The 72089-nt window shown below is 43.0% G+C and overlaps 1 pseudogene; it reads right to left on the bottom strand.

Annotated features, from left to right (window-relative positions):
- Positions 1-44102: 44102 nt before the first annotated feature.
- LOC146798168 (small nuclear ribonucleoprotein-associated protein B pseudogene) lies at positions 44103-45080 on the bottom strand (annotated as a pseudogene).
- Positions 45081-72089: the final 27009 nt, after the last annotated feature.

The raw sequence follows: 72089 nt of genomic DNA, 5'->3' as shown, positions 1-72089 counted from the left end.
TGCACGCCTATAAGAGACTTCTGTGTGTCAGAAAATGGCAGCCAGCCCCTGACGAGAGGCAAATCGGCCTCGAAACGCGTAGGGCTACCACAACAATCATCGGAATGCAGAGGAGACGGGAACGCTGTCGAGTGACTCCTAAAGGCTCGGACCATTGGAAAAAATATTGCACACGCCTGTCCCGGCGTGAGGAGAGCACCATTGTTAAACAATAACAAGGCTGAAGGTTGGGACTATGCCCAACCCGGACAGCACAGCAGACCCAAAACCTACTAAGGAATGCCTCTACATCGCGATCCTACTAAGGAAGAGAATTTGCTTTTAATTCTGGCGCATGGAGCCCACTAATGGTGAAAACTACTCTTAAAAGACTACATGTCCCAGCGTGCATTTGTATTCATAGCGCGCTCAGCGCGGCCCACCAGGGTGCAATCAACTAATCATGCACGCCTATAAGAGACTTCTGTGTGTCAGAAAATGGCAGCCAGCCCCTGACGAGAGGCAAATCGGCCTCGAAACGCGTAGGGCTACCACAACAATCATCGGAATGCAGAGGAGACGGGAACGCTGTCGAGTGACTCCTAAAGGCTCGGACGTTGGAAAAAATATTGCACACGCCTGTCCCGGCGTGAGGAGAGCACCATTGTTAAACAATAATAAGGCTGAAGGTTGGGACTATGCCCAACCCGGACAACACAGCAGACCCAAAACCTACTAAGGAATGCCTCTACATCGCGATCCTACTAAGGAAGAGAATTTGCTTTTAATTCTGGCGCATGGAGCCCACTAATGGTGAAAACTACTCTTAAAAGACTACATGTCCCAGCGTGCATTTGTATTCATAGCGCGCTCAGCGCGGCCCACCAGGGTGCAATCAACTAATCATGCACGCCTATAAGAGACTTCTGTGTGTCAGAAAATGGCAGCCAGCCCCTGACGAGAGGCAAATCGGCCTCGAAACGCGTAGGGCTACCACAACAATCATCGGAATGCAGAGGAGACGGGAACGCTGTCGAGTGACTCCTAAAGGCTCGGACCATTGGAAAAAATATTGCACACGCCTGTCCCGGCGTGAGGAGAGCACCATTGTTAAACAATAACAAGGCTGAAGGTTGGGACTATGCCCAACCCGGACAGCACAGCAGACCCAAAACCTACTAAGGAATGCCTCTACATCGCGATCCTACTAAGGAAGAGAATTTGCTTTTAATTCTGGCGCATGGAGCCCACTAATGGTGAAAACTACTCTTAAAAGACTACATGTCCCAGCGTGCATTTGTATTCATAGCGCGCTCAGCGCGGCCCACCAGGGTGCAATCAACTAATCATGCACGCCTATAAGAGACTTCTGTGTGTCAGAAAATGGCAGCCAGCCCCTGACGAGAGGCAAATCGGCCTCGAAACGCGTAGGGCTACCACAACAATCATCGGAATGCAGAGGAGACGGGAACGCTGTCGAGTGACTCCTAAAGGCTCGGACCATTGGAAAAAATATTGCACACGCCTGTCCCGGCGTGAGGAGAGCACCATTGTTAAACAATAACAAGGCTGAAGGTTGGGACTATGCCCAACCCGGACAGCACAGCAGACCCAAAACCTACTAAGGAATGCCTCTACATCGCGATCCTACTAAGGAAGAGAATTTGCTTTTAATTCTGGCGCATGGAGCCCACTAATGGTGAAAACTACTCTTAAAAGACTACATGTCCCAGCGTGCATTTGTATTCATAGCGCGCTCAGCGCGGCCCACCAGGGTGCAATCAACTAATCATGCACGCCTATAAGAGACTTCTGTGTGTCAGAAAATGGCAGCCAGCCCCTGACGAGAGGCAAATCGGCCTCGAAACGCGTAGGGCTACCACAACAATCATCGGAATGCAGAGGAGACGGGAACGCTGTTGAGTGACTCCTAAAGGCTCGGACCATTGGAAAAAATATTGCACACGCCTGTCCCGGCGTGAGGAGAGCACCATTGTTAAACAATAACAAGGCTGAAGGTTGGGACTATGCCCAACCCGGACAGCACAGCAGACCCAAAACCTACTAAGGAATGCCTCTACATCGCGATCCTACTAAGGAAGAGAATTTGCTTTTAATTCTGGCGCATGGAGCCCACTAATGGTGAAAACTACTCTTAAAAGACTACATGTCCCAGCGTGCATTTGTATTCATAGCGCGCTCAGCGCGGCCCACCAGGGTGCAATCAACTAATCATGCACGCCTATAAGAGACTTCTGTGTGTCAGAAAATGGCAGCCAGCCCCTGACGAGAGGCAAATCGGCCTCGAAACGCGTAGGGCTACCACAACAATCATCGGAATGCAGAGGAGACGGGAACGCTGTCGAGTGACTCCTAAAGGCTCGGACCATTGGAAAAAATATTGCACACGCCTGTCCCGGCGTGAGGAGAGCACCATTGTTAAACAATAACAAGGCTGAAGGTTGGGACTATGCCCAACCCGGACAGCACAGCAGACCCAAAACCTACTAAGGAATGCCTCTACATCGCGATCCTACTAAGGAAGAGAATTTGCTTTTAATTCTGGCGCATGGAGCCCACTAATGGTGAAAACTACTCTTAAAAGACTACATGTCCCAGCGTGCATTTGTATTCATAGCGCGCTCAGCGCGGCCCACCAGGGTGCAATCAACTAATCATGCACGCCTATAAGAGACTTCTGTGTGTCAGAAAATGGCAGCCAGCCCCTGACGAGAGGCAAATCGGCCTCGAAACGCGTAGGGCTACCACAACAATCATCGGAATGCAGAGGAGACGGGAACGCTGTCGAGTGACTCCTAAAGGCTCGGACCATTGGAAAAAATATTGCACACGCCTGTCCCGGCGTGAGGAGAGCACCATTGTTAAACAATAACAAGGCTGAAGGTTGGGACTATGCCCAACCCGGACAACACAGCAGACCCAAAACCTACTAAGGAATGCCTCTACATCGCGATCCTACTAAGGAAGAGAATTTGCTTTTAATTCTGGCGCATGGAGCCCACTAATGGTGAAAACTACTCTTAAAAGACTACATGTCCCAGCGTGCATTTGTATTCATAGCGCGCTCAGCGCGGCCCACCAGGGTGCAATCAACTAATCATGCACGCCTATAAGAGACTTCTGTGTGTCAGAAAATGGCAGCCAGCCCCTGACGAGAGGCAAATCGGCCTCGAAACGCGTAGGGCTACCACAACAATCATCGGAATGCAGAGGAGACGGGAACGCTGTCGAGTGACTCCTAAAGGCTCGGACCATTGGAAAAAATATTGCACACGCCTGTCCCGGCGTGAGGAGAGCACCATTGTTAAACAATAACAAGGCTGAAGGTTGGGACTATGCCCAACCCGGACAGCACAGCAGACCCAAAACCTACTAAGGAATGCCTCTACATCGCGATCCTACTAAGGAAGAGAATTTGCTTTTAATTCTGGCGCATGGAGCCCACTAATGGTGAAAACTACTCTTAAAAGACTACATGTCCCAGCGTGCATTTGTATTCATAGCGCGCTCAGCGCGGCCCACCAGGGTGCAATCAACTAATCATGCACGCCTATAAGAGACTTCTGTGTGTCAGAAAATGGCAGCCAGCCCCTGACGAGAGGCAAATCGGCCTCGAAACGCGTAGGGCTACCACAACAATCATCGGAATGCAGAGGAGACGGGAACGCTGTCGAGTGACTCCTAAAGGCTCGGACCATTGGAAAAAATATTGCACACGCCTGTCCCGGCGTGAGGAGAGCACCATTGTTAAACAATAACAAGGCTGAAGGTTGGGACTATGCCCAACCCGGACAGCACAGCAGACCCAAAACCTACTAAGGAATGCCTCTACATCGCGATCCTACTAAGGAAGAGAATTTGCTTTTAATTCTGGCGCCTGGAGCCCACTAATGGTGAAAACTACTCTTAAAAGACTACATGTCCCAGCGTGCATTTGTATTCATAGCGCGCTCAGCGCGGCCCACCAGGGTGCAATCAACTAATCATGCACGCCTATAAGAGACTTCTGTGTGTCAGAAAATGGCAGCCAGCCCCTGACGAGAGGCAAATCGGCCTCGAAACGCGTAGGGCTACCACAACAATCATCGGAATGCAGAGGAGACGGGAACGCTGTCGAGTGACTCCTAAAGGCTCGGACCATTTGAAAAAATATTGCACACGCCTGTCCCGGCGTGAGGAGAGCACCATTGTTAAACAATAACAAGGCTGAAGGTTGGGACTATGCCCAACCCGGACAACACAGCAGACCCAAAACCTACTAAGGAATGCCTCTACATCGCGATCCTACTAAGGAAGAGAATTTGCTTTTAATTCTGGCGCATGGAGCCCACTAATGGTGAAAACTACTCTTAAAAGACTACATGTCCCAGCGTGCATTTGTATTCATAGCGCGCTCAGCGCGGCCCACCAGGGTGCAATCAACTAATCATGCACGCCTATAAGAGACTTCTGTGTGTCAGAAAATGGCAGCCAGCCCCTGACGAGAGGCAAATCGGCCTCGAAACGCGTAGGGCTACCACAACAATCATCGGAATGCAGAGGAGACGGGAACGCTGTCGAGTGACTCCTAAAGGCTCGGACCATTGGAAAAAATATTGCACACGCCTGTCCCGGCGTGAGGAGAGCGCCATTGTTAAACAATAACAAGGCTGAAGGTTGGGACTATGCCCAACCCGGACAGCACAGCAGACCCAAAACCTACTAAGGAATGCCTCTACATCGCGATCCTACTAAGGAAGAGAATTTGCTTTTAATTCTGGCGCATGGAGCCCACTAATGGTGAAAACTACTCTTAAAAGACTACATGTCCCAGCGTGCATTTGTATTCATAGCGCGCTCAGCGCGGCCCACCAGGGTGCAATCAACTAATCATGCACGCCTATAAGAGACTTCTGTGTGTCAGAAAATGGCAGCCAGCCCCTGACGAGAGGCAAATCGGCCTCGAAACGCGTAGGGCTACCACAACAATCATCGGAATGCAGAGGAGACGGGAACGCTGTCGAGTGACTCCTAAAGGCTCGGACCATTGGAAAAAATATTGCACACGCCTGTCCCGGCGTGAGGAGAGCACCATTGTTAAACAATAACAAGGCTGAAGGTTGGGACTATGCCCAACCCGGACAGCACAGCAGACCCAAAACCTACTAAGGAATGCCTCTACATCGCGATCCTACTAAGGAAGAGAATTTGCTTTTAATTCTGGCGCATGGAGCCCACTAATGGTGAAAACTACTCTTAAAAGACTACATGTCCCAGCGTGCATTTGTATTCATAGCGCGCTCAGCGCGGCCCACCAGGGTGCAATCAACTAATCATGCACGCCTATAAGAGACTTCTGTGTGTCAGAAAATGGCAGCCAGCCCCTGACGAGAGGCAAATCGGCCTCGAAACGCGTAGGGCTACCACAACAATCATCGGAATGCAGAGGAGACGGGAACGCTGTCGAGTGACTCCTAAAGGCTCGGACCATTTGAAAAAATATTGCACACGCCTGTCCCGGCGTGAGGAGAGCACCATTGTTAAACAATAACAAGGCTGAAGGTTGGGACTATGCCCAACCCGGACAACACAGCAGACCCAAAACCTACTAAGGAATGCCTCTACATCGCGATCCTACTAAGGAAGAGAATTTGCTTTTAATTCTGGCGCATGGAGCCCACTAATGGTGAAAACTACTCTTAAAAGACTACATGTCCCAGCGTGCATTTGTATTCATAGCGCGCTCAGCGCGGCCCACCAGGGTGCAATCAACTAATCATGCACGCCTATAAGAGACTTCTGTGTGTCAGAAAATGGCAGCCAGCCCCTGACGAGAGGCAAATCGGCCTCGAAACGCGTAGGGCTACCACAACAATCATCGGAATGCAGAGGAGACGGGAACGCTGTCGAGTGACTCCTAAAGGCTCGGACCATTGGAAAAAATATTGCACACGCCTGTCCCGGCGTGAGGAGAGCACCATTGTTAAACAATAACAAGGCTGAAGGTTGGGACTATGCCCAACCCGGACAGCACAGCAGACCCAAAACCTACTAAGGAATGCCTCTACATCGCGATCCTACTAAGGAAGAGAATTTGCTTTTAATTCTGGCGCATGGAGCCCACTAATGGTGAAAACTACTCTTAAAAGACTACATGTCCCAGCGTGCATTTGTATTCATAGCGCGCTCAGCGCGGCCCACCAGGGTGCAATCAACTAATCATGCACGCCTATAAGAGACTTCTGTGTGTCAGAAAATGGCAGCCAGCCCCTGACGAGAGGCAAATCGGCCTCGAAACGCGTAGGGCTACCACAACAATCATCGGAATGCAGAGGAGACGGGAACGCTGTCGAGTGACTCCTAAAGGCTCGGACCATTGGAAAAAATATTGCACACGCCTGTCCCGGCGTGAGGAGAGCACCATTGTTAAACAATAACAAGGCTGAAGGTTGGGACTATGCCCAACCCGGACAGCACAGCAGACCCAAAACCTACTAAGGAATGCCTCTACATCGCGATCCTACTAAGGAAGAGAATTTGCTTTTAATTCTGGCGCATGGAGCCCACTAATGGTGAAAACTACTCTTAAAAGACTACATGTCCCAGCGTGCATTTGTATTCATAGCGCGCTCAGCGCGGCCCACCAGGGTGCAATCAACTAATCATGCACGCCTATAAGAGACTTCTGTGTGTCAGAAAATGGCAGCCAGCCCCTGACGAGAGGCAAATCGGCCTCGAAACGCGTAGGGCTACCACAACAATCATCGGAATGCAGAGGAGACGGGAACGCTGTCGAGTGACTCCTAAAGGCTCGGACCATTGGAAAAAATATTGCACACGCCTGTCCCGGCGTGAGGAGAGCACCATTGTTAAACAATAACAAGGCTGAAGGTTGGGACTATGCCCAACCCGGACAACACAGCAGACCCAAAACCTACTAAGGAATGCCTCTACATCGCGATCCTACTAAGGAAGAGAATTTGCTTTTAATTCTGGCGCATGGAGCCCACTAATGGTGAAAACTACTCTTAAAAGACTACATGTCCCAGCGTGCATTTGTATTCATAGCGCGCTCAGCGCGGCCCACCAGGGTGCAATCAACTAATCATGCACGCCTATAAGAGACTTCTGTGTGTCAGAAAATGGCAGCCAGCCCCTGACGAGAGGCAAATCGGCCTCGAAACGCGTAGGGCTACCACAACAATCATCGGAATGCAGAGGAGACGGGAACGCTGTCGAGTGACTCCTAAAGGCTCGGACCATTGGAAAAAATATTGCACACGCCTGTCCCGGCGTGAGGAGAGCACCATTGTTAAACAATAACAAGGCTGAAGGTTGGGACTATGCCCAACCCGGACAGCACAGCAGACCCAAAACCTACTAAGGAATGCCTCTACATCGCGATCCTACTAAGGAAGAGAATTTGCTTTTAATTCTGGCGCATGGAGCCCACTAATGGTGAAAACTACTCTTAAAAGACTACATGTCCCAGCGTGCATTTGTATTCATAGCGCGCTCAGCGCGGCCCACCAGGGTGCAATCAACTAATCATGCACGCCTATAAGAGACTTCTGTGTGTCAGAAAATGGCAGCCAGCCCCTGACGAGAGGCAAATCGGCCTCGAAACGCGTAGGGCTACCACAACAATCATCGGAATGCAGAGGAGACGGGAACGCTGTCGAGTGACTCCTAAAGGCTTGGACCATTGGAAAAAATATTGCACACGCCTGTCCCGGCGTGAGGAGAGCACCATTGTTAAACAATAACAAGGCTGAAGGTTGGGACTATGCCCAACCCGGACAGCACAGCAGACCCAAAACCTACTAAGGAATGCCTCTACATCGCGATCCTACTAAGGAAGAGAATTTGCTTTTAATTCTGGCGCATGGAGCCCACTAATGGTGAAAACTACTCTTAAAAGACTACATGTCCCAGCGTGCTTTTGTATTCATAGCGCGCTCAGCGCGGCCCACCAGGGTGCAATCAACTAATCATGCACGCCTATAAGAGACTTCTGTGTGTCAGAAAATGGCAGCCAGCCCCTGACGAGAGGCAAATCGGCCTCGAAACGCGTAGGGCTACCACAACAATCATCGGAATGCAGAGGAGACGGGAACGCTGTCCAGTGACTCCTAAAGGCTTGGACCATTGGAAAAAATATTGCACACGCCTGTCCCGGCGTGAGGAGAGCACCATTGTTAAACAATAACAAGGCTGAAGGTTGGGACTATGCCCAACCCGGACAGCACAGCAGACCCAAAACCTACTAAGGAATGCCTCTACATCGCGATCCTACTAAGGAAGAGAATTTGCTTTTAATTCTGGCGCATGGAGCCCACTAATGGTGAAAACTACTCTTAAAAGACTACATGTCCCAGCGTGCATTTGTATTCATAGCGCGCTCAGCGCGGCCCACCAGGGTGCAATCAACTAATCATGCACGCCTATAAGAGACTTCTGTGTGTCAGAAAATGGCAGCCAGCCCCTGACGAGGGCAAATCGGCCTCGAAACGCGTAGGGCTACCACAACAATCATCGGAATGCAGAGGAGACGGGAACGCTGTCGAGTGACTCCTAAAGGCTCGGACCATTGGAAAAAAAAAAAAAAAATATATATATATATATATATATATATATATATATATATAATCTCTTTTTACCTACTGGCGGTTGCCAGTAGGTAGTAATAGATAAGACCTATGGGCACATGCATCATGCTAGGATTTTGCGAGTCCTTAATTGCGAATATTAAGGATTCGCAATTAAGGACTTGCAAAATCCTATGCATGTAGGAATCGCTATAATAATAGCGATTCCTTATTTGCGACTTTCAAATAGCGAGTTGCAAATAAGGAATAGCTTCCTATTTATTCCTAGGGGCCTGTAGGACCCTAGGAATGAATGGGAAATTGCAAGCGCAATTTGCGAATACCAATTGGTACTCACAAATTGCTCATGCAATTTCATGGATGCAAGGGTGTCAAAAGGACTCCTTGTTGCACCCCTGAAATTGATCTGTGCACAAATGTTGCGCACACACATGTCCCAAGGACATGTGTGCGTGTAACCTACAACTTTGAAAAATGCACTTTAGTGCATTTTTCAAAGTTTCTGCAAATTACCATGAAGTTCAACTTCATGGTAATTTTCACCCCCTGGTAGCGAAATTGCTTCTTCAAAGTGGTTCTTGCATTGCATTTAAGTAATCGCAAAATGCGATTCCTTAAATGCAATCACAATTTGAGAACTCTCAATTAATTGCGAATTCTCAAATTGCAGGGGCCTAGACCCTTGATGCATCGCAAAAGCTAATTTTGCGATCGCAAATGGCCGATTTTTGCGAATCGCACCGTTTGCGATCGCAAAAAGCTTTGATGCATGTGCCAGCTAGTTTCCATAGGAAAAGTGTTTTTTGCATTGCTAATAACTCTGGCACAGCCAAATCTTCACAACATTTTCAAAACTAGTTTGCCAGTTACTTCAACTAATGTTTGGAAAGTTTCGGGGTGATTCTTCAAGCGGAGGGCCAAGAAATAGAGGGGGTCCCTAAACATGTTTTCTCCATGTAATTTCCCATAGGGCCTATAGGCTCAAACCCCTGAACAGAATTACACCAAGTTTGGCAAAAATCTAGATCTAGGTCCAGAAACCATGCTTTTTGTAATTTGGTGTAAATCTGTTCAGTAGTTTTGGAGTTATTAAAGAAAAAGATGTATCTGTATTTAGAGACATGGATCCACCGCAGAAGATCTGGGGATCCACGCGCCAACAGCAATGCTGTGATTGGCTGAACACAACCTGACAGAAAAGTTGTGCCTGCCATTTTTTGAATTGGGACATGGTTCCTGGGGGAGGGGAATAAAGTAGAAATAGTATATAACAGGTCAGGATAGAGGTACCCTGATCCCACCAGACTGATGGAGGGGTCTATGAGGGACCCCTCATTAAGAAGAAGTTGTGGGACAACTGCTGTTTTTGGGTGCACGAGGAACAGCATATCCATCACAGTGCTCAGCGTGCCCCCCTTTGTGAATCCATGGTGGATCCAAGGATCCAGACCCCAATTAAAAAAAACACTCACACACTCTTTCACACCCCCACACAGTCACTAATACATCCAATCAGAGACCCAGCGAACCACTCACACACCCACTCACAGACCTACACAGGGATTCACACACCCACTCACACAGCCACATACACACGCATACAGCCACTTCAACGCCCACTCACAGACTCACACAGCCACTTACACATCTATTCACACACAGCCATATAGCAAAACCACTCACACACTGATACAGCCACTCACACAGCATTCATAGACCCACCTAGCCACTTACAAACCCACTCATCACACACTCACATGCCCACTTACACATTAACACAACCACTCACACACCCATTCATGCACTCATACAGCCACTCACACACCCACTCAGAGACCCAGGAAACCACTCACACATGCACTCAAAACACCCATAGAGGCACTCACACTTCGCTTCTGTGTAAATCCACGGTGGATCAGCGGATCCATACCTCAATTAAGAAATGCATACACCCACTCACAGATACCCACTTACACATCCATACACCTACTCACACACCCACTCTCACACCCAGTGACTCACACATCCCCTCTGAGACCCAGAGAACCATTCTCACACCCACTCATAGACCCACACTGGAACTCACACACCCACTCACATACCCATGTACACACCTATACAGCGACTTACACACTCACTCACAGACCCACACAGTCACTCACACACCCACTCATACAGCCCCCACCACACACTCAGACACCTGCTTACACATCCACACAGCCACCCACACAAACATATAGCCAGTTACACACCTACCTAGCCAGGCACACAGGCACTCACAGAACCACACACTCACTTAACCCCATACACATGCATACACACACTAACACACGCATTCCCAGATCCAGAAAAAGACTCACGCACCCACACACACAGGCACTAGATAACAACTCACACACCCACAAAGTCACTCTAATACCCAGTTACACACTCACATATTTACTTACACAGCTACTCATACATTCACACAAGGCAGTGATAGTTATATGAATTGTAAAAGGATATGTTTGTATTAAATGTGTCTCGAATGTGGGCTTTTGGTTGGGGACAGATCCGTGGATCTGCCATAGATTCGCTGTGGATCCTCCTGCAACATAGCCAGCAGAGCGCTTATTTGGCCGAGGAGCCACGGCAGATCTCGGTGAGAAAATTAGAAAAAAGGATTTGAAAACTAACAGAACCAGTGTATGGGAAAAGGATTGGCTAAAAAAACAAAAACCTTTGTGTTGATAGTGTGTAGACGATAATTACACATAGAACAGGATGCAGTTTTTTAAGTTGTTGAGGGACACTCTGGTGATTGTGTATGTGAAACCGACTCTGCTTTTCGATATATTCCGTCCATGTTGAAGCATAAGTTGTGGTCTTGGAGAAATGCATAAACAGCTTTATTGAAATGTTTCCTGGTTTTCTCTAACTGCGGACACAATTGGGTTGAGCACTGCCTCTTCTGTCTTTGGAAAATGTTAAAGAAATGTAAATGTAAATTTGATACTTGTATAGCGCACTACTCACCCGCAAGGGTCTCAAGGCACTTGTACAAATACCGCTGTGGAACCCATCCTGGCTTTCCCTGTGAGGCGTCCACTCCTGGGCACCCCCAAGGTGGAGGCCAGGCATCCTTAGTGTTGTGGGGGCCGTTGTGGAGATTAAGCAAGCTATTGCCCAGAGTGGGACTCCATGATTGGAATAGGCACCAAGGCGAGAATTATCAGGTCCATGGAATCTTTGAGCCCAAGACCCGCAGAGGCGGGGAATTGAACCCTGGTCCCGGGCTAGATCTCTGCATCAGGGTCTCCCGCTCTAATCATTGAGCCACACTTCTCCATTGAGAACACCACAGCAGTATCTGGGGATAGTGACATTAATTTACAAAAGGTATCATTCATAAGGATTTCCAGTCCTACCCCAGTAATTGTGCCACTGTGCACATTCATGAGGTCTGGATGTTGGCAATATGCAATACTTTCAACCAAAGGCAGCAATATATGCTACTTTAACCCTCTTTGGCCAACCCAAGTGATGTCTACATTAAGTAAAGCAGGTCCCTGTTAACGCCATTTTTTCTACCACTCTCTTTGGCCCAAAACACAAAACTATGGCCTTCAATCCAGAATCTGACAATTTTGGAGACAAGCCGGAATAGCACACAGGAAAAGGCTACACCAGAATCAGGCATTTTTGAAGATAAAAGGCAGTTACAATGTAGTGCAGCAAGTAAAATATAAAAGAACATATTTGATTGGATGGTGGAGATGTGCAGGGAACTAAATTTAGGTAGTAACTTTAAGAAACATGTAATTAACTTTGTGATTGGATTTGGAAAAATAAAAAAAGTTAGGTTGTCTGAGATATGCCTGGAATTACAAACAGTCAACAGTTAATGTGAAACTAGTATTCTGTTGAGAAAAGTCTTGTAAAGTTTTGACCTACTGGTAGGCAGAGACTATTGGAAACATGGTTATTATGGAAAGTGAGATAAAAGAGTGTGGGGGAAGCGAACAAAAGAGACTGACGTGTGAAACTGAAAAGCAGACTTGTGCACACAAATTGCTCAGTATGGAGTGTATGCCTTGTTATTGACAATCTTTTGCAAAATAAAATATAAATGAAAAGCATTAACAGCCCATTTTTAAATGCTTTTAAAGGCTTTTGTGTGCATCAGCAGATCCACTGCAGACCACATGGATGTGCACACTGAGCCCCACGGTAGATCTGTGGATCAGAGAATACCTACCAAATTGGGCTTCTTTACAGGAAACATGGAAAGGGTTAAAAAATAGTGACCATTTAGAAGTAGTATCACAAAAATAAAAGATTAAAGAAAATCTGGCATTTGCTAAGTACGGGAATATGAGTGAAAGCACAGTGGGAAGGGTAGCCATTATTGGTAAATTTTGTACTGAGAGTGGAGGAGGCTTGCCATATTTCTGACTTGAGATTTGCAGTGGAAAACAGATAATAACAGATATTAAAATAAAAGTTGGACAGCAGCAAAGAGATTTTACAGGTATGTCAATTAGGTTGTACTATAAAAAATATATTTAAAAAATAAATAAAACTATGAGTGAATAAAAGCCGAAAGAAAATGTGTAACTTCCACACACTACAGTAAAAGGCAAAATAGAAGGGAGGTCAGATGAGCACATTAACTAAAAATATAGTGAACAGCAAAAGAAGAATTGCTATACTGAAAATATAGTTATTTCATTAAGCCAATATGAACGAATGTGTTTGAAATTAGATGTGAGTGGTTGCTTATAGTATGTAATCTAATAGTATGTCATTTTCACCCACAAACACAGTCAGGCAGCCACTTATACACCCAGTTCCACTCCCAGAAAATCACATATGTACCCGCCTCTCAAATAGCCAGACAGTGACTTACACACTCAGCTACACACCCATAAAACCATTCATAAACCATTTACTCACCTATACATCCACTTACATAGTTGTTCACACACACATACAGGCACTGTCACACCCATTCAATCACCTATACAACCATTCATGTACCCAACACCCAGGTAGTCAGTTAAACACACACATACACACCTGTATACTCAGTTATACACCAGTCACCTACCCATACAGCCACTCACATACCTATTTACAAAACCATATAGCCACACATACACCCAGTCAGACAGTGATAGAGGCACTTACACAACCACTCACACACCCACACAACACCTATGTATCCACTTCTAACAGAGCCAATTGCACACACAGTTATACACCAAAATACCCACTAACGCAGCCAGTTACCAATCCATACAGCCACTTACATACCTATGTAGACACCCATACAATCACTAACACACCCAGTTGCACAGCCACACAGCTACTTACACAACCAGTGACACACCAACAGAGGCACTGATACACTCACTCACATATCCAGTCAATCACTCACACAAAAATCACCCACCCGTCCAGCCACTTATATACCCATTTATCCACCAATACCCATACACAGCATCATCCACACCGAAATAACCACTTATGTAGCTACTCACTTGCTTATAGTATGTAATCTAATAATATGTAATGCAAAGTTAAATGTATTCTGTATTTGCTTTTCAGATATCTACTGGTGTTTAAAGAGGAATGGAAGGTGGAAGATGTGGTGAATTTAGTTTTTTATAATAATACTGGTTGATATCATCCATAAAGTGGGCAACAAATGACATTCTTAGTGCAACTGCTATGTGGCATTTGCCACAATGCAATGAGTTACCATGTCTTGCAGTTTTGGTGAAATAGCGGGGATGGTAACCATCTGGTCAGGTGGTAAGGGTCCCACAGATGGCGCAGCTGATGAAAATGATGCACCACCTTCCATCTCTCTTATTATCCTGTGATATATCCTTGCACTTATGGTTTTCAGGTGTTTCCACATAGAGGATAACCCAAATGAATGCTTTTCCCCATACCTCTTGACAGCATTTTGTTGCATATATTTCATTGGACAATGTTTTGAACAACATTCATGTCTCCTTAAGGAATCAAGAAATATTTCCAAACCTCAGAGGAATTCTTTGGAGGTGGAAAGTCTTCTTCTTCTTTGTCCTCCTGTTCCAATTCTCTTCTGTCTTCAACAGAAGACACCATGACTTTAAAACTCTGTACTTTTGAAGGAAAGCTAAAAAAACAAGATGAAGCTGTGGTTTTCAGCCTGTCTCCAGACAGATGTGAAACCCAAATAACTAATTTAGGGTGTGGTTTGCATTGTGCATGTGTAGAGACTTACAGTATCCAATGAGAATCTGGGTTTGGCTCTCATCCTGGAATTGCAGAGGATTCCCCGTGGTATTGTGGCAATCAGCAGATCCATAAAAGAAATTAAAAAAAGAGAAAGACTTGGTGCATTGCATTTATAGAAAGACTACATGAGTTACCTTACCTTAATTTGTTAATTGATACTTTTAAAATGTATAATAAGAATAAATGTGTGAATGAAATGTATTTATAAACTTGTAAAAATGTATATTACTAAATTGAACTTATAAATGAAATTTTAGTACAATTAACATTTAAAAAAAAAGATGAAATTCACAAAAAAAGCAAAGGTTACAGGCACGTTATAGTTAGGAAATAGCATTAAAATACTTTAGAAACTCACTGAAAAAAACAAAGGTTACTGGGAAGTTATAGTTCAGAAATAGAATTAAAAAACCTTGGAAATTCACTGAAATTCAGCAGTTATAGTTACCTGAGCTAACTATAACTTACATCCCTGTAATGCACTGTGTATGACCTCGCATTACTCCTGACATTGTCAGTGACATTGCTGATGGCATCATCCATAAAAGTAAACTTCAATATACTTAAAAAAATACCATTTAAGTTTTGTAAAAATAAGAATAAGACACAGGTGAGAGATGTACAGTGCAGAGTTCACTGCAACCTTACCAACTACTACCCTCACTTATCACCTAAGAGACAGTTCTCAGAGGATAGTCCTGTATCTTCTGAACCACTTCTTCAAACAAAGTGAATTGTCTAACCGTATAGGCTAGTCTATAGCAAACCACAACAACACCATGCATGAACCATGGAAAGAGGTTTAAATGCAAATGACAGATTTACACAAACCAATACAGCATACAACCAGCAGAGAGATCTTAGCAGACAGGCTACTGTGTCACAAACCACCAGTAAAATTATTCTTCATCCTGGAGAAAGGTGTGAGCAGAGTGGACAGTCTGTTGTAAATGTCTACTATACTGCACCATCAAGTTAGAGAAATTTCTTAGTGAACAGATGAATTTACTGCAATCTACTACTAAAGTCATTCATCACAAAGGACAGAGGTCTAAGAAAACTAGTCAGTATGTCATAAAACAGAACTATGTTCAGTCATCATTGTGGACTGAAGTCTCAACAGCTTAGACTTTCGCAAAGCACTACGATACACATGTATCAGCAGGGCACATGTGTCAGTTTAGTGACTAGTTTACTGATAAATAGTTCACCGCTTATACAAAGGGGTTATAGATCAGATGACATATGTTGAAATATTATCACTCAGTAGTACAGAAAGAATAGTATTTTAATTTATGCATTACCTTAGTATATATCTTTAAGTCTCAGAAACTTTTACAAAACACTTAGAAACACTGGATGATGTCACCAGTGATGTCATTTCAGATGAATCAGTGATGTCACTGACCATGTCATGAGTGATGTAATATGTAATCAATCAATCGATCAATCAGGGAATTGTAAGCGCACTACTCACCTGTGAAGGTCTGAAGGCACTGGGGGGGGGGGGGGGCATGCCGCTCCATTCAGCCGAAGAGCCAAGGTCATAAGCGGTGCATTGAGGGGGTGTAAGTTATAGTTAGGTCAGGTAACTATAAGTGCTGAATTTCTATGGTTTTGTGTTTATGAAATCTGAATCTAAAATTAATTATAACATCCCTGTAACCTTTGGGGGGTTTTCTGAGTGAAAATAAATTATATCTATCTATCTATCTATCTATCTATCTATCTATCTATCTATCTATCTATCTATCTATCTATCTATCTATCTATCTATCTATCTATCTATCTATCTATCTATCTACACATATATACATACATTCCTAATTACCCACTTATTCAGAAAACACATTTAATCACACATAAATATAGATAGAATGGCATGCCAAAAGACATATATTGAAAAACAGCTTTCCCTGCTGTTCCTGACTGCATCCACCTATCGGGGCTGGTGCTCTGCGACGGGAGCAGGACCCTGTTACAAATGCACGTGAAATCTTTGATGATGATCCAAACAAAGAAAGAGCTGGCACTCCAGGAATTGCTTCACTAATTGATTTATACACGCATTTCACTTTCAAACAGCACCAGCACTTTAGAAGGACTCCAAGTCCCAGGTTGCCACGTTGTCAGGAGGGAGGAGACAACTGCTGCCAGCGGGCTAAAAGCGCGAAGCAACAACGCGTGGCGGAACGCGCATTTCACTTTCAAACAGCACCAGCACTTTAGAAGGACTCCAAGTCCCAGGTTGCCACGTTGTCAGGAGGGAGGAGACAACTGCTGCCAGCGCGCTAAAAGCGCAAAGCAACAACGCGGCGCGGGACGCGCATCTCACTTTCAAACAGCACCAGCACTTTAGAAGGACTCCAAGTCCCAGGTTGCCACGTTGTCAGGAGGGAGGAGACAACTGCTGCCAGCGCGCTAAAAGCGCGAAGCAACAACGCGGCGCGGGACGCCCATTTCACTTTCAAACAGCACCAGCACTTTAGAAGGACTTCAAGTCCCAGGTTGCCACGTTGTCAGGAGGGAGGAGACAACTGCTGCCAGCGCGCTGAAAGCGCGAAGTAACAACGCAGCGCGGGACGCGCATTTCACTTTCAAACAGCACCAACACTTCAGAAGGACTTCAAGTCCCAGGTTGCCACCTTGTCAGGAGGTAGGAGACAACTGCTGCCAGCGCGCTAAAAGCGCAAAGCAACAACGCGGCGCGGGACGCGCATTTCACTTTCAAACAGCACCAGCACTTTAGAAGGACTCCAAGTCCCAGGTTGCCACGTTGTCAGGAGGGAGGAGACAACTGCTGCCAGCGCGCTAAAAGCGCGAAGCAACAACGCGGCGCGGGACGCGCATTTCACTTTCAAACAGCACCAGCACTTTAGAAGGACTTCAAGTCCCAGGTTGCCACATTGTCATGAGGGAGGAGACAACTGCTGCCAGCGCGCTAAAAGCACGAAGCAGCAACGCGGCACGGGACGCGCGCGGGCGAAGCCCGGGCCAAGGGCGGGGCTGTCCTTGCCTGTCCTTGGCCCGTCATCGCCAGTAAGAGGCAGGGCAGGGCCACTGCCCTAACGCTTAGGCCCCCGCACTTAACTCAGATTGACGTACAAGGTACTGTGACTAATTTTTTCCTCTGAGTGTTCCTCCATTCATTAGTGGCTAAAGACTGAATTTTGAGATATATTGGCGTGACTTAACAAACTATAATTTACAACATAAGGACTCTTGCTGCTAGTACATTTGGTCCTTATACCTTTTGGTACATGCACGTTTAATTTCTTTCAACAGTATTTTTAGGAGTGGACGATACTTGTAAAATTTATGGGCAGTATTTGCACTGTTTCTATTTGGATTCTCTGATATCTTATCAAAGGATACAATACTTTGTATTTTAAATCTTAGTAGGGCTGAGTAAGTGTTTAGCTGGTGTACCGGTTGGGTGCCCACTTCCTTGAATTTCTTTGAAACGATAGCCCTATAAACATCATTGGTAAACAAATAGCTCATAATGGGGAAAAGCAAGCAGGCGGCGAGTCATACTCCGAAAGTTCCAAGTAAACATAGGAAGATTAATATGACTCTGTTGAATTATTTAACAGGGGCTGTCGGGGATATAGAAAGACAGATTAACTCTGTGGAGGAAACACTAAACATTGAAACAATAGACCCATTATTACCACAACAAAAGACAACGGATAACACTGTGCCAAGTGATGTAGGGGTGGCAGAGAAAGATCTCCCCGATAACGTTATCCATGTGCAACAAAAAAAATGGGTGCATTCAGGACATTTTTGATGAGATTTCTGTTGGGACAATAGATAATGATCCTTTACCTCCATCAAATAAAACCTGTAAATTACCCAATTTGAAGTCAGTAAATGACATCGTAGAAGACGTAGTTGTAACTCAGCCGACTTCTACTTCCATTCCCAGACTACCCAAAACCCACCCAAAAAAGCCACAGGGGAAATTGCAGGGCGTTAAAAACAAAATGCAGACGGAGGTGGGTATTATAAGTGCCTCGAGGGGGAAAAAGCCTTGTATTGAACCCCTATGCGAATCGGTAAATTTGTATTCAGTTATTAAAGACCTAAAGGAGTTTGTTACACAAACAATAAATACTATTGCGAGCTGGCTGGACAAAATAGAAATAGGCCTGGATAGAGTGATAGTGGCCCAGTCCAAAGCCTTACAAGAAAAGGATGCAGTTAACCAGAAGTCATTAGGTGCCTGTGAACATCCAGAAAAGGCAGTTTTAAAAATAGCAATTCCCCGGCTTGATAAAAGAGTATCAGTTGTAAGTGAACAGGGTGGCTGCCAGGATTTGTATCAAAATGTACCTGCAATTACATTAAATAGCACCACATTAAACGGTAAGACACTTAGGCGCAAAGAATTGGGCGTGGAAAGCCACAAGTCATGTGAAAAACGGAAGGGCGGGGAAAATACAAATATGGTGGTGGATAACGCCCCTGGGGCGAGGCACAGAGTTCAAACACTCAACCTTCCACCGGCTGCTATACAGTACACAATCATCTTAGCTAACGCTCCTAAACTAGACTTAGCAGCAACAGAAACTTGGCCCGCCCTGAGAAATAAATCTATACATTGGTTGGGAAATAGGACAGGTTTAACAAATGCACTTTTTAGGGAATTCAAGATGGTGAGGAGAATTGATTGGGTAGGCAACAGCAGTAAACTTTATGAAGGAGACTGCATAGTGCTCTCGTTAGGATCACCAGCTTTGGTTAGAGAAATCTTAGCGAGAACATATCATTCAAACCAAACCGATACTCAAGTTCGTCAACTAGATTTTTTTTATCGCTCGCCAACCACAAATATCCCCGAAAATCATGGTCCTCATGGTTGGAACAGGGAAGGCTTCTGCTATAATTTAGCAGTATCAAACAGATTTGGGCCCTTAACCACCTTGGACGAGAATGAATGACAACCAATTAATAGGTCTCCGCCTAGGAAGATGAATCTTTTTACCACTGAAAAACCAGGCGTATCAATCATGCAGGACTCAATTTTGGTCGAGCATGCGGACGAAGGGGAAAGCGTCCCAAATAGGAATAATGTTTCTGAGGGGGTCCTTATGGACACAACTGACCATCAGGCAGGAACATGTAGTATCTGTTTCTGGAATGTTGCAGGATTAAAGAACAAAGGGAACGACCCGATCTGGCTGAACTTCATCAGTAACTTTGATGTTCTGTGCCTACAGGAGCCCTGGGTCATTAATAGAGTACACATTAATGGATTTAAAACATACCATATACCCGCAATTCAATCACCTAGTGCACGGCCGAAAGGGGGGCTATGCGTCTATGTCTCAAATTTGCTGGGGGCATATAACATTGAGATGGTGAGTGCAGATATCTATTATCAAATCGTCCTAATATACATGGATTCTAACAGTGTATTGGCTCTGATCAACTTTTATGACAATGTGGATAAGGCCCAGCTGGGAGTTGTGCTAGAGAAACTGAGTGAAGATATTAGTAGGTTAAAATTAAAAGGTGATATCGACTTCATTCCTATCTGGGGCGGTGACTTTACTATTAGCCCGTGCCCTTTTGCTGGAATAGGAAAGTGTGGCTTAACTTTGGATAAGGATGATCCCCGATTCATTTCCAACACTCAGATAAAGGAGAGTTGTTTAATGATATTATGTTTAAACATGATTTTGGATTTTCAAACCGCCTATGCATTCCTAAGGTGGATTTTGGCTACACATTTATAGGTAGAGATGCAAAATCAATTATTGACTTTATTATTATGCCAAATTGCCATGCAAGTCACGTGAAGGGGTATACCATTCACCAAAATGTTATGAGTGACCACTTGGCAATTAGTGTGTACATAGTCATCTCAAATAGTGCATTAAGGAAAATGCAGCATGGGTGCAGAATATAGAACTGGGAAGGAAAAATGGTTATGCAATCCGCTGGACTAGCCGGGACTCAGTAGAGTTAAATAAAGAAATAGTCACAAAGGCATTAGACCCAATTTTAATATGTTTAAGTGATAGCCCAACACATGATGATGTTTTAAAAGCTTTTAATTGTATTACTGAGACGGTTAAGAGCACGTTGTCAGCGGAATGCAAAGGCACAGGTAACTTCAGGAAGGGATGGTTTGACAAAAATTGTACTAAAAGCTATTCAAATTTAAAGCGCGCCCTACATAGAGCGATAAGAGATAATAGTGAGATCAGGGCCTGTAGAAAGTTGTATAATGCAGCCAGGGAAAATAGGATGAACGAGTTGAAAGATAATGCGTGGAAGAATCTCAGCGATGCTGCCAAGAGTAAAGATACCCTGAAATTCTGGTCGGCAGTGAATGCCCCATTCCTATATAATAATTTGGATGCCCCATCAATTGAGGTGGCCATTGAGGAAAGAACCTGGATAAATTTTTTTACAAATGTCTACTCGAAACAGAGAGGTATAGAGGAAGTAGACGAGAGTCAAGAACTAGAGAGGGCAAAGCAGAAATTTACGCCTATTCGCTTGCATATTTCACTCCAAGATGTTAATACGGCAGTAAAGGTAAGCAAGAGTGGCAAGGCTCCCGGCCCTGATGGGATACCAATTGATCTTTATAAGTCAAATATGGAGGTATGGGGCCCTATTTTAACTACGGTTTTACAAGCATGCTGCGAAAATGGATTTATAGGTACTTGGTCTGAATCAATTATAGTTCCTATTTTTAAAAAGGGTGAGCGGGAGAATCCTGCTTGCTACCGTCCAATATCTCTGCTGGACTCTCTAATGAAGGTAGCAGGCAGGATCGTTTTAGACCAACTACAAGCTTGGACTGAAGAAAACTGTATTTTAAGTGACGTCCAATATGGTTTTAGAGCTGGCTTAGGAACCAACGAGCAGATTTTGAACCTTAGCATTTTAATTGGTAAATATACGCAGGCAAAGTCAGGGAAATTATATTTGGCTTTCGTTGGCCTCACAGCTGCCTTTGATTGCGTAATTCACAATAAACTGTGGGAAGTTCTTAACGAATTAAAAGTCGACCCTGTTTTAATCCAGTTTTTAAGACAGCCATATTCTGGAGCCATTGCAAAAGTCCGTTATGGAACAAAGGGTGAGTGCACTGCGCCATTCAAGGTGGAGAGGGGCGTAAGGCAAGGCTGCATTTTGGCACCACTCCTGTTCTCATTATATACTAACGCTCTGGAACAGGAGTTGGTGTCACACACTAGGGACCCACCAACTGTAAATGCGCGCCCGATAGCCTCTCTCCTCTATGCTGATGATGCGGTACTTATGGCCCGTACCCAGGTTGGCCTACAGAGGCCGCTCTCCTTTTACACTAGTTTTATGGATAGGCTCGGTTTAAAGCTGAACGCAAAGAAAAGCTTTGTTATGTCTTGCGGGAGAAAGAAAAACAACTATAGAAGCTACCAGGCGGAGGGGAGTAGGGTGGAAACCATCAACTCGTTTAGCTACCTGGGTGTCCTTTTTAATAGAACCGTCTCTTGGACTCCGGCTGTTAAGGCCAGGAGCTTACTTTTCATGAAGTCCATTGCGGCCTTAATACATTTTACAAGAAAACCGGGGAAAAAGTCCACCTGAAATCCTATTAAAAATTTATCAGGCAAAATGCATGAGCATAGCAGTGTATGGGGCAGCCATTTGGGGCTTCCAAGAGTGTACATCAATTCAACGTATTGAAAATGGCTTTCTAAGGTTCATCTTGGGAGTCCCAGCGAGCGCCCCAGTTTTTAATTGTCACAGCGAACTAGGAGTTGCATATATTTCTGATTTAATCAAAGTTCAACCGATTCTGCTGTGGCATAGAATTTGGACTTCGGCTAGTACTGGCCTTAATAGGGAAATAATAATGGATGCCATGAGATTAGATAACGCCGGCAAAATTGTTTGGCTTAAATATGTAAAAAAAAAATTGCAGGACATTGGACGCCCAGAGTTCTTCACTTCGCCTGAGAATATGAATCTTATTAATCGGAAGGAATTCAAAAAAGTTTGTATGACCCACCTAGAAGAAATTAGGTTAACTCTTGAGATGAACAAAAGTATGGTGGTTAAACATCAAATAATCACCATAACATGCGACATCCAACCATATCTATTATGTGTTATAGGCGGATACGAAAGATATTTGTTAACAAGATTTCGATTTGGGACTTTCCATCGTCTGATTACCCACCCAGCTATTAATGATTGGTCAAGGGAACTTTGTCGATGTCCCTGTGACAACATTTCATTACAATCCACATTACATGCAATTTTATTCTGTACATTTTATATCAATGAAAGGCGCAGATGGTTAATACCTTTATTAAAACAAGGAGGATGGAGGCAATGTCGCCCCGCCCTTATGTACTTACAGATGTTGGGAATTTTTTTTTGGATTGGTTCTGTGGTGGGTTTTCTAAAGAGTGTGTTGTGGACTAGGAAATACCTAAATAATTAAAATTATAAGAGCTGTAATAGGTTGGAATTATCTAGGGCGAGATGGCTCGTTTCAGGAATTATAGATCTCTCATATGCACTCCACGAATTTCTAGGATTTTATAACGAGATGTGTATTGATGAATTATATGTGTAATTTATGCTGAAATATTTATTCTTTTTAATATGCCTGCTTTTATGATTTTAATGTCTAAAATTGAATAAAGCTCGTTTTGATTTGATTTGATTTATTCCACTGGCTGACACGTTTCGACCTTGCAGTTTTTGTGAAAGCCACATTGGTGAATTGTGTCAAATTCCCTTAAAAACAGTGACATACCACTTCCTAAAAAAAAACACGGTAAAAAAAATGGGGTAATACTTATACTCACACTCAATTTATGATTGTTGTACAATCTATTATACGTATGTTACCATTTATAAATGGAGCAAGGTTGATACATATTTTCAAATAGATTTCTTAACTTGCATTAAGTAAATTAATTATCACAAATCAATTCTCAAATAAGCTTAAATACATAATCATAGCTTAGTGGCTAAATGATTCTTATGCAATTAATTTTCCACCTTCACAATAAATCATACCAATGCTATAATTAATGTCAAATGGCCATATACTAACAAGGAAACGAAACAAAAAATCAAAATCCCAAGTGGGTTTGCATAACGCTCCCTCATTCAAATTCATCGATCGATCATTAGTTCAAATGTAACAATTGTCCCTATCTCTGAATTAATGTTATAGTAAGATTCACAGCCCCCAAAAACGTCCTCTAACTATTACACCTTGAAAAATAAATAATAAATTAAACACCTGTGTTTACTGTTCGGCATCTATCTCCGGTCAGCAACCCACCAAAAATAATTTATTAACTCCTGGACACAGGATTTTAGGGAATATACATAAGAACTAGCGCGGACAGCTCATTACTAAAAAAGACATAATGCAAAACAAAGAGGTGGAAAAGGAGGTTTCTTGTATACAACAGGCAGCCTCCGTGTAACAAATCATTTCCAATCAGAGAAAAGACCCCATACATTATTGCTGTCAATTGATAAACAACAAATAAATAGAGTGAGGTTGGAAAGAGAGAGAAGACATGAGAGTACATAGGAATACAACACATAAGGACATAATCATCATCAAAATATACCTGAGTCAAAGGAAGGCAAGAAAATCACAGAAAATGATACAATCACCTCAATTTCAATCTAGCTATTGTTCCAACTCGGAAATGATCAAAATGTCTTAGAAGTTCATGAGAATTGAGTTCCCTTTTATCCATTATCCCAGATGTACATGAATCATTTCTTCCTGGTTAAGGCCTCCAGGTTATCAACTGTTCGGCAGGATGATGTGCTCTGACTCAAGTCTTCACAAGATGCGTTCCTTATCCCCACCTTGTTTGCTCAATGTCACCCTTTCAATTCCAAAGAAGGAAATCTTGTCACTCTCTGAGGAATGTTGTTTGTGCCAGTGAAGTGCAAATGCGTAACTGGGATCCTTATTTCTAATAGCTCTGAGATGTTCAAGGATTCCTTTCTTTACTGGGAAGATGGTACTGCCCACATACTGTAAACCACAGTGGCACACCAGGACATAGATGACATGATCACTATTGCAGTTAATACATTTCTTGATTTTCCCCTCCCTACCTGTAGGTAGTGTGTATGTCCTTCTGTTTCTGCTGTGTGTGCAAACCCTGCAGTTCCCACACTTGTAGAGCCCTTGTTATTCCCTAAGCCAGGACCCAGCATTTCCTTGATGCTCATTGAAGTGACTGTGTACTAGCATATTTTTAAGTGACCTGCTCTTCCTGTACGTTATTTGTGGGCGCTGGCTCACAAGATGTCCGATCACCTGATCAGATCTAATCAAATCCCAGTGCTTATTGACCATCCGTCTTAATGAGTCTGATTCACAGTTGAAAGAGGTGATTAATCTGACTATGTTCTCCACTTGCTTCTTGTGTTTAGGCTTTAGTAATCTCTCTCTTTCTCTATCTGCTGCCTTCATACAGGCTGTTTTAATGGCCTTCACTTGGTAGCCCATCCACTTAAATCTAGTCTCCATCTTACCCTGTTCCTCTCTGAAGCTCTCAGAGGTGCTATTTTTGCTATATGCCCTGAGCATTTCCCTATAGGGGATGCTCCATTTCAGACTGGGATGATGATGACTATGGGCATGAAGGATGCTGTTCCCAGCAGTCTCCTTTTTGAAAAGACAGGTTTGTATAACACCTTCCTTCACCATCACAAGAATGTCAAGAAACTCCTTGGCAGAAAAGTGTGTCTTCCAAGTGAACCTCATGTTCAAAAGATTTATGTTAATCCAGTCTAGGAAGGAATCAAGTGTTTTCTGTGCACATCCCATATTTCTAATAGGTCATCAATGTGCCGCATCCAAAATGCCAAGTGTTGTGTCCATCGAGTATTAGCTTCTGTCCAGATGTGTTTTGCCTCCCACCAACCCATGAAGATTCCTGCAAAACCCGGGGCAAACCAGCTCCCAATGGCATTCCTGGTTAACTGCCTATGCCATTTGTCCCTAAAAAGAAAAATATTGTTTGGCAAACAAAACCTTAGCATGTCGAGGAGCATTATAGAATGATCATACATTGCCCTGAATAAAAGTCTGCATACCTCTATGCCATGGTCAATACAAGTATTTGAAGACACTATGTCTATTGTGACTAGAATGTAAATGTATTTCCAAGGGATATCTCGTATTTCTCTCAGGAATTCTGTACCATACCTGCAGTAGACTGGGAGGCTCAGGACATACAGACACCGAAAAAAAATCTAAGTCAATGGAAGTGTTCTCTAATAGGCTATTGTTCACCAATATGATGGGTCTACCTGTGGTTTCTATTTTATGTTTGTGTACTTTTGGCAGCATGTAAATACATGGTGCGGTGGAGAATTTTACCACCAGAAATTGAAACTCATCAGAGGTCAGTAAACCCTCGCCATGCCAGTCAGATAACAGGGTGCGATATTCCAAAATAGTATGTCAGTATTTTACAATTGAAGAGTTTTCTTTATTTGTTTATTTTTTATAAACAATTTTATTAATTTAATGCAAGCCAGTTACAATACAACCAGTAAGCCCTTGAGTCGGAAAGCATATACAAACAACCAGTAAAAAAATTAATCAGAATATACATATGTAAACAATATACAATCATACAGGAGCCAAGAGAAATCTAAGAAAAGAAGACCCCCCCCCAAAAAATATGCTCAAATGGGTAGGGGACAGGCAGAGGACCAACAGTTAACCCACTTCCCCCTGAATCCATTGCAAGACTGGCATCCAGATTTTCATTCCTATAGCTTTTTTTTTACTCCCTTTTGTTCTATAAATAGCCTGTTCCAGATTATACATTGCTAGTAAGCGTGCCCTCCAGGTGCAAAAAGATGGTGGTTCTGGACTAATCCATTCTTGAGTAATACACCCTCGAAAAATTGCCATGGAAATAAATACCAGTTTTCTGTTATACTCATTCGGTATCTCCGAGGATACTCCTGTCAGTACTAAATCTGGTGTTATTGTAAATGCAGATCCAAGTACTACAGTGAGAAAGGATTGGATTTCATATAACACAGATGTTAATCGTGGACAACGACGAAACATATGAATTGCGTCAGCAGCAAACAGCCCACATCTACTACATGCAGTTCCCGCTGTTGACCCCCATTTCGAGATTTTTGCAGGGGTATAATATAGATCAAAAATAGCCATGTAGTGCTGTGAACACATTCTACCCGTCAACAAAACGGAATTAGCAAGCAAGATAGAACTCTTAATCATATTATTATCGCAGTCCTTTCTCTGTGCCCATCTTTGTTGAACCTCTAGCATATCATCTGGGCAAAATGATAATAATAAATTGTAATGAATACCAATCCTTTTTTTAGTATATAAGGAGTCAATAAGAGGGATCTCCCCAAGTCCAGAACAAACAAAAGAAGTCAGATTCTTTAAAAAACTATGCAGCTGGAGGTACTTAAAATAATCAACGTTTATAAGATTAAACTGAGATTGTAGTTCTGTAAATGTTATGATATGATTATTGTGCCATAAGTCACCTAAAGAGTTGATACCACTATTCCGCCATCTCGACATTGTATAATTTCTAAAAATAGAAGGAAAAATGTGTGAAGACGTCAAGGGAGTATATCTCGAAATTTTAGGAATCCCTGCATGGCGCCGGATTAAATTCCAAGCAAAAAACGCAGCTTTCAAAATCTTACATTTTTTTTTTATAATAACTAGGCTCTATATTTTTTAACAAACATCCACGTGCCTCAACTCCCAAACCAAACTCATAGATTGACGGAGTATGGGATTCTAGTATCTGCGTCTTGGCACCAATTATCAAGGGGGAAATAAACTGCAATACAGACGCCAGATAATAGAACAGAAAATGTGGTGTGCTCCACCCACCTCTATCCTTAGGGAGAATCATCTTCTTGTATGCTCCACGTTGACGTTTGTAACTCCACAAGAATCTGGTCGTCATTCTCTCAAGTTGTTTAAAGAAAGTAAGAGAAAATTCTAAAGGCACAGAACGGAATAAGCATAAACATTTTGGGAGAATTAACATTTTCAACACATTATCCCTCCCATATAAAGACAAATACAAATGGTTAATACGTTCCAGCGTAGAGTTAGCCTTTTCAAGAATTAATTTGTAGTTGAGTTCCGGGATGGCAGACACTGGAGTAGTAATCTTAATGCCCAGATATGTCGCCACAGGAACAATATTAATATGAGCCGGAGGATTCTGGCCCACCAAAAGAATTTGCGTTTTAGACATATTAAGTTTATACCCAGAGAAAACACAGAACTTGGTTGCCAGCTCTTCCACCTTTGGAATAGCTTTTTCAATATCTGTAGTAATCACCACCACATCATCAGCATAAGCAAGAGCTCTATATCTTACTCCCGCAGCCAGAACAGGAGATATATCCTCAGTTTGACTCAGCTCTTTAAGAAAAAGATCAATGTAAATGGCAAAAAGTAGCGGTGAGGCTGGACAACCCTGTCTAGTTCCCCGGTGAATAGAAAACAGGGCATTTGAATTTTTCCCAATTTTAATACAAGACATGGGGGATTTATACAAAGCTTTCAAAGCCATGATCATCACAGGTCCGAACCCCTTAAAAGAGAGCATATCCCAAAGATAGGGCCAGGCCACCCTGTCGAATGCCTTTTCAGCATCCAACAGGGTGATTGCTATGGGTGTATTAGTGCCTTGAGCCCAATCCATTAAATTAATAACGCTACGAACGTGATCCGTGGTATCCCGCTCAGGTATAAACCCGTATTGCCACCTGGAGACTATGGTAGAAATTATCCCTGATATTCTTGAGGCTAAAATTTTTGAGAAAACTTTACTGTCTGCATTAATTAACGATATTGGCCTATAAGAGGCCGGGTTGGTTGCAGGTTTATCTTTTTTCAAAAAAGCCATTATTGTCGATTGACTCCAGGAAGGTGGAGCTATCCCTTTCTGTACTTCTAAAAAAGTGGCCAACATATCTTGTTTCAGTAAATGCCTGAACATTCTATAGAACTCCAGAGGGATGCCGTCTGGTCCCATCACTTTACCCGCAGCGAGGGAAAGTAAGGCCAGCTCAATTTCATCCCACGTAATATCAGTATCCAAATGCCTGGCTTTGGACAGAGGTTAATTTTACGACATTATCCAGAGAGGAAAAATTCAAAAATCGCTCATTAGAATACGGTAAAGCATCTTGTTCATAGAGCTGTGAATAGAACTGCCGAAATACCTCTAGAATTTCCTCAGAATTATTATGGATCTGACCAGCGTCATCCTCTATGGCAGTAACGGCATTCGTAGCTGCTTTTTGTCTAATTTTTTTCGCCAGAATCCTGCCAGAATTTTCCCCCATCTCATAAATCTGTGATCTAAATATTGCTGCCTGCTCAGCTACTTTAGATGCTAGAACCTCATAAAGTCTAGCTTTATGTATATCTAAGAGGGTTTTGATATGCTCTATATCTTGTGATATGCTAATAGTGGTAGTTAATTTTTCCTCCCATTCCTGTATTGCTTTATAATAAGTATCCAACTTATTCCGAATGTTTTTTTGCTTTCTAATCGAGTAGGACAATGTCTCCCCACGTACTCCTGCTTTAAAAGCATCCCAGACTATTCGAGTCGAAGCACTCCCTCTATTAAACTCCAGAAAATCCCTAATCCACTTCCCCATATGTTCTATGTATAAAGGATCCGCAAGTAGCTTCCGCTCAAAAGACCAAATTCTCGTCGAGGGTATGACTGGCACAGCTATTTTCACCTCTATCAACATCGGGTTATGGTCGGAAATTATTTGAGGAAAAATTTGAAACCCGGTATTGTTATTAAGCCCTAAAGTAACAAAAAAATAATCCAATCGGCGGAGCTTCTGGTGGGGGACAGGGAAATAGGTGTACCCTGGTGACAAAGGATTTTTATCAAACCCCACATCACACAAACCAAATTCCAAAATTAAAGCTCTTAATGCCTTAAATGTCTTTTTTTTTAGGCCTAAATATGTTGAGCTGCCCCGAATATCCAGGCCCCCTTCCAAATGAATATTTAAATCTCCGCAAATAATTAAAGGAGACGGCCAATCAACTAATTCTAAACTTAAAAAATTCAATATATCCGGATCATCAGTATTTGGAGCATATATTGAGCATATGGTCCACACTTTACTATCAATGCAGATCTCAATGATCACCCATCTGCCATACTGATCTACTTTAGAGCGTTTCAGACTACCCAGTCCATTCCTCATGAGAATGGCCACACCTTTAGTGGTAGTTCCTTGACGAGTGCATTGCAATAGCTGCATACCCAGATCGTTAAATAAATGTCTATCATTCCAAACCAGATGCGTTTCCTGAAGACACAGTAAATCCAGCCTCATATTCTGTATTAATTGGGCGCAGGCCCCCCTTTTTTTCTCTATTGTTTAGACCACAAATATTCCAGGAGCAAATCCTCATCTTGTTAATATTAAGCCAGACAGCATACAGCCCCTATATAACTCTAAATTAACGCATTGCTCCCCCTTAAAAAACCACAAAGAAAATATCCCCTTTTTTTTATAGCTCCATTTGGTATTGACATTAAGCTTAATATGTATCTCCCAAAAAATATTCCTATTCAGATTCATAGTCATCTTGTTACACAACTCATTCTCAGAACCGGTTTTCCTAACCATGCATGCCACCTCCTCACCCCTCACTCCCCACCCCGCTCTACTCCCCCCCCCCACTCCCTACCCTGACCCCTACCCAAAAAGGGCCAAGGGACTGAACAGTCCCTGACATGTGAATTGAAGAGTGCTCAATACAACCTGACAAAGTTAGCTGTCTCTCGGCTTCATTGTTGTATTTGTTTATGTCCCATTAGTTATAACACAACATTATCCCCTTGTCTGCAAGTTTAATGGCAAAAGAGGTTTTCCCTCTCAAAGAAGTAAGAGCAGTCTTTTGACCAGGTGTAAGATTCCTAGCAAACTCATTTTCACTTTCCTCACAAATTTTCAACAGGCCACATGTTACCATCTCATTGAAAGCATCAACGTTGTCATGTGGAGTACTGGGGTTGTATCTCACCTTGGGTCGGAAATCATTCTGTCTTGTTCTATTCATTTTTAACCGTAGATTTCTCAGCAAATCCCTTTTCGTGTCCCAGTTTCTCCCACCTCTTTCACATTCTTGCAAAACTGCCAATACTGGAATATCTCCAATGTTCAAACAGTCATAGGTGGAATCTCTGATCTCATGTCCTGCAACCTGAGATTTAATGATGCCTTATCTTTTTGCTGTGTAAAGACTTTTAGTAACTTCAATTTTCTAATAAATAAAAACTGGTCAATCTGTGCTTCTGCATAGTCAAAGTTAGCAATAGGACAAAAAGACAAACCTTACTCTAATAGAGAACATTCATCATTAGTGAGCTCATTGGTTGAAAGATTAATAACTGTTAGGTTTTTCTCACCCATCATTTGGTGTTCTTGTTTTGCCATGTATTTCTCCCATGCCGCAAGTTGTTTGTTTCTGCTGATTCCTTCCCTTCTGGTTTTCCTCCTCTTTCATCGCCTCCTCCTCTCCTTTTAGTGATTTCTTTTGTGGACCCTGAATTTGCTGGAAGAAACAGAATTCTTCCAAAGTAGAAAAACTGTAAAACATTAGTTGAATTCTCTGCCACATCTGAGAAATTTTCAGAGCTGGATTCAGAGGTCACTCGTTTCTGTTGTTTTAAAGTACTCATATGTCTGAATTCTTTCCTTGCAGTATCGAACTTCCAGCAAAAATGAAGGACACTGCCTGTTGCCCAGTCTATATTGTCCTTGAGGAACTTTCTCTTCTTTTTGTTTTCAACTTCATACTCTTACTTTGGTAATATTATTTCCATCTCCTTCATAGTTTCCTCTTGAGAGGAAGGTTTTTCTAAAGCTTCCTTAAACTTCTTCAGATTCTCTTCTGCTTGCTTCAATTCCTGGGCCACATATTTGGACAAAAATCCTAACATATTCTTGCAAGTTGCTGCCATCAAAGTAGACCATTCCTCAAGCAGTTTGGGGTGGGGTTTCTGGTAAGTAGGCGTAATCAAGATGCCAAGACCGTGCAGTACCCTCCCCACATCAATGTAATTATTGAGTGAAATCACCTCCCAACTCTGGTTTACCTCTTTCATGCTCAATCGTTTATATTGATTTATTTTTTGTTGCAAAGTTCAAGTATTTCCCAATCCACTGCTTCCCTCAACATCACAGTTAGATGTTGTCCCCACCTCATTCTCATTAAACAGGGTGCGTGCTTCCTCTAGCCGTTTTCTCACTGCCTCGCACGTATTTTATAAATGACTGTCTCTGAATGTCCTGATCCCAAAAGGAGTTTATATGTTCAGTTGCGGTGAAATCCCTTTGCCGTCTCAAGCAGGAAACCACCTGCATGACGGCGCTCTTGCCATTCTCCAAAAATCCCCTTACTTGCGGGAAAGTGCAGCAGCAGGAGACAACTGTGCTCCGTGTCCTGTCAAATAACACATCTGATGGCCCTCAACTGCTTCCCTTCTTCCCTTGCAGTTTCTTGCTTTCATTCACTGACATCCGGCAATGGCAGCGGAAGTCAGAATCCAATGTTAAAAAACAGCTTTCCCTGCTGTTCCCGACTGCATCCACCTATCGGGGCAGGTGCTCGGCGGCAGGAGCAGGACTGGCGATACAAATGCACGCAACATCTTTAATATTGGTCCAAACAAAGAAAGAGCTGGCACTCCGGGAAATACTTCACCAATTGATTTATTCCACTGGCTGACGTGTTTCAAACTTGCGGTCTTTGTCAAAGCCACATTGGTGAATTGTGGCAAATTCCTTTAAAAAACAGTACCTCAGAAAACAAAGTAAAATGACTTGGGCAATACCTTTTCTCACATTCAATTTACGATTGTTGCACAGTCTATTATACATGTTTATTATATATAAATGGAGCAAGGTTGATACATATTTTAAAATCAATTTTGCAACTTGCATTAATGAAATTCAATATCACAAATCAATTCTCACAGAAGCTTAAATACAAATCCATAGCCTAGCGACTAAATGATTGATTACGCTATTCATCTTCCACCTGCTCAATAAATCATACCAATGATATGATTAATGTCAAGTGCCCATATACTAACAAGGAGATATATATATATATATTCACAGAAAAAACCATAGGTTTCAGGCATGTTATAGTTAGGAATTAGCATTTAAAAAACCTCAGAAATTCACTGAAAAAACCATAGGTTTCAGGGGTGTTATAGTTAGCTGGACTTTTCACTTGTACAAAACCATTGAAATTCCCCCGTTATAGTTAGTTCAGCTAACTATAACTCGCGCGCCCGCAATGCACTGCTGATGACGTCACATATTACATCACTCATGACATGGTCAGTGACATCACTCATGACATCACTGAATTTCAAAGGTTTTTTAAATGCTAATTTCTAACTATGCCTACAGAGATAGGACATGTGAAGAAAGAAGAAAAAATGCACAGAAAGAAACAAAAGAAGTGCAGAAAGAAGCAACAGAAGTCCTCAAATACGAAGATAAGTGCAGGAAGAAGGATAACGTGCAGAAAGAACAAAAAGAACAAAAAGAAGAGCAGAAAGAAGCCTTGTTGCAAAATCATCCTGTACCCTCAACTTTTTCAGACGGATACTGGTGGTAACTGAGTCTGACTAACCAGTCCTAGAGCCAGTGCTATGTTAAAAGACACTTAGAATACAGTGAAAACACCTACATACACTAGGGAACATTATGCGTTGGGGTCCCCCTGTGATTAGCATGACCTCCTCTGTAACACCCTAGTATATAATAGGGCATGGGGATTAAAACTACCTCTTAAAACAGGCCACAGGGCGTTTTTGCACATGTTAACTCAGGCCCCGTCCCCTCCCTTCACCACTGTGTAAATACGCCCTGTGTCCGTTTTTAGTTGGGAGATTAAGTTCATTTGAATCCTGAGGGTCCCTAGGGTCCAACTAGCCCACTAGGTACCTCCATTAAGTGCCACAGAGCTGCGTTGCAGAGAGGTGTAAAAAGTGGCACGGCCTGGACCACCTCTCTGCAATGCAGCTCAGTGGCGCTTACTGGAAGCACTTGGTGGGCTAGTTAGCCCCCAGGGGCCCTCAGTATTGAAGGGAAATTATATCCCCAATTTAAAACGTGACATAGTGCGTGTTTGCACACGTCACCTCAGGCCCCGTCCCCTCCCTTCACCACTGTGTAAACGCGCCCTGTGGATGTTCTAAGTTGAGAGATTAAGTTCCCTTGAATCCTAAGGGTCCCTAGGGTCAAACTAGACCACTAGGTACCTCCAGTAAGCGCCACAGAGCTGCGTTGCAGAGAGGTGTAAAAAGGGGCTTGGCCTCAGAACACCTGTCTGCAGCGCAGCTCCCTGGCGCATACTGGAGATGCCTGTTGGGGGCGCGTTTGCAGAGTGCTGCACGGAGGGGGCATGGCCTCTGGCACAATGCCAGTCTTTTATTTATTTAAATTTTTTAAGAAGGGGGGCTGTGTGGTTCCCCTTCTTATTCTAATTTATTGGCCCTGATGACCCCATCCCCCAGGACCTGTCTCCTAATTATATTTTTTTGACCCCAATCCCCAGGGCCGGCCACTGTTTTTTATTATTTTAAAAAAATATATATTTATAGACACACCTAGGACATGCTGGACAAACCGTACGTACCTATCACCATGACGATTTGCGTGATATTCATTAAAAGGCGACTATGCATGCAATGAATCCACGTGGAATGTATTTACACCACTAGTGAAGCTCTGACATGTCTGATGCCCTACCGTGCCTAATCCCGGTAGACACCCGTGTCGTTTATTTATACAAACATGGGTAGCTATTGACGGGCACATTTAATACACATGCACACCAAGCCATTCAAAGGGGATTCGACAAAAATTCGACCAAAACTATGCAAGAAACCACACTCACGGATAATAAAACACACATCAAATGCCGGATATGTAATACTGTTTAATTAAACTTACTGGAAAGGGGACAAAAAAAAAAAAAAAAGGAAAGGGGACAAACATCACTTGAGAGTCACAGCGCGCTCCTGACAGAGCCCAATGCTGTGTTACACCCACCATTGCCTGCCGAGTGCCACACACCTCTGTGTTGTATTCCACTAGCTAGTGAATTGAATTGAATTGAATTGAAATAAACTTTATTTCGATAAAAAGCATATCTTAAAAGCACATACAGATATAACATAAGCGAACATGTGAAACCAAGAGACAAGCCATAGGAATATAATATCATCGTAGTCCCAAGATGAACAAGAAGTTAAAAGTACATATAAACATTATAAATAAGACAATTTAAAAAGAGAATACAAACAGACAATAAAAACAATCAGGCTACTTAGTTTAGGGCTACAAGGGCTTTGGTTCTTATAAGCCAAGACCACCTCAGAAATTTCGATAGAGCACAGACGTACAGAGATCGTGTGTCTGATTTGAGAATGCGCAAAGCTATGAGATGGTCACGTGTGCCCAGATCTCTACATAGGGGTTTGAGCCAATAGGATCTTGGGATTTTATATTCTGGGCATGCAAATAAAACGTGTACAATTGACTCAACTTTAGTCTCACAAAAAGGGCAAAAAGGTAATGTCTTAGAAGGTGGGTTCCAGCGCGCGGTCAACTCACGCACCGGAAGAGTACCAACCCTAAACTTAAAATAAAGGGCTCGATCGTATGACTTCTGGATAATGTCAAGGTAAGGCTCATAGCGCACTTCATCTTTGAGCCTTAGGAACTCAATGGTGCTTCTACCACCATGTGCGTTAGAGTTCCTTTGTGCAATAACCCAGCTCCAATATAATTTCTTCAACTCTGCTTTCGGGGGTGAGGTTCTATTTACCCAAGCGTCTTTAAGGCCAAGGTCAAAGAGCAGGGTTTTTACGTCTTTCAACCATTTGATTTTGTGCCAAGAAGGTGTAGACAGTATTTCGGATAGTCCCTCCGCATACTTGGCAAGCTCAGGAGTTCGCCAAAGCCGGGCCCAAAGGAGCAAGGGGCGTATTTTAGCCAAGTCTTTTAACGTGTGACACCCAAGATCCATTCATAGGGGCACTAAAGGAGTGCTCTGCGGTAGTGCCATCAATTCCTTGTAAAAACTAGAATCGGACTTGACAAGCTCGTCAATATTATTTAGGCCCCATAATTCGGCACCATAAAGTGCCGAGCTCACGCCTTTTGCTTTGTTTATCTCCAGAGCTGGGGCTATTGGCCTGGATGTGGAAGAACGATGTTCCCTGAGAAGGGCGCCAATAATCCTCTTATGGGTTAGGAGCATCTTTTGTAAATGGGATGACCAGCGCATAGTGTCTGTGATACGAATACCCAGATAGTCAAATTCTTTTACCCTTTCGAGGGTAGCTGCGTTCAGAACTGGGGGCCGCCCAAATTTTTGGGGTGGATTCAGGATTAAGTATTTTGTTTTGGCGGCATTTATGATAAGGCCTCTACCATTACAAAAGGTTTGGAAACTATCAAGAAGAGTTTGTAAGCCCATGGGCGATTTGGACAACAAAAGAGTATCGTCAGCGAACAGGAGAGTTGGAATGCGTTCGCCCGCCAGGGATGGTGCATCAGAGGGAACTTTCATCAGATGATCCACTACACCGTTCACATAGAGTGAAAAAAGGGTAGGGGCAAGAACACATCCCTGGCGGACGCCCCTGTTCACTGGGATTTTCTCTGTTTTCTGGCCCTGTGGGCCCCAACGTACTTGGGCATAATTTCCCTCATGAAGTTTTATTAGTAAGGCCAGCAAGTAAGAGGGAATATTCATATTGGCCAGGACGCGCCACAGGGTATCCCGGGGAACAAGGTCGAATGCTGTTTTGAGGTCTATAAAAGCAAGATAAAGGCTGCCCTTTCCAAGAAGGACAACCTTCCAATAAATGAGGAACAGTCTAAAGACCTGTTCTATGGTGTCTGTCCCGACCCTAAAGCCTGCTTGGTAGTCTGAGAGGATATCGTTATCGTTCACCCAAGATAAAATCCTCTCCAAAATCACTTTTCCGGTCACCTTCTGGGATGAGTCAATCAGACTGATTGGGCGGTAGTTAGCAGGATCGTCTCTAGCCCCCTTTTTGTAGATGGGGACAACCTCAGCCCCCTTCCAAGATTCGGGGACCGGAGCACCATTGGTAATGGCATTAATTAGGGTAGAAAGGATCTTCCCCCATCTAGATGGATCTAATTTGAGGACATCGCCAGGGATGCCATCCGGACCAGCTTCCTTCTGGGGGCAATGGACTTAATAGCATGAAGCACTTCCCCATCAGTAAAGGGGTCAGTGCTCAATGCGTCCACGGAGAAAAATGCCCTTTCGGAAGAGAACTTCCCCACGTCCATAGGCCGGGAAGAGTAGAGTTTGGAGAAATGCTCGAACCAGAGCTCGCTAGTGATATTGCATGTCAGGAGCTCGTGGGCTGGTCTGTACTTAAATCTAATTATATCCCAGAAGGAGCCAGAGTCGCGTTTGAGTGAAGCCTCCCTTAATGCCTGCCAATGCTGTTCCTCCCAAGACTTTTTAGCATTAGAAATGGAGATCCTGTACTCCTTCCTGGCCATCTGGATCTTAGGTATAATCCTAAGAGCAGCAATTAGGGCAGATTTCATCCTTCTGCAATTTTGCGTATACCAACCATCCATAGAATTACGCTTGGCCCCCCCTCTCGATGGCCCACCTTTGTCGTGTACTCGAAATAAGTTACCCAACTTGTTAATGGTGTCTTGGAAGACAAATGGAGCCTTACCACAAGCAGTCTCATAGTTGCTTAGTGAGGCCAGCTCAACTTGTGCTGCATGCAGTATTGCCCTGATCGATTCGACTTTTTCGTCGTCCAGCATCACCTTGCGCCACTTGAGGCGCCTCTCGCAGTTTGCAGGACGCACCTCAAGGGTTTGCATAGAGCTGACTGCTGACGAAAGCAAAGACCCGTGTACTTCCTCCCATAATGGTTTAATACTTAGGGATAGCTGATTGTGGTCGCTATCGTATGAGGGGATTATTTCCATATCCACCACATACGTAAACTACAGGTACAATACACCAAGTCTATCGGAGTAAACTGTCACGTTACCAGGTGTAGCAGTATGGCAGGGCCACAAGGGGTGGCCCGGCCGGGCCTCCTTCGTCCTCTGACGGCCTTAGACGGCCCGCCCTTTGCCCGGGCTTGGCCCGCGCGCGGTCCCACGGCGCGGGGGATGCAGCCAGATTAAATAGCGCCGCCAGGCGCGAGCGACCAGCTTCCCAACTTCCGGGATAGAGAGCGGAGGAGTCTGGGGGTTGTGGTCCCACCTCCACACAGCGGCCGCAAAGGTGGCGGTAGCGGCGGAGGGAGGGAGACCAGACCAACGAAGCACACACCCAGGTAAGGACAGCTTCAGTCAACACAGTTACCAGTGGCCAGCCCAAGGTTCGTAGACGTTATCTCGCCCGCTCCACCGGGGATGCAGCCAGATTAAATAGCGCCGCCAGGCGCGAGCGACCAGCTTCCCAACTTCCGGGATAGAGAGCGGAGGAGTCTGGGGGTTGTGGTCCCACCTCCACACAGTGGCCGCAAAGGTGGCGGTAGCGGCGGCGGGAGGGAGACCAGACCAACGAAGCACACACCCAGGGAAGGACAGCTTCAGTCAACACAGTGACCAGTGGCCAGCCCAAGGTTCGTAGACGTTATCTCGCCCGCTCCACCGGGGATGTAGCCAGATTAAATAGCGCCACCAGGCGTGAGCGACCAGCTTCCCAACTTCCGGGATAGAGAGCGGAGGAGTCTGGGGGTTGTGGTCCCACCTCCACACAGCGGCCGCAAAGGTGGCGGTAGCGGCGGCGGGAGGGAGACCAGACCAACGAAGCACACACCCAGGTAAGGACAGCTTCAGTCAACACAGTTACCAGTGGCCAGCCCAAGGTTCGTAGACGTTATCTCGCTAGTGCATATGCTATGACACTCTCTAGCCCATGTGCACTGTAACACCACCCCGTGAATATGTCATGCCACACTTGTCTTCGCACGGGTTATATTGCCCCATCTAACGTGCCTTCCTCGATGCCTATGTTATAACGCACAGTGCTATGCCATACATATTACAATCCGGGATCCATATCTTTGTCACAGTGCATATGCAACATTACACTCCCCAGTACATATTTTATATTACACAACTTTAGAGACTAGTTAGGTTACACAACACTGCCCTGTGCATATTACACTCCAAGGCGCATATCGCATAGCACGCGCTAGTGCCTGTGCTATCTCGCGCTCTCCAATGAATCTGTCATTGCGCACAATGTATTGCATATTATATTTCACGCCCGGTTCATCTTATATCACACTTTTTGGAGCATAGTTTATACCATAAACTATATCTAGTTTTCATTTTCAATCGTGCTCTCAGGACTATGTTCTATATACACTGTGTTCACCTACCCTTTTCACAGGCATTACATTTTGCGATAGGGGGTGGAGGGTCAGGGGGTGTTTCTGCCAAGTGAGCCCGGAGTCACAGTCACAAACGTCCTCTTCTTCCTGAATAAAAGTGAGATTATGCTGCATACTTGTTCATATTTTAAGTAGTTCGCACAGACACAATGTTTTAAAAACAATAAAGTTCCTAATACCCGCCTTCTCTGAACAGTTAGCTTGCTGCCCCATCCCCCTCCTCCCTATCCTCTGTTGTGTGAATCCATGGACTAGCCTCCTCCCTCCTGCCATGCATGGTCTGATGTGCTGCCACTGCCCTCAATTTAGTATGATGTACCAGTCCACTCCTCCTGCCCTCCATTGCCCTCCGATGTCTTTGTGCATGCCCCTGCTCCATCCTTTTTGCCCACCATGTCCCATGGACCTGCCACTCCTATCTACTCTGAGTGTTCTGTTGAGCTGCCACTCCCCTCCCACCTGACTAGCATTGTCAGATGACTGTAACCTGTCCCTGCCACCTCCACCCTGCCTGTCCACATGCCATGCCCCTATCCTCTTCCTCCTGTCCTACATGGTCCATTGTACTGCCACACCCTTCTGCCCTCCCTGGTCTGTTGTGCTGCAACTGCTCCTCCTGCCTGCCCCGTGTGGTCTGTTGTGAGGCCCCTTCCCCTGAACTTTCTTGTCTGTGCACATGTCCTGACCCTCCCTTCTATCCTCCATCGTCCTTTGTGCATGCCCCTGCACCCTCCTTCTTGCCCATCATAGCCATTGTGCTGCCACTAACCCTCCCACTTGCCATGCATGGTCTTCTGTGCTGCCATGGCCCCTCCCACCTTCCCTGTGTGGTCAGTTAGCTGTCCCTGACCCCCTCCCACCTTCGCTCCATGGTCTGTGTGTATGCCATCCCAGTCTCACTGTTGCTCTTCATGGTGTGTCTTGCTTCTAGTGCCCATCCTGCCTGACCTCCATGGCTATCTTGCTGCTCCTGTCCTGCCCCCTTGCCCCCAGCCCTCTGTTTGCATGTGCAGACCCCTACTCCCTCCCTCCTGGCTTGTCTGTTCCATTGTAATGCCCCTGATCCGTCCCTCCTGCCCTTTATGGTCTGTTATGCTGCAGCTTTCTCTCCTGTCTGTCCATTATGGTCAGCTAGCTACCATTGCCTCTTGCCCCTCTGTTCTCTGTTGTCCATGTGCATGGTCCTGTCCCCTCCCTCTTGCTTTCTATGGATTGTTGTGCTGCACTCCCGTCCTGCATGCCCTGTGTGGTGTATTGTGCTGCTGCAAACCCTGATGCCTTCCCTGCAGGGTCAGTTTGGTGCACCTCTCCATGTCCCTCCTGTCCTCTGTTATCCAAGTCCGTGTCCCTATCCCATTTCCTTCCATGATCCAATGTACCATACTTGCGAACATTTTGAACTTGGTAAGAGGGAGATTTTGAAAAAAAACTGGGGTATTGATTTTCCCCTTTGTGTTACATTGAAAAAGAGGAGATTGTAGACAGGAGACAGATCAAATAAAGCCCATTTGAGCTTAAAAACATTAGACGTTTCCTGGCTGAATCGGGTCTGTTGGCATGTATGGTTGTACTACCATTGCCTCTTCCTTCTGCCCACAATGGTCTATTACATTGCCACAGCCTCTCTTGCAAGTCCTGTATTGTTGGTTTGTTGCCCCTGCCCCCCTTTCCACTGCCCTCCATAGTCTGTTGTGCTTCCACTGCCCTTCCTGCCTGCTCAGTGTGGTTAAATTGTTGCCTTTGCACCCTCCTACCTGCTTTCAATTTTCAGAGTCCGTGCCCCTGGCCTCTGCCTCTCAACAGTATCCTAATGAACAACTAGATTGCTAACATTCTATATTTATTACAAAAGTGTGGAACGCCTTACATCATCTTGATGTAATCAAAACTGTAATACCTAGAGCATTTCCTTTCGAAATTACATATATGAGAGGGTCTTATTGGCATCAACATTATGGTTAGTGCTCTAAAAGACTAAAATAAGGACATATTTTCTGAGTTTTCAAATAGCGACAAAGCACTTTTAAATTATTTGTTATCTTTATGTTTTTTTATCCAGTTGACCACTTGATTAAATGTTGCACTTAGGGGAGAGGATGTGGTGTTACTTCCAGAACTGCAGACTTTGCAACTGGGGAACCAGGTTGAAGTTTCTGCTTCAGCTCGACATTCTGTGATTCTGGTGAAATCACTTAGTCTCCCCATGTCTACAACCAAAATGAATTTGTTCTTGTGTGATGTAACCAATGCTCATGTAAAGCACTCCAATACCTGACAAGTCTGCACTATATAACACTGCAAAAACACAAAATAATAAGTGTTTGCACACTTCTGTCATTGGGCTATATTTGGGCTACATCTGGGTGATTTTGGGCTACATTTGGGCTCTTTTGTCTCCGGTGGCCATCTTGGGAGATTTATTTGTTATGAAGTTTCCTAATTTCCTCATGTACTGCAGTCTCCTCAGTAGGAAATGCTTTCAGTTTTTTACTTTGATTCCATCATGAAGGTATTCAGATATGTCACACATTTGCCATACATTCTGAATGTTAGCACTCTAGTTGCTCATTAGATCACTGTAGTAAAACTACTGTTCACCATGGAAGTCTGCTCCTGGTATTAAAAGTGCATGTTTCAGTCTGCATGTCAGAATTTTTTAATGAAATAGAAGAGGATTTGAGAAGTCACTCAAAATGTGCCCTCATTTTCTTTCTTCAGCATTAATCATAATTTCTATGGCAAAATGAACCCCCTCATTGTGTTCCTTTTTAAATTAAATGTTTTAAGTGTTACCAGTTTATTCCAATCAAGATGGCTTCAGGTGTGCCATACTTTTGTCATAATGAAGACAGTAAGCGCTCTAGTTGTTTTTAAGAACATTCTGGGACATTCTGTCATTGGGCTATACTTGGGCTACATCTGGGTGATATTTGGGCTACATTTGGGCTCTTTTGTCTCTGGTGGCCATCTTGGGAGACTTATTTGTTATGAAGTTTCCTAATTTCCTCATTTACTGCAGTCTCCTCAGTAGGAAATACTTTCAGTTTTTTACTTTGATTCCATCAAGAAGGCATTCAGATGTGTCACACATTTGCCATAAATTCAGAATGTTAGCACTCTTTTTGCTCATTAGATCACTGTAGTAAAGCTACTGCTCACCAGGGAAAACTGCTGCTGGTATTGAAAGTGCATGTTTCAGTCTGCATGTCAGAATTTTTTAATGAAATAGAAGAGGATTTGAGAAGTCACTTAAAATGTGCCCTAATTTTTCTTTCTGCAGCACTAATCATACTTTTTATGGAAAAATGAACCCCCTCTTTTTGTTCCTTTTTAAATTAAATGTTTTAAGAGTTACCACTTTAATCCAAGCAAGATGGCTTCAGGTGTGCCATATGTTTATCATATGTAGGACTGTTAGCGCTCTAGTAGTTCTTTGGAACACTCTGGCAAGCTGCAGTAGAACACAAAGGAATCAACTGACAGTCTCTGCCCTTGTTGGATGTACATGTTTTACTGAGAATGTCAGACTTCATTCTCACATGACTGAGAAAGATAATGTGAATTTACAGAAAATAAGCTCTCAGTTTAGCTTATAGATCACCTTCCAAACCTCTGTGGTAAAAGCATGAGAAAATATTTTTCTCTCAATCATGATATCCCAGCAGAAGGCTTTTTCACATGGTGAAATCACCTTAGAACATACCACAATTCCTAAAATGAGTATGGTACCATCAACAAATGATTTATAATGTAACTAAAGTCCTAAAACCTTCTATTAACTGCAATGCTTTTTAATGAGGTGCTATCATGTATATTGGTCCCAAGATGGCTGCCAACACTTCTTGGATGAAGTGCTGACAGCCAATCAGATCTCAGGATGAGATGTGTGGTTAGGCTCCGCCCACATATATATATGCTTTTAAATGCTATTTTCTCAGGATATACTGAACAGATTTACACCAGACCTGCAAAAGGCACTTCCTTGACCTTATGGCTACCTCTCTGCCAAATTTTAAGTAATTCTGTTCAGCCGTTCGGGCTGTAGCTGTGTCTAAATGTCCTATGGAAAAATGCATGGGACAAACACGTTTTGGGACCCCACTTTTTTCTCAGGCCCTGCTTGACGAATCACCCCGAGACTTTCAGGGTAGGAGCTGAACAGAGTGCCCCATTAGTTTTGAAAATTTCGCGAGGATTCGTCAACCGGCGCCAAAGTTATTCAAAATAAAATTTTGAGATTTCCTATGGAAACTAGGTTGTAACTATAACTATCTACTGGCGACCGCCAGTAGATAATACATATATTTATATATATATATATATATATCGCCAAGCACTCTTCCACTCCGCGCTTTTCCCACTAGCCACGGCAAAAAGAGCACGGACCACGATTCTTCAAATACCGATTAGTTTATTGTCCTATCGGTTACATCGACAACACAGCAGCCATTACGCGTTTCATCCTTACATGGGGACTTGATCACATGACGCTGAACCACCAATAGTGTCACACTTTTAAAGGGGTTGGGCACTGTTTGTTCAACAACTTTTTCTCAACATGTTTTTGTCTTTCGACTTGTTTTTTTCTCCTTTTCTTCTTTCTTTCTCTTTCCACTTGTAAAGCTTTATGTCTCATTTAGTTAGACACAGAACACCAAGACAGAACATCTACTAATGGCGGCCAAGTGTACCATTTTTCTAACAATTTCAATGTTATTGTAAAGCCTAAAGAGATACTTTTCAGAAGTTTATTTAAAAACAGTAACATTTACAAGTAAATTAGAAAAATGTACACAAACAGGATCTTCTGACCGTTTTCCTCTAGGCAGAGACACTTTCCACGGCACTAGGATCCCAGCAACAAGAAAGTGTTAAGACTAGACATCCATTCACCATATGCGGCACTCCACGATGAACCTTTCAATCCACGAACAAACCAACATCACTAGATTTACGGCCTGAGAGGCCGCATGCCAGGTGGTGGACCTCTCATTCCAGGGGGTGGGGGCCTCATGCCAGGAGGCGGCATTCCCATTGAAGCACCTCTGCCGGGGGGCTTGCCCATAGGTGGGCCCATTGGTGGCCTCATTCCAGGGGGTGGTCCCATCATGTCTGGGGGTGGTGCGCCTCTGCCCATCGGAGGGAGTGGTCCACCTCTGCCACCTGGCTGGTAAGGTGTAGGAACTCCCGCGATACGAGCACCAAGGGGCCCTCCTCTGCCCTGTGGAGTCATCACCTGCTGGGACGGCCCACCAACACCTCGGACTGGACCGGCCAAACCGGCTGGTGCCTGTGGCATAGGGGCACCTGCTGGCACTCCTCTACCTGCAGCACGGCCAACGCCAGGGCCTCCTGCAGCTCCTGCTAGTGGAACACGGGTAAGACCAGTATCTTTTGGGGGTGGGCCCTCTACGGTCATGGACACCAAGTTTTCCCCCCGGAGAAGCACCAACCCCAGGACTCTCTTCTCTTCACGTTCTGGTTGTTTAGAATTCTTGGGCTTGATCTTTCTGAACTCGTCGCAGTCGCACAAAATTAGGTTCATATGCTTGTCGAAGGCGTTGAAAGTTCCAATGAAGATGCGACCATCTTGCAAGATACAGCGCATCCTGAAGTCAATGTGCTGAAGCATCTTGCTGCTCTTACCCACAGTCATGGTTGCGGTTCGGATGCTGCCGATCGGTGACGGATTCTAATCAGGAAAAAAAAATTCCACCACTAAAGAGATACAATACAAAGACTATACAATAGTTCATGCAGATAGTAGATAGTTTAGCAGCACGCCAATTATCTTAAATCACTGTGTCTGTACTAATTTCTGGTTCTTGTTCCAACATACACATTAACCTCCACATATATTCAATCAATTATTGCTTCATAAGTGATTATGAATATGAATGATGGGCCAGTTTCAGCTAAACAGATAATATTTCATAAACCAATATATAAATAAACAAATTTGTAAATTTATAAATACATACATTGAATAATAAATACACATGATAAAACCATATATAAATTTATAAATATATAAAATATATATATATATATATCTGTGTAAAAGCTCAATAATAATACAAAATTTCCATAAATATAACCATAAAAACAGTCATCAATACCAAAATATTATAAAATCACCATTTATATGTATTAGTAAAATCCAAGGTAGCCTACCCATCTGTTCCACACAGAATAGGATAAATCCCTACTTGGGTATTGCTCACTAATTTGTTGTTGTAAATTCATTTGATGTATATATTGAGATATCTTTGCTCCGTTTAAATCTTTGCCCATTAATAGTTGGATCGTTTATTAATTGCTTCATTGTTAGAACCAGAATTCCCTCTATTAACTAATCAGACTTAACATACTGGGATTAATAGATCCACTAAGGTTCTGTATCTTGAAGAGAAAAGAAAAGAAAAGGAAACCGGGTTACCTGCTGGAAAAAATTCCCAGGCAAACCTCACCCAAAACATATTGTTTAGTTTATTTATTTTTATATTTATTTTTATATTTATTAATATCTATATATATCTAGATGTAAAAAAGAAGCAGAGAACTCTGGGTAGTTCTCAAGTTTAGGTGGAAAGCAGCTCCTGTATGGAGCACTCTCAACACCAGCGACACTCTAGATCTGCTCACCTCAAATGTCTGTTTTTCTATCAAAATCTTTAAGCATAGGATTAGCACAGTGCCATCCACGCCGAGATAGAAAAGGACAAAGTCTTTTGCCATTTGTACAGCAAAGTCTTTAAGCATAGGACTAGCACAGTGCTATCCTTGCCGAGCTGTAAAATGACAAAAGCCAATTACCACTCCAGGCACAGTATTACAGCTTTGAGTTGGTAAAATACCAATCAAGCCAACCTGAAATGAGTAAAAGCAACCCCTGACACAGTGTTTCGCTCTAATTAGAGCTCTTCAGAGAGGTATAGCTTTGTCCAGACACAAGGGAGCACCCAGTATAAGTCAAAGAAATACCCTTTCAGGCATAGAGTGATGAATATATAAATTTATAAATATATAAAATATATATATATATATATCTGTGTAAAAGCTCAATAATAATACAAAATTTCCATAAATATAACCATAAAAACAGTCATCAATACCAAAATATTATAAAATCACCATTTATATGTATTAGTAAAATCCAAGGTAGCCTACCCATCTGTTCCACACAGAGAATAATAGGATAAATCCCTACTTGGGTATTGCTCACTAATTTGTTGTTGTAAATTCATTTGATGTATATATTGAGATATCTTTGCTCCGTTTAAATCTTTGCCCATTAATAGTTGGATCGTTTATTAATTGCTTCATTGTTAGAACCAGAATTCCCTCTATTAACTAATCAGACTTAACATACTGGGATTAATAGATCCACTAAGGTTCTGTATCTTGAAGAGAAAAGAAAAGAAAAGGAAACCGGGTTACCTGCTGGAAAAAATTCCCAGGCAAACCTCACCCAAAACATATTGTTTAGTTTATTTATTTTTATATTTATTTTTATATTTATTAATATCTATATATATCTAGATGTAAAAAAGAAGCAGAGAACTCTGGGTAGTTCTCAAGTTTAGGTGGAAAGCAGCTCCTGTATGGAGCACTCTCAACACCAGCGACACTCTAGATCTGCTCACCTCAAATGTCTGTTTTTCTATCAAAATCTTTAAGCATAGGATTAGCACAGTGCCATCCACGCCGAGATAGAAAAGGACAAAGTCTTTTGCCATTTGTACAGCAAAGTCTTTAAGCATAGGACTAGCACAGTGCTATCCTTGCCGAGCTGTAAAATGACAAAAGCCAATTACCACTCCAGGCACAGTATTACAGCTTTGAGTTGGTAAAATACCAATCAAGCCAACCTGAAATGAGTAAAAGCAACCCCTGACACAGTGTTTCGCTCTAATTAGAGCTCTTCAGAGAGGTATAGCTTTGTCCAGACACAAGGGAGCACCCAGTATAAGTCAAAGAAATACCCTTTCAGGCATAGAGTGATGAATATATTATGCAAAAAAGAAGCAGAGAACTCTGGGTAGTTCTCAAGTTTAGGTGGAAAGCAGCTCCTGTATGGAGCACTCTCAACACCAGCGACACTCTAGATCTGCTCACCTCAAATGTCTGTTTTTCTATCAAAATCTTTAAGCATAGGATTAGCACAGTGCCATCCACGCCGAGATAGAAAAGGACAAAGTCTTTTGCCATTTGTACAGCAAAGTCTTTAAGCATAGGACTAGCACAGTGCTGTCCTTGCCGAGCTGTAAAATGACAAAAGCCAATTACCACTCCAGGCACAGTATTACAGCTTTGAGTTGGTACAATACCAATCAAGCCAACCTGAAATGAGTAAAAGCAACCCCTGACACAGTGTTTCGCTCTAATTAGAGCTCTTCAGAGAGGTATAGCTTTGTCCAGACACAAGGGAGCACCCAGTATAAGTCAAAGAAATACCCTTTCAGGCATAGAGTGACAAATAAATTATGCAAAAAAGAAGCAGAGAACTCTGGGTAGTTCTCAAGTTTAGGTGGAAAGCAGCTCCTGTATGGAGCACTCTCAACACCCGCGACACTCTAGATCTGCTCACCTCAAATGTCTGTTTTTCTATCAAAATCTTTAAGCATAGGATTAGCACAGTGCCATCCACGCCGAGATAGAAAAGGACAAAGTCTTTTGCCATTTGTACAGCAAAGCCTTTAAGCATAGGACTAGCACAGTGCTGTCCTTGCCGAGCTGTAAAATGACAAAAGCCAATTACCACTCCAGGCACAGTATTACAGCTTTGAGTTGGTAAAATACCAATCAAGCCAACCTGAAATGAGTAAAAGCAACCCCTGACACAGTGTTTCGCTCTAATTAGAGCTCTTCAGAGAGGTATAGCTTTGTCCAGACACAAGGGAGCTCCCAGTATAAGTCAAAGAAATACCCTTTCAGGCATAGAGTGACGAATAAATTATGCAAAAAAGAAGCAGAGAACTCTGGGTAGTTCTCAAGTTTAGGTGGAAAGCAGCTCCTGTATGGAGCACTCTCAACAAATATATCTAGATGTATAGATGTGCAAAATGTGCTTCAATTTAAAACTAATAAATAGAAAAGTGAAAGGTGCTGGTAAAAAGAGAGAATATATATATATATAAAAAGACAAATAAATATATATATATATATAAAAGGAAGCAAGTATAATTATCATTGTAGCATTGTAGTAACTGTAGTATCATCCCTAATATAGATAGTATAATACTGCTAGATCTTAAGGTTGGTTCAACAGTTTAATTGATATTGATATGGCTACATATCAAGGATTGGATCAGGGTCGCAGTAAGGAAAAAGTGTATATAAGACTTTGGCACCATCACATTAACGTGACCATTATAGACTGGAGAGAAGCTCCTCCGAGCTGTTAAGTCCATTCGGGTGCTTACTATCTAGATTTAAAATATAGTACATTTCCAATATTCTGAGCATTTTTTCTCTGTCCCCCCCCTCTCTTGTTTTTAGGGACAGAATCAATGAGGAAGAAACTTAAATCTTTTGGGTTACCCTCATGCTTCGCCTGGAAATGACACGCCACTGGATACGCCTGGTCATGGTTCTTGATGGCACGTATGTGTTGGAGTATTCTTTTATGCCCAGGTAGGATGGTACTACCAATGTACCTTAATTTGCATGGGCACTCCAACACATATATCACATGGTCTGTCTTACAGCTCAACGATTTAGTGATTTCGTTATTAGGGCCCCCAAATGGTGTTGTGTAGTTAGTTGTAGAGACCCCATACTGGCAGGCCTTGCACACCTTGCATTTGAAGAATCCCCGTCTTTGTGACAACCAAGATCCCTTGGTTCCCACCCCACAAGGGTCATTGTCTACCAACATATCCTTCATAGATACGCCTCTTCTATATGTGATAGCTGGGCGTTTGGGGATCATTTTACCAATTATGAGGTCCTGTCTGATAAGGTACCAATATTTATTAATGATCTTCCTTACTTCTCCCTCCAAACGGTTGTATTCTATATAATTTTTTTTTGTCTTTCTTTTTTTTAGCCAGGAGACAGCTAACTTTGACAGGTTGTTATGAGAACTCTTCAATTGTATCATGCAGACAAACTATTTTGCATTATCACACCATGATATCTGACTGGCATGGCAAGGGTTTACTGACGTCCAATGAGTTCAAATTTCTGATGGTGAAATTCCAGACCGCACCATGTTTTTACATGCTGCCAAAAATACACAAACATAAAACAGAACCCCCGGATAGACACATCGGTGAACAAAAGCCCATTATAGAACATTTCCATTTACTTGGATTTTTTTCTTTGTCCATATGTCCTTAGCTTTCCAGCCTACTGCAGGGATAGTACAGATTTCCTGACAAAATTTGAGATGTCCCTTGAAAAGAAAGTTGTATTCTCGTCAACATAGATATAGTGTCTTTATACACTTGTATTTACCAAGAATTAGGCATAGTGGCATGCAGGTATTTTTTTCAGGGATAAACCCATTGTAATGTAGTCCGGCGTAGGAGTGTGAGCGAGCGAAGTGAGGGCATTGTCCTGCTCACCAGCACGCAAATTTGATTTACTGCCCACACGTGCATACCATGTCTGCCGATACGCTAAGGAGTCGGGAGGCGGCAGCCGATGAACTTTTTGATAACTCTCCGAGTGGAGAGACTGCCATTCATACGCAAGAACATATAGCGTTATTTACAAACCCCAGTGCCAAAGAGCTTTTTAGAAAATTAGAGAAACTAATGAAAACGGAACAAGCCAAGTGGTGGGAAGGCAAATCCTTGAGTCGATATTTGGATGTAGGACGGATTCCGAGGGGGCTACGCATTTTACTTGCTCCTAGCTACGAGAATCCGGATCCCTGCATGTTGGCCGAATGGGCGAACTGTAATTTAGAATCTTCGCGCAAACTGGTGGTATTACTGGTGAAATATGCAGACAGCGATAGATCAGCGCTACAGGTGAAAATTGATGAAATCAATGTTGAAATAACTAGATTGGGGGACACGCCTATAACCCAAAAACTCAGGGAAGATATGTTGGTGCGTTTGCGAAGGGAAGAAGCAATAATCAAAAAACGCAAAGCATATACATTCCAAAGAGATAAGGTGGACTATGAACAAGGCTGTGTATTTACATTTGCCAAAAAATACGATGCGGTTAAAACCGCTAAAACACCTAGTGCTTCAAATTTGGTCCAACCTGGGAACAGTGGTATGACACCCTTATCCTCGTCAGTCTCTGACTTGAGCTCCGCGGTGGAAAGCGAATCAGAGAATGATCAACTGGCAACAGCTAGAAGACAGGGGCTTCCCAAACCCAGTCTCGCACAGGAACTGGATTTTGTCAGGCAAGACAGAATCAGGTCATTACGACCGCGTGCTCAAAATGCAAACACCAGCAGGGACTCAACCTCAAAAGACGGGAACGGCGCAAACAGCAACACCTACGCATAAAACAACAAATAATCAAACAACAAAAAATGGAAATGCGAGTAATAAGACAATCCAATGCACAGTCAGTGATCAACTTAACCGATTGTGCACTAAATGAAAATGATCGCAATATACTTGCATTAGGCTTATCATTTAGCCCTCCCAGTAACTTTGACTATGCCCAGACCAGGATTGACGTTTATAAATTTGTGCGAAAATTAAAATTACGGAAATATCACCTAATTCAAGGCACCCAGAACAAGGTGAAAGTGGGCAACACACAACCTATGCAGGGAAATGGTGTAACATTAACGGCTGGGGATGCAGATTTCCTTGCAACTATGCAACAACTCCAGGATGAGAATAATGGAGATGGGAGCGAAACAAGCCTGGATATGATCCAAATAGGAGGTGGTTCACAGACCAACTTCAAAATTAAATCAACGTTTTGCCCTATGATGCTGCGTGATAATGTGGACATTTTTCACGATAATATTACATCTGAATTGAAGAAGCTACAGTGTTCCATTTCACGTGCCCCCAAGAAATATACAAAACAAGATAATGCATATTTCCAATTAATGAAAAAATTGCAAACAGATGACAATATCATCATTAGACAATCTAACAAAGGGGGCAACGTGGTGTTGTGGCCGCGCAAGTTGTATATGGAGGAGGCTCTCACACATCTTAATGACAGAGACTGCTACAAACGTAGTGATATTCAAGCAGTCAAAACTTCCTGGAGCACCTTCTACACCAAACTGATAGCCTGGAAATCTTTTTTACAGGAGTATGTCAAGAAATTACCTTCATACATACAAGATACTGGGGATTTTCTTGGCAAAATCAATCATGTAAAATGGGAACCAGGGGGTGTGTTAATCTCCTTAGATGTGGCTTCGCTCTATACGAGCATTCATCATAAGGACGGTTTGAAAGCTGTGGAACATTTCTTGAGTACACGACCCATTAACAGACATTTACATAACAAAATGATCTTGAATATGATTTCTAATTGTCTGGAAAACAACTTATTTTTGTTCCACAATCAAATCTGTCAACAGGTTAGGGGCGTTGCCATGGGGGCTTGCTTCTCTCCGAGTTATGCCTGCTTGCATATGGGACTCTGGGAGGAGCAGGTCCTCATGGCAATCCATGGTGATATTTTAAGAACTCAGATTGTTTGCTGGTATAGGTATATCGATGACTTGTTTTTAATTTGGAATGGTACGGAACAGGCACCACAAGATTTTATTGTGAAATCGAACATCAATGATTTAAATCTCAAATTTGCGGCTCTGATGAGCAAGAGCAGTATATTTTATTTGGATGTGGAGGTATTTGTATCTAATAACAGATTAGAAACACAACTTCATAGAAAGCCCACATCCGGCAATACAGTCCTACATGCACAAAGTCACCATCCTCCTCACTTAATCAATAGTATCCCGTTTGGGGAAATGTTGAGGATCCGTAGGATCTGTAGCTCACACAGGGAATGCACCCTAGCTCAGCTGGAATGTAAAGAGAGATTTCTGGACAGGGGATATTCTGAAAATATCCTGAACCAAGCTATGACTAAGGCTAACAAAATACAGAGATCGAATGCATTGAGGCACAAAGCCACCATTGATATTGACCAGGACCAGCCTACTCGACTGATATTAACTTACTATATGCAGCACAAAACATTACGTAGGATTATCAATAGGAGTTGGTCATTAGTCTGCAATGACCCGGTCTTGGGTAAAGAAATGATGAAATCCCCTAGTATCGCATTTAGAAGAGCGCAGTCTATGAGCAGTTCCCTAGTCAAGAGCAGTCCAGAGGTCAGGCTTACTAGTACATGGCTTGACAATAGAAAGGGATTTATCAAATGTGCCACATGCAAAGCCTGTAAATACGGTATTAGTACACAACTATACCAAACGCCATTTCAGCTTAATCCAGTGAAAATCACTAAAGCTCTATACTGTAAGACGGAGTATGCGATATATGTGCTGGAGTGCTCATGTGGCCTGCGGTACGTTGGGAGCACGAAACTGCAGGTTCACAAATGGGTGCTCCAGCACATTAGAGCCATCACTAACAGCGATGCTGCATACCCAGTGGCGAGGCATTTTAGGGAGTGCCATGAGAATAATTTGTCCCATCCTAAATATTTTGTTATTGACACGCTTTTGCCACTGAGAAGGGCTGGCAATCGTGAACGAATATTGCGCCAAATGGAAACAAGATACATACTCAAACTGGATAGTAAGGCACCCCAGGGGTTGAATGCTAGTGAGGATTTTTTTACCTGTCTTTAATAATGAATTATTACTGGCAGATATCTTAATTCAGACAAACTGCTGCCTCCTGATATAAGTTTTTAAAGAATCTGATGATTTTAAATCATGTGCATAAGTAGTGGGGATCAATGACAACATATTCATATGTTTACATACCATATTCACGGCTGTGATTGGATGTAAAAAGGCGTACTTTGCACATCACCTTTTGCACTTTATATTTTCCCACAAGAGGATGTCTGGGCCCACTGGGGCGGACAATTAAGAATTTTATGCATGTAATGAGTTCTCAATGTTGCAATAACTCGGTTAATGTTCCCTAGAGTTGTTGATATTATCATTCGACATTTAAGTCTAAACTGAATTGATGACAACCAAGCTATATATGTTTAACTGTGTACCCTAGAATGGATTCGCAATTATGCTGCCAACTCTATGAGGTTAAATGGTTTTAAATGACATAACGTTTTAGCTGAGGATTTTTTTAGCATTTTTATGGTATTTTATCAATGCTATGATTTTATCCATGAATATGTATATATTGATATATTTATTTATGTATGTATTTACCGAGTTCAGCGCTATTTTGCACACTGATATTTATCATTGTACTGTATTGCGTTGTATTTTGCACATGTATGGGAACATATTACTAATGCGAGGACAATCTGTTTTCTATGTCAATTAATTCCTGTGGGAGTGTTTCAAACACAAGTTTTTGCACACTAGCACTTTAAAAGAAGAAAAAAACTCTCCGTTAGCGTATCATGTGATCAAGGCCTCCGCGAGGCTGAAACGCGTAATGGCGATGGTGCAGGGCATTCGAAAATAAATTTTTGAATATGCACAAAAATCTGGGTCTATCTCCGTCTTGTGGAATGGATGTTGGTGACGGAGGAATGGAAATATATATATATATATATATATATATATATATATATATATTCACTGAAAAAACCATAGGTTTCACACACGTTATAGTTAGGAAATAGCATTTAAAAAACCTTGCAAATTCTCTGGAAAAACCATAGGTTTCACACATGTTATAGTTAGCTGGACATTTTACTCGTAAAAAACCCTTTCTACTACGGGACTTTATTTTTGTAACAGGTGCGTTTCGGATATACTCCTTCGTCAGTGTTTCACAACTGGCGCTGGGAGACACCATCTTTTTTATCGTCACACTCTTAGACATAGAAACAGATGAGGGATCACACAGTACCTATGATAGGCGCCATCTTGTAGTGTGGTGCGCATTCGTTGTTTACATAGTTTTCAATGTTAATACATTTCATTATAGATATTCCATTCGATATAGACACAAACAATGCATTGTAAGGCTAATCCTATTAATAATTTCCTTGTTGATTTCATTATTATCATGTTAGACATTATTGCCGAAAATCGGCATGGGACTAACTCCCATATCTCATTAATGGGGTCCTCCATTCATAAGACGCCCAATGCGTATTTACACAACTTATGCATTTCCTTAAGTGCATATGTGTCAATATTGGATGCAAATGTTTAAAAAACATAAACACAAACACTCCACAAACGACATAGTAAATCACCATTGCAGAAGCAATAATTTGCTGTAATATTGCCGTGGATCGGCACTATGCAACCTCTATTGGGTTGCCGAGATTCCCTCTGTATTTCATGTCGCCGTGTATCGGCGTCTGTTTCACAAGACAAGTTCACAAGAAGAAGAAATATATTAAGGACACAACTGACTTCATTAGCCATATTGAAGACATAGAATGGCATGCATCATATAGTATGATTGTACTCGATATAACAAGTCTGTATACCTGTATAAATCATTCACATGGACTGAATGCAGTCAAATATTTTCTACAGAATAGACCATTGAAATTTGCACAACATAATAACATGCTATTGGAGCTAATTTAATTTTGTCTATTTAATAATATCTTTCTCTTTCAGGGAGATCTTTATAGACAAATATCTGGGCCCGCGATGGGCACCCAGCTATGCAAATTTATTCGTTGGCTGGTGGGAGGAGCAGGTGGCCTGGTCCCCAGACAATGAGAACTGGACAAAGGAAGTGGTCTCATGGCATCGTTACATCGATGACCTCTTTATAATATGGAAGGGCTCTGTAGAAAAAGCAGAACAATACATAGCTCACTTAAATATATAGACATACTCCATAATATCTTACAAGTTCAAGACAGTTAAATATCTCCTAAAACACAAAATGTAAAGCACAACTTTAAAAGAAGAATGACAATTCTAATATTTATATCAAAAATCACCACATACATCCCCTCTCAAACTCATAACTCACCTTAAAAATTAGTTAGTTGAGAAAGAAATGTGGCACTCAAACAGCAGATTATCAGTGCCAGAATCTCAGAGCTGTACACCTCTCTCCTCTCACCACAACCAGTAAATGGCAATGTTTCCCTCTCTTTTTTCACACATATACATGTTAATGAAAAAAAATCACAGTCCTTCCCACATTTTTTCAAATGGAATCACACATTTCTATTGGTTGCAACTTTCAACCCCTTTCCAAATCATCCCTTCCCCCAACATGACTTCTGCCTGCTACCATAGCAACAGGTCACAGAACACTGGTGTGAGCAGAGAGGTCAGAAGTTCAGCACACAATGTTTCAAATCCAAAGAGCATGAGTGCTTGACTTTTCAAACCTAACAGCAAATCCAAAGTAATGTTCAGTGGGAACACATTTTTCTGTACCAATCCAAAACATGCTTTTAAAAATGTAAACATACAGCCTAGTTTTAACTGTAAAATGGTTTGAATCAGCCAATGAGTTCTTTTTATTAAAAAAAAGTATGTATGCCTCCATTTTTCAACTGTCTTTCTTTTCATATTGCCATTCTACTGAAAGACACCTCCTGAGTGCATCCTGTTCTCCTTGAAAGATGTTCACAGTGTGGATTGTAGGTCATAGCTTTGTCTTCTGGAGTGAAAAATTTGCAGAAAAAAGAGGTATTGTAAAAGACCTTGCTTTGCCAAATGTAGACATTAAATGGATTGGTCAGAGAGGATTAAAGTGGCACCAATTAATGCCTTTGGTGAAAACCTTTCTACTTCTCCCACAGCCTAACTTTATTATTGTGCACTGTGGTGGAAATGACCTAGGCACTTTAACTGGGGTAGGTCTGGAAATGCTTATTAAGGACACCTTTCTGCAATTGATGTCACTTTTTCCACAAACTGCCTTTGTATATTCTAATATATGCCAAAGGCAAAAGTGGAACTGGTCCAACCAATTTTGTCCGCAGATTGACAAAGCAAGAAAGCACGTCAATAAGTCTGTTTCTGCTTTCCTCAGAGACTATGGTATGGGTTCTATATACCACAACAACTTGCGTTTCAACATGCAAGTCATTTATAGAGGAGACGGTGTACATTTCAATGATGAAGGGAACAGAGTCTTCCTCTTGAACTTTAGACTCTGCATCGGTACTTACTTGTAGGTACCGAAAAACACTCAATAAACACAAGGGCTCTTTTTAGAGCCACCTAATATCTAAACACTTAAACTTGATTTTTTTAAATGTTTTTTTCGGGTGCGCGCAGAGTGCGTGCACCTCGCGATGTTTTTTAAAAAAATTAAAATCTTTTTTTTTGCCCTTCGTGGTCCTACTGTGACCCCCTGACAATGGCTAGGGGGTCAAGAACTCCCTACTCTGCCCCCTATTCACGTTCTCCACCTTACCTTTTCAGTGCGACAGACAAAATGGCGGCAGACACTTCCTGATTTCGACCGATTCGAATGTTTACTGACATCTAACAACCAATCAGAATTACGCTCGCGCACGGCAGGGTGCGCGCACAGGGCTTGCACAGTGCGCGCGTATAGATATTGATATGCTTTTAAATGCTATTTTCTCAGGAAATACTGAACAGATTTACACCAGACCTGCGAAAGGCACTTCCTTGACCTTATGGCTACCTCTCTGCCAAAATTCAAGGAATTCTGTTCAGCCGTTCGGGCTGTAGCTGCGCCTAAAGGTCCTATGGAAAAATGCATGGGGAAAAAGCGTTTTGGGACCCCCCCTTTTTCTCCGCCCCCGCTTAACGAATCACCCCGAGACTTTCAGGGCAGGAGCTGAGCGGAGTGCCCCATTAGTTTTGAAAATTTCACGAGGATTCGTCAACCGGCGCCAGACTTATTGGGAATAGAATTTTGAGATTTCCTATGGAAACACGGTCCTAACTATAACTATCTACTGGCGACCGCCAGTAGATAATATATATATATAAATAGACGATAGTTTCTCTGCAGCTCCACACAATGGCGAACAGAGACGTGAACCCAGCGAAATGAGGTCATATGGAGTTTTATTTGTCTGAACCTCGAACCTGACGCGTTTCGGGCTTCAGAAGCCCTTGCTCACAAGTCAGATTGGAACACATACGTCACCATTTTTAAATGCATTGCAGTGAATGGAGTGTTGACACCACGTGGTGCATGAACATAGAAGAAACATTACATAAAGCTGATGCTCAGGTAAGTCTTTTTTCATAACACTTTGTTCCTAATTGCTGCTTAAATGCATATAAGTAGTCATGTTGCCGGAGTACTGTAACCAAATAATGCCAATAAATAAATAAATATATTCTAAAAGCATATAAATATACTAATAAATAGAATACAAAATTATACAAATTAGCCAAGCAAGAATTCATATATATATATATATATTTTTTTTCTTTTTTTGTTTTTAGCCAGGAGACAGCTAACTTTGACAGGTTGTTATGAGAACTCTTCAACTGTATCATGCAGACAAACTATTTTGCATTATCACACCATGTTATCTGACTGGCATGGCAAGGGTTTACTGACGTCCAATGAGTTCAAATTTCTGATGGTGAAATTCCAGACCGCACCATGTTTTTACATGCTGCCAAAAATACACAAACATAAAACAGAACCCCCGGATAGACACATCGGTGAACAAAAGCCCATTATAGAACATTTCCATTTACTTGGATTTTTTTCTGTGTCCATATGTCCTTAGCTTTCCAGCCTACTGCAGGGATAGTACAGATTTCCTGACAAAATTTGAGATGGCCCTTGAAAAGAAAGTTGCATTCTCGTCAACATAGATGTAGTGTCTTTATACACTTGTATTTACCAAGAATTAGGCATAGTGGCATGCAGGTATGTTTTTTCAGGGATAAACCCATTGTAATGTATGATCATCCTATGATGCTACTCGACATACTAACATATATTTTTTTTAACCCGTTGCGTGTGCGTGTCGGCCAACGCCCGTCGCGAGCCCTACCTCGGTAGTGCTGCGCATATCCATTGGCCGACGCGGCCCCACCCACTCAATAAAACTCCCGCACTGCGGTAGAATTTGAGCCGCAGTTAAGGAGTTAATTCTTTTTATTGTTTACGGTGACATTCAAAAACCATGCGACTACATATCGCTACTTTTGTATATTGCACGCTTCTTGACACAATAAGACATAATAACATTTTGTTTGACAAACAAAGTTTTTATTTTAGGGACAAGAGGCATAGCAAGTTAACCGGGACTGCCATGGGAAGCGGTTTTGCCCTGAGTTTTGCGGGAATCTTCATGGGTTGGTGGGAGGCACAACAAATCTAAACAAAAACTAACGCTAGATTGACACAACACATGGCATTTTGGATGGGGTACATTGGCGACCTGTTTGTAATATGGGATGGGCCAGAGAAGACACTTTTTTCCTTCCTTGTCTGGATTAACACCAATCATTTGAATTTGAGGTTCACTTGGAAGACACACAAGTCTGTCATGGAGTTTCTTGATATTCTTGTGATGGTGAAGGAAGGTGTTATACAAACCAGTCTTTTCAGGAAGGACACTGCTGGGAACAGCAGCCTTCATGCCCGTAGTCATCATCCCTCCAGTCTGAAATGGAACATCCCCTATGGGGAAATGCTCGGGCGAAAAAGGAACAATAGCACCTCCGAGACCTTCAGAGAGGAATAGGGTAAGATGGTGACTAGATTTAATATAAGCGGCTATGCAGAAAAGGTAATTAAAATAGCCTGTATGAAGGCAGCATATAGAGAAAGAGAGTCTACTGCAGTCTAAGCCAAGAAGCTATGGGGAAACACAGTTGTCAGATTAATCACCACTTTCAACAGTGATCAGACTCAGTAAGACAGATGGTCAACAAGCACTGGGAATTGATCAGGTGATCGGACATCTTGTGAGCCCGTGCCCACAAATAACATACAGGAAGAGCTGCTCACTTAAAGATATGCTAGTACACGACGGGGAAGCAAGATGGCGACCACCTAGAGGTCGACTGCAGCACTGGCGAGCTGGGTCAGGTCGTGAATACAGGAACCCCCTATAGGTCTACCGAATCCAGCAAATCAGCAATCTAGCAATCTTGTAAAACTTTCTAAGGAGTTACAGGAAAAAAAAATATACCCCATACCTCTATGTTGGTGCCGCGGAGGACTCATTTCAGGCTCTGGGCGGCTCTCGCAATGATCGTGCTGCGGATAATTGAACGCTCCATCTGGAGATATCTGCCCCACCTGGTGAAGGCGCGGAGTGGAGGAGGAATGGCCCCGAAGCTGGCAGTGTACGCGGCTGGATCCAGGGTAACTGCGGCAGCTCGAAAGTTACGGGGTGGGGCTGTCGCGGGCCCCGCCGTGTCGGATCCGAGTGTAGCGGAGCAGACACCAGGTGGCCCGCGGCGGACTCTTACACCAGACCCGCCAAGGAGGGGGAGAGGTGGAGCCACAGCGAAGAATCGTCCAGCCGGCCCCTCGATAGCGGACATGCTAACCCGCGGTAAGGAGCCGCTGACAGAGGCAGCAGCAGTGGCATTGTTTGACGCACCGGAGCCCGCTGCTGCGAAGGATCCAAGATGGAATCAAAACAATGAGGTGAGCCTTGGCAATACACAGGTCGCCTCTCAAGGCAGCAAATTTAATTCAGCCATATTAGGCACTGTAATAGACCATCCCCCCTATACTGTTATGAATAAAGAGGGGAATACCTGGATAAGTAAAACGGGGAGGCTGTTTTGGCTGATATACTGATAGAGACAACGGCCCCCCCAGGCTGATTCAAAACAGCAAAAACAGCGGTGATATCTCTGACAAAGTGTCTGTACCTGGGGAAGTAGGAGATGAAACGGGGTTTCATCACCCAGCTTCTGTGCTGGAAATTGGTGATATGATGGTGGCTTCAGATCTTCTAGTAGGCGGTAAGGATACACTGGATAAAGAAAAGGAGCCTAGTGACTGTTTCTTTTCTGTCTCTGAAGGGGCAGAATGGTCCCAAGATGACCGGAGCTCATCATTAGGGAATAGCAATCTCGAATCAGATCTTGAGGAAAGTGATTTAGATCCCCCCTCAACAACTAAGAAACTCAACCTCCAATCAGATGCACAAGGCCCGGCGCAGCAAAAATCTGAAATGGGATTATTCATCTGCTACTCCACTTGCTGGTACTCCTCCATCGGAACCTGCTGCAAACACCCCCATGTTGGAGATAATACATCAAGCCATCCTCTCACATAGGGAAGAAACACGCCAGGACAGTCGCAAAGCTCAAGCCGCCATGAAAAATATGCAAGGAGTCGTAAGGAAGCTCTCCAAAACATGTATAAGTATAGGAGACAGGATGACGAACCTCGAGGAAAGAATAGTAGCAACTGAAGCAGAAACGGTTATCGCCTCCACCCAAGTAGAGGCTCAAAGCGTGCAAATCAAGGATATCCAGTGGAAACTGGAAGAATTTGAAAACAGACAGAGGAGGAATAACCTCAGGGTGTTGGGGTCCCAGAGAGGGTGGAAGGGACAGACACCAGAGCCTATATAATTGATCTGTTTAAATCTTCCTTCCCGGAGCTGCTGGAGTGGAATTGGTCAGCCGAAATTCAAAGGGCACACTGTACCCCGTTTAAGATACGAACATCAACAAGAGAGGGGGGAAAGCCACAGGCGAACTTGGTATTTTTTGGGAACTTCCTCCTGCGACAGACTATTTCTGAGAAAGCCAGACCTGAATCAAGGAGATCAAGCAGGGGGGGGGGGTCTCGTTTTTTGTTCACCCTGATTTTTGCCACACAACGGTAGAGAGATGCTGGAGATTGAGGCAGTTAATTAAACCATTTCAAGAGAAAAATATGCAGAGCTATCTTATTAATCCAGCACAATTTAAGGTGATTCATGATGGACAGACCCGATATTTTGTGGCCGAGATAAAAGCTAAAGAGTATTTGGATGCTGTGGGCAATCATAGGGAATAATCTCTATTGCTGGACTTGCAGGATGCTTGATTTAAGGTTTTGGTGGGGGGTTGGTGGCTCGATGGGGCTGCTAAGTAATGACATGAACTATGGCTTGCTGCTTTTGCTGCTTTTGCTCTTGTTTTTTTTGGTATGTTTGATCTTTTAGGATGGGGGGGTAATGTTAAAATTAGGTGATTGGTTTAGGAATGACCCATTTCGCTATTGCTGCGTACATCACATGCACAGATCTAGGTCTCAGCGCTTCACGGGATGGTGGGGGCAGGGGCGGAAGGGGGGGAGGATGGGGGGTGGAGGGGGTTGGAGGGAGGGTTGAGGCTGGTGGGGGGGCAGGAAGGGGAGGTAAAATCTAGAAAAAGAAAAAATACCTGGTGCTATTTGATTTTCTTTGTTGTAGGGCTTTCTATATTTATACAGTGGTTTTGGTTGATGCAAAAGGGAGGTGACAATGCAAAAGGAATAAATGGGGAAACTTAAGATATGTTCAGTTAATATTGGTGGCTTAAACGATTGGAGGAAAAGGCAAAGACTAGGCCACTTTGTTAGCACAAATTTTATAGATGTGTTATGCTTACAGGAAACCCATCTACCTTGGGGAAAAAGCTTCGACTTGTTGGCCTGTTCCTCACAGACGTCTAAAGTAAGAGTGGTGGCAGTCTTAGCTAAATCTACGCTGGGAGGTGCAAAGCGTCACATTGCAGATACCTTGGGGAGATGGGCATTGATTGAGTTGAACACTGGGTGTACAATCTGTGTGATTTATGGTTCTAATCAGGACCAACCTGAGGTATTTGATTTTTTAGAAACCAAATTAACTAATTGGCCCAGACCAATTATAGTATGCGGAGATCTAAATATCTCCACAGATTTTATAAATAAGGCCCCCTGTGTAGGGCGAAAGCCTAGGGTATTTCGAGCTCTGAGCTCTTTAATTAAATCACACGGGTTAGAAGATGTTTGGGGGAATAAAGAGCCTAATAACCCGGGGTTCACATATTTTTAATGTCCATTTCAGAAATATACTAAACTGGACTACTTTTTGCTATCTGCAACAGAACTGAAGAAGGCTAGTATTAATAAGTTCCCGAAAATCATGTTTTACCACAGCCCATTAATTTTGCAGTATGATTTAGAAGCTTTTAATAAAAAACATTCAAGATGGACTTTTGAGAGGAAGCTATTAGCAGACACTAGATATGTTGAGCATTTAAAGAAATGGGCCCAAGATTATTTTGATGCGAACCTCTTTAGTGCTTCCAGAAATAATGTTTGGGACTCATTTAAGGCAGCTTTGAGAGGTGAAACAATCAGCCTCTCTGCTAGGCTCAGGAAGGAGGCTCGGTTAGAAAATATGAGACTCAATGACCAGTTAGTAGCAGCAGAAGAGCAACATATGAGGGATATTGGTCAGGGAAAGGAGGGGGTGGGGAGTCAGCAGAGGATTCTTACTATCAAAGCAGAGCTACACAAGTGGATAGCTCAGAAAGCTGCCAGTGAATACCAGGCCCATAGGGGTAAGCTCTATGAGACCGGAGAACACACGGGTAAACTATTGGCACTTCGGATTAGGCAGGGGAGCAGTAAGAATATAATCTCAAACATACGAGAAGGTAACCAGAACTATTCTGAACCAAATGACATTCTGAAAGTCTTTAAAAAACATTATCAAATACTGTATAAAGAAGAGATTGGTTCAGATGCTGTGAGATGTGAGTTTGAGGATATAGGCCCCAAGCTGGGTAATGTGGATAAAGAATTGTTAGATAAAGATTTGGAAATAGGTGAAGTTTTGGAAGCATTACAGGAGCTAGCAGCGGGAAAGGCTGCAGGGCCAGACAGCATCCCGTTAGAAGTTTATTAAAGTGTCCAGAGTGAGATTGCTCCAATACTTCTGGATTTATTTAGCGGGATAATGTGTACCGGTTTAATCCCAGATTCCTGGAAGGAAACAAATATTATTGTGTTCCACAAAAAGGGGAAGCCTAAAGAGAACCCTGGATCATATCGGCCAATATCCCTCATCAATGCGGACACTAAGATCTACGCTAAGATTTTAGCTAAAAGGTTGGGAAGGATCATTGGCGGTCTGGTCTCCCCATGCAGCATGGGTTCATCCCTGGCTGAGGGACAACTGACCATATTAGACGGGCCATTACTCTTTTTGATGTGCAGGCTGCCGTGGGGGGGAAGGATGGCCATGATCCTTCTCGACGCGGAAACGGCCTTTGATCGCGTTACGTGGAAGTATCTATGGGGTATATTGGAAGGGGCTTCGGACCTAAAATATTGAGAGCTGTCAAGGCCATGTATCGTGATCCCAAGGCCATATTCCAGCTAATGGCTGAAAGCTAAAAAAAAATCCACATTTCTAGGGAGACGCGCCAGGGGTGTCCCTGTTCACCTATTCTTTTTGCCCTGTATATAGATCCACTGGTACGAAGGATTTTGGGTTGCGATGATATTAAGCCAGTAGTTTGTAATAGGCTTGAGACCAAACTTCTGGCCTATGCAGATGATTTGGCTGTAATTAACCTGGAACCAGATAGCGCTATGGCAGCTCTTACAGGGATAGCAGGGGAATTTGGTCGCTGCTCGGGGTATCTTCTGAATGAGAGCAAGAACCAGATAATTTGTACCAACAATATTAGAAGAGAGGATAAAAGATATACTGACTCTGCAGTTTATTTAGGAGTCAGGGTTAGCTCAGCGATAGACACAATTATAAAAGATAATTTTACCCCGCTCTTAAAAACAATGACGGCAGATCTTAAAAGAATAGACGCCCTTCACCTGTCTATAATAGGGAGGGTTAACGTATTGAAAATGACCATGCTCCCCAAGATCCTGTATCTTTTTCGCTCTATCCCGTTTTTGATAGAGGAGAGCCTGATAAAGTCAATAGAGGCAGTTTTTATGAGCTTTTTTTGGCAATATGGTAAAATAAGGCGCTCAATGAAGTATCTGTCTGTCCCATAGGAAAAAGGGGGTTAACAATTCCGAATATTAGATTTTATCAGTGGGCTTGCCTGCTAACTCAGATGGCAATATTATTTGATCCTGCCACAAATTTCTCGAATACCCCGTTCGGCAACCAAAACCCCCCCTCCATCTTTGAATTGCTGATGGGCAGAGAAGCCCTGGGGCTTCTATTGCGGAAAAGTGATCGGCGATATTATAAGAAAATGCGGTAGGAGGTTTTAGATGGTGTTTGGGAGGTTTGGAAGCTAGTACAAAGATTATTGGCAATACCGAAAATCAACTGTTATTCACCACTCTGGAATTCCAACGTTTTTCCACAATTCAGCGGTGATAGCATGGGGAAGTTGTGGGAACAGCAAAGAATCAAAAGATTAGGTGACATTTTTGAAGGGGAGGTTCTGATGAGGTTCGATAACATTTAGCAGAAATATGGCATTCCGGCTAATCAAGGGTTTAAATTCTTGCAGATTCATCAAACTCTTATGGCTATAAGATCACGGATATCCCCAGGGGGCAGAATTAATATGATGGATTACCTATTAAAAGGTGGCACTAAAATCAAAATGGTATATAGGTCCCTATTGCTAGGGATCCAAGATGACTTGGAAAAGGTCGAAGTCGCCTGGGTAGTGAAAATGGGGGACCTGGATGTTGATGTGGACAAATCACTTCAATTAGCTATGACACTTTTCCGCTCTACGAACCTGAGAGCCCAACAGCATAACACCCTTTTTAATTTATATTTTACATCAGCCAAACTGTATTATTTGGGTAAAAGGGAGGACGATAGATGCCCTAGGTGTCTGGAGGGGCTTGCTAATCTACTACATATGTTCCATCAATGCGAGAAATTAAATATAACTCGAGGGGAAATCAAGAAGTTTTGGGAGGGGCTGCTATGCGTCAAGATCAACCTATCCCCTACCCTTATGATAATAGGAACTGATACTAATCTGGGGTTGAATAAGGAGGAGGAAGCCCTTGTTTTTATTCCTGTTGCTGTCCTTCGGATTCTTATTTCAGCGGGCTGGAAAGACACGGTAGCACCTTCCTTTCAGATGGGGCTGGCTAGACTTTTGGGGATACACAATATTGAATCTTCCTTATATGTGCATAGGGGCAGGAAAACAAGGGAATTAGGGCTGAAGATCTGGGCCCCTATCAAGAGATGGAGGGATTCCTGCTTATAAATATTATCAGTTTAGCAATAATGTTAGTGAGCGGAGGAGGGCTGCCACTATACACAGACGTCTGAAATAAGTCGCTCCTGTAAAGTGATTTTATTGCATCATTATCCCGAAGTAATGAAATATTATTCTCTCTTAGGTTTAACTGTTTGGCTTTTTTGGAAAGCCCTATCCTTGTCTATATTTTGTATAATTGTATTTGTATTAAAGCTATGTACATTTGATATTTTTAACAATAATGCAATGCAAAGTATATTTATTGATGTCTTTGCCTGGTTTTTTTTTCACAAAAAAAAGATATGCTAGTACACAGTCACTTCAATGAGCATCAAGGAAATGCTGGGTCCTGGCTTAGGGTTCTACAAGTGTGGGAACTGCAGGGTTTGCACACACAGCAGAAACAGAAGGATGTACTCACTACCTACAGGTAGGGAGGTCTGCCAGTCAGTGAGTCTGTCAAATCACTTTATTCGTTTCTTAAATAATTAGATCATAAAAGTACAAAAATACACTATGTGAAATACCCATTAAAAACAGTGGTGCAATTTGATGGGGATGTAAATAAATAAGCTAAGCCAAGAGAGGAGAAGCTTTTTTTGATGTATGTTAGACACAGACTCCTGTGGGCGTATTCAAGGGAAAGACAATCTTCTATTAGCCTCTGTTTGAGGTTCACAGATTCTCTTCTCCAAATCGAGGGCCATAAAAGTGTTGGTGCCAGCCTGATTATGTCATGTATATAAGAGACATCCAATTCTGCATGACAAATAGTTAGAGCAGCTTACTGGGAGACCAACACTTTTTTTCCAAAAGGAATCCTCAATTGTCTGAAGATTGTGAGAATTAGTGGATCCCCAGATCCCTGCCCCATAAGTTGCTACTGATATTGATTTGGCGGAATTAAACTTTTTAGCCATTTTGAGGGGCTTTGTGCCCAGTTTCTTTATAAATTAGTTTAATGCTGTGATGCTCTTTTCCAGCGTTAAACCCCTATTAGTGATTATGTAAGTCCAAGATAGTTGTCCATCGAAGGTTATTCCGAGATAAGAGAAGGTGTCTGTGTGTGCTATTCTACGTCCTTCTATGTAAAAATTTGGGGCTCTCCTTTCCTTGCGCCCAGTTATTAAAACAAAGGACTTCGCCTCATTTGTTTTTGGGTCTAAGCTACTCAAGTAGCTTACATAGATTTCCAATAACTGCTGTAAGACTCTACCAGTGCAGGCTATTAGTACTGCATCATCTGCGTAAAGCAGGATTGGGGTGCGCACATTATTAATCGTGGGGACTTCCTGTGTGGAGTTCAACAGGGGTGATTCCACCCCATTCGTATAGATGGTAAAAAGGAAGGGGGCAAGAACACAGCCCTTTCGCACTCCCCTGTTAATTGGGAATGACCTGGAGCACTCTCTCTGTTTTCCGTAGCGAACGCTTGCTGAAGCCAATGAGTAGAGCTGTCTAATAAAAGTGATTATTGCCTCCTCAATACCCTTTTCTGCTATTATTCTTCACAGATGGTGATGTGCAACGCAGTTGAATACTGCTGACAGATTCATTGAAAGCCAAGTATAATTTTCCCTGCTTTACTTGGGTATACTTCGCCATTAATGGGCATAAGTTGAGTCATTTTCCCTGAGTGCCACCCCCCTTTTTGAACCCATATTGCACAGGTATTAAGACATTGTTATGGGTGGCCCAATCCTCTAGACTGTTTAATAAAACATGGCCCATCAATTTAGCAGTGCTGTCTAGTTGAGCGTTTGGCCCATAATTGTTAGACTCAGATTTATCTCCTTTCTTGTAAATTGGCATTTATATTGTCCTCTTCCATGAGTCCAGTGGGCCCACGGTGGCAATTATGTTAAATACGTTAGTCAACACCGGTCCCCATAGATCTGGCTGCTCCATAAAAAGATCTATTGGTGTGCCGTCTGGGCCAGGAGCTCTGTTAGTGGAGGACTGTGAAAGGGCCTCTCTTATTTTGTATAGATTAAAAGATAAAGGGGACTTAATAGGAGAGTTAAAAGAAGCCTGCTGGCTGGCCACTCCCTCAGGATATGTGTTAAAAATGGAAGAGAAATGTGCAATTCAGGATTCCTCATCCACATGACAGTCTGTGCTCGGGTTGGCGGGAGGTTTAAGAAATGGGGCATTAATAACGCTCCAGAAATCCCTGGCATTATTAGAGAGAGCTGCTTGATGCAGTTGCTCCCAGCATCTTCCTTGAGAGTTTTGGTTCTCAGCTTCCTTGCCTCTGAGTAACGGTGGTGCAGAGTCTTAACGTCTGTAGGGGTGGATCTGAGGGCCTGGTGTAGGGTTGATATCGACTTGGTATCTGATTGATTGAATCATTTAGGGCCTGGTGTGTTAGAGGTTGATCTTTCCATAGTTAAGGCCTGTTTGACCTCTAGTAGTATGCGGGCAAAGGCCGTAGTTAGCTGTGTTTGGTCAGGGATCGCTACCAGGCAGGTCGTTATATTGTTACATCTATTGCCGACCACGGCTGTAGTGATTTTTTTCTTGACTGCCATCGCCCATTTTAGGATTATCTTTTTTTATTTTATTTATTGAAATTTATACAAATATATGTACGATTTAGACAATCAATCAGCAGCAAGTCACATAGTTATTTAACAGATTTTTCAATTATAAATTGCACAGTAATCCACCAGTACAGATCGAAATTGTGTTGCATCTAGTTATGCTTTACAATGAGTTGCACATTATATTGGCATAATACTACACAAACAATACAATGTGAGCAAAGTAATTATCTATACGCATGATATTGATGGGCATATATAGAAATGCATGCAAAAATAGCGATGGCAACTTGTGGCATATGAGGTATAAGGTATGACGGGTGTACCAGCATTTATTCAAGCTACCGGAGAGCTCTGGATGGCATTAACCAGGCCAATATCCAAAACAATATTAGTCATTAATCATCTGTGGCCTGCGTTATAGTAACTCTAAAGAAAAAAGTTTAAGGACACCGGGCACAGTGTATTTGATCTGTAAAACACGTCAACTCTAGACAAAGACAAATCATATAAATTGTAAATACAATCAGTAATAAAGCAATAAAAAAAAAATTTGATGAATGACTTTTTTAGAATTTATTCAGAATTTATTCTTATTTCTCGTTTTTTTAAATGCACAAGATTAATTTTTTGGGGGTATATGGAAAATGTACATAAATACATGAAAAAGAATAAATAACCACAGTTGATAACATCCATAGACATGAGCAAAATACATGAATCTATATTTTCATGACATTGAGGTTGAATTTATGCTCATAACATAGCCTAAATACATCACATCTTAATTTGATACATTATGTTAATTAGATCTGCAGTACTTAATACTAGACAATGGAATCCTAGCGGCTTATTGGCAAATTATTGGCGGTTGGGTGACAAACAACGGGTTTCGGCAAAGCCTTCGTCAGGAATCCGCTCATTGTGGTTCACTCTTCAGCGTCTTGACATGACTCTCGTAAAGTAGATATAGGTATAAAATGACGGCAATGTCAGTTTAGCACGTAACTTATTTGACAGAATACTGGATCTCTTTCAACGCACTATACATTTGTGGATTTGGCTCCAGGTTAGAGCTGTCCAAAAAGGCTTCAAACCTTGAAATCGCCAGTCACGAATTCAATATTTAGTATTTTAGGTAGTTTTCAGGGGAGACTGTAAAGACAGGATTATCTTGCCTTCTGATAATAAGATAAAACTATCCTCCTGTGATTGAGTACTGTTTAAAGCTGCTTCAAGACATCTGTGTGCTTCATTATATTAAATGTAGCTCACAGCTACGTGAACTTCCTTCGCTCTGAGTGGAGTCAACCGTCATCGTAACCTGCGTTATAGTAACTACAGCTGACACATTTCTTTCTTTAAGCCAGGCCGTGAAGGGATCCCAGATGTCCTTTGGGGGGGATGAAGTTGGCATAAGTTCCCAAAATGCAGCCAGCTGCTTCTGACAATAAGCCACATCCTGCACCCAGGTGTCTATACAAGGAATCCCTGATGCACCCAATTGAATAGCTAGTTTACGTTTTGCTAAAAGTAACATCATGGCTATTAGTCGACGTTTTTCAAGCAGAGCTCCCTCAACGAAGCCCAGCAGGGCCACCAGCAGCGTATATTCCAGCACTACCCCTGTGACCTCCTGTATAGTATCATAGACTCCTTTCCTGTAACTAGCTATGTTTGGCCAGTTCCATGCAACGTGCAAGAAGGTTGCGTTGTCCTGTTTGCATTTCCATCACCTTGCATCTTGACGTAGGCCTAATTTGTGCAATTGCAATGGAGTGTGATACACTCTATGTATAAAATTAAAATGTATAAGTCTTAATTTGTCATTTGGAGAAAGGTGTCTCAGTTGGGAGCAGCAGAATGACCATTGTTCAGATAGATCCACCCTCCATTGGCGCATAGCTCTAGGGGCATCGATTTGGGCATTTGACTGTGTAAGATTATAAAGTCTAGTGATCAGTCTACGGGGAGATGGGGTGACTAGTAAGTGTTCCAGTGACATCATAGTAGCGGGGGTGAGGGAAACCAGGGGTGTAAAGTTTTACAGGTTGCTCTTAGCTGATAGTATATTAGTAGGTCCAGGATGGGTGTGGGATTGTCGTCTTGGGACTATGGGGGCGCCAAAAAGGTATCCTGCGGGTACAGATCGCCCAGTGTGGAAAGGCCCATGTTTCGAGCACGTGTAATGGCGACCTTATGAAGAGTGGGGAATAGCGGGTGGTATGCGTATAATATTGAGGTACCCACTCATTTCCTAAGTCCCTCCGAGGCCCATCTAATCGTCTCGACCATGTTTACTTCGCTGGTCAGTCTCTGAAATGGCTTATATATGGCAGCATGCAAGGCTATAGAGTCCGCCACATCTTTCTCAATAGCCTCATGAGGCTGTAATGGGGTGGGATGTATCCAGAAATTGGGCTTGTGCACATAATGCATATAGCTCAAGATTAGGGGATCCCAGTCCCCCTTGTGAGAGCGGCCGTGTCAGCAAGTCCCAATTTACATGTGGCGGTTTGCCAGCCCACACTACTGTTATTAAAATGGAGCGAACAGATTTAAAAAAAGGCCTGAGAGAGAGGAATGGGCATGTTGACAAATAGATAAAGAAATTTGGGGAGGACTATCATTTTTGTTATGGCAATTCTGCCATCCAAGGACAGTGATAAAGCCGACCAGAATTTTGACCTTTGCTCCAGCCCGTCCAATAGTTTACCAAGGTTCATAGGCCAGATCGCCTGCAGGTCCCTACTAAGCCACACGCCTAGGTATTTCATGGCGCCGTCAGCCTACTTAAGTGGGAATTATAATTCAGTTTCTACTGGTTTAGACCAGTTAATCTTGATGCCAGACATGCCGCCAAATTGCAGGAGTTCACGTAACACAGGATTCAGATTTCCATCTGGTTTACCAATATACAGTGTGATGTCATCTGCATACATTGAAATTATGAGGCTCCTGTCCATAAAACCCAGCTTGCGAAAAGAATGGTGTTGACATATTCTGGCAGCTAGTGGTTCCATTGCCACCGCAAATTGCAACGGCGCCAGCGGGCACCCCGACGTGTGCCTTGCGTTATGGCAAATGGTTCAGATAAAAGTCCATCAGCTCTTAGCCGTGCTGTGGGTTTAGTATAAAGCAGGCTAATCAGATGGATGAAGTTGGGGCTGAATCCCATCCTGGGCAATATGGTAAATAAAAAGGGCCACTCAAGTGAGTCAAATGCCTTGGTGGCATCAAGATACACCGCAATGGCCAGTAATTGGGGATCAATCTGGTGAACAGTGGCAAAAAAAGTACACAAGTTAAGGGCCGTGGACCTGCCCATAATAAAACCCGATTGGTCCGGCCTGGCCACAAGCGGCAGGAGCGGTTGAAGCCTTAACAGCCACATTAATTAGAGAGAGACGTCTGTATGATTCACATGAATTTGCTTGATTATCTGGTTTAAGAAGAGAAATGATCAATGCCTCCTGCATAGTTGGGGGCAACAGTCCACATTCCAATGATTCTTGATACACATCTAGCAGTCGGGACGCTTGCTCTTCTACGTATGCTTTATAAAAGGAGGTTGTCAACCCATCTAACCCAGGTATTTTCTCACCCGGCAAGCCATTGATGACCTGTGTTATATCTTCCACTGTAAAGGGTTCATCTAAGTAGGACCTGTGGGCATCACTGAGCCAAAGTAATTCGATGGAATCTAAGTATGTTTCTAGCTCAGGGTGGGGGCCTCTCTGTGTGGCTGAGTATAATGAGGCATAGAAGCTGGTGAGATGTTTATGTGTATTTTGTTGTCCTCTATCGGGGGCCAACTTATCATCGAATAATTCAGTTGCAAAGGCTGGGGATGTACGTTGTTTAAGTGTATCAGCGAGGGTTCAACCTGGCCTGTCTCCTTCTCCATACCTGCGAGCTGTCGTGTGTTTACCCAAAAATCAGGTCTCTCTTTCGTCCTCCTCACCAAACTCCGAGATCTGCTCGCCCAGAG

This window comes from Triturus cristatus, chromosome 9 (genome assembly GCF_964204655.1).
Source record: "Triturus cristatus chromosome 9, aTriCri1.1, whole genome shotgun sequence".
NCBI classification, from domain to species: domain Eukaryota; kingdom Metazoa; phylum Chordata; class Amphibia; order Caudata; family Salamandridae; genus Triturus; species Triturus cristatus.
Note: the sequence above shows the minus strand (reverse complement) of the source record. Positions and strands in the feature narration are given on the sequence as shown.